Source organism: Panicum virgatum, chromosome 5K (assembly GCF_016808335.1).
Source record: "Panicum virgatum strain AP13 chromosome 5K, P.virgatum_v5, whole genome shotgun sequence".
NCBI lineage: Eukaryota > Viridiplantae > Streptophyta > Magnoliopsida > Poales > Poaceae > Panicum > Panicum virgatum.
The window spans coordinates 19,315,369-19,387,457 of record NC_053140.1 but is presented as its reverse complement, the minus strand read 5'-3'; the positions used below and the strand labels follow the sequence as shown (position 1 = coordinate 19,387,457).

Sequence of the window (72,089 nt, the reverse complement as noted above, 5' to 3'; positions counted from 1 at the left end):
ACGGCGTCTCCAGCGGGAACAGATCAACATTGGCGGCAGCCGCAGGACTCTTCGGCTGATCCTCAGCCTGCTTGTCTGAAAAACACAAAAAATCAGCAAAAGCATGACACAAAACTAGTCCATCACCTCTCATAGTGCCACTCACTAGTGCCAGCATAGGAGACTTCTTGCCCCCCTCCTCAGCCGCAGGACTCCCCGCTGTGCCAGCAGCAGAGTCAAGCAACCGATCATCATCTTTCGATGGGCTGGGGGGCAACTGGGTGATGCTCTTAAGAGAAGAGAAGATTCCCTTCTCCGATTCATCAACCCCATGAACATCTGGGTTGCTACAAAATAAGAAAAGTACTCCATACATCAGTACTAAAGCAAAGACAAGTGATCTGTCAACAAGAGTTATACTCACTGGGAGGATTGCTTCAAGATGAACTTCTTTGGCTTGGTAAACTTTGGGACTCCGCTCAGCCCCGAAGCACTCTTCCCCCTAGCAGAACCACTCCCATTAGACTCGGTTGGAGCGGCGGGAGTCGAAACGACCGGGCCTACTACAGAACCCACCACCCGCTTCTTGGAAGGAGAAGGGGGGCTAAGAAGAAGAAAAAACCATCAAAAGCAAACCCAAGACTTCGGAGAAGTAGCAGTTCGTACTCACCGATCACTGCTACCAACGGAGGTGGCCCTCCGCTTCCAGGTCCTCGCGGACTCGACGGACGGCTCGTCTGCAGCCCCTTCACGGATGTCCGATGCCGTCCGACTAGCCGAGGGACCTGCACAAAACCAACAATGATCAGTCAAGAAGTACAACAGATCAATTGAACAAAGTCACAAGACAAAAGAAGTCAGATACACACTTGAGTCAGTATGCGCCAGAGGCGCACCATCGGGCAGTGGAGGCCAACTCTGATAATTTTCGGGATTTATCTGCACGAAAGACACCAAATCAAATCTACTATTCGACAAAAGTAATCGATTCAAACTACAGACAACTACTCGAAACAGTACCTCCCGAGGATGCCTGCCGGCTCTGAACGCCCCAGAAAGACTGGGCCTCCAGACTATATTCTTCAGGAGCCCGGCCACTCGATCCTTCAACTCATCCTCAGAAATCTTGGACGGAGTATATTGGGTGGGATCCTCCTCACCCGTATACAGAAAGGCAAGATTAACCCACCGTTGCAATGGCTGAACCCTCCGAATGGTTCAATGCGCCACCACGGAACCTCCAGTAATCTGGTGATCCGTCTTCAACCTTACAATCTCCCCAAGGAGAAAGTTAACCTAGTCTGCCCTGCCTCCCTTGGAATTCCAACTCGGCCTCTTCACAGGGGGACCAGGAGTACGAAGGGGAAGGGAAGAGGAAAGATTCCTAATATAGAACCACATCTCCTTCCATTCGATGACCTTGTCACTCAACTCGTAGGGGATGTAATTGGGTTTCTTCCCCTGGCAAAACTGTAACCTGGATCCCCCGACTACATCTACCTTAGAGTCGTTAGGATGGGGCTTCAAATGAAAAAAAATACTGGAACAAATCGATGTGGGGCTCAATCCCCAAGAAAGCTTCACAGAGATGGACAAAGATAGAGATGTGAAGAATAGAATTAGGGGTCAAGTGATGCACTTGAACCCCCCAGTGATGAAGAAGGCCCTAGAAGAAATCAGAAATCGAAAAATCGAGGCCACTAAGAACATAAGGAAGAAAACAACAGATTCATTTTCTTCCTCATGAGGAAAAGACTCCCCATCCGAACGTCTCCAATGGATAACGTTCTAGGGTTGAAGAAGATGCTCCTCTACCAGACCAAGCAAGTGGGAGTCGGAACACTTACTCGACTTCCACTCATGAACCTCCGTTTCATCTCCAGCGGCTTCGCCCACCTTCCCCCTTCCAGAAGATCTCTTGGGAGCCACGGGAACGATGAGAAAATGATTCTCTCTCGCTTCACGCTTGGGGGCTAGCGGTGGCTAGTTTCTCGTGGCACTCGGAGGCGAGAGCAGATGAGTTGGCAGCAGCGGAGTAGAAAGTGTGCTAAACCTAGATTTACTCGAGCAGTTAAATAAGCAGAGCCAATAGCAGTACGGTAAATAACAAGAAGTTCAAAGGTTGCTAACCAAGTTCTAAGAGTTATTTCAGCCATCAATCTCGGGATTCGCTCCAAAGCAATCAGAGTCAACACAAAGAAGGAAATCCGATTTCAAGAGATTACGTCCCAATAGAAGAAAAATACACAGATCTGAGCGATTTCACTACTCGAATCCACTCGATCACAATTACAAAAACAAAGAAGCTAGCCCAAGGGTTAATACAAAGATACAAATCTTGATACTCCCAAAGGGGAGTAATTCAGAAACATTCAGGGAGGAAAGGCTTGTTAGCAAGAAGAGATGCATGATCAGGAACATCACAAATCCTCTTCTTGCATCTGCTCTTCTCCCTGATATGTTTTGCAACAAAAATAATGCTATCTGTCTAGAAGCCACTAAAACCCAGAGAATGGCCCCAACAGACTGCAAACGCTTCTGATACGGCTTCTACCATCAACCCACCAGGTGCAAGACGACCAGGATGGCTGCGATGTGAGAAGCAAAGGTGGCGGCCACGAAGATTGCAAGTGTTTTTGCTGCTCACAAATACTCTTCTAGCATCTATCAACACACTTCGAGTACTCCCATCAAGAGGTTGAGTACTTTCCAGCGAAGAACTCCACTTCGAACCCATAACTACAACTGCGAGATTAAAGAATCAAGAGCCACAGACTCTGCTTAAATAGAAGAAGCAGCAGAGCCGCAGTTCAACCCGTGACACCCAAAGACAAGGAAGATCATGAGCGAAATAGAAAAGATTGCACAGCAGTACTCGCCTTGTGAACCCACGGGCACAAAGTACACCGCAGAGTCAACTTTTCAGAAGATTCACAGCAGTACTGCTGATTTCAGAAAGATTGCAGACAACATGACATGATATCTGTAACACCCTAATTTTAAATTTCAGAATTTACTAATAAATTAATTGGCTTTAGTTAAATTTTCTAAGGTTTATTGTGTTTAGTTGGCATTTAATTTAATTTTGTTTCACAAGTAATTAAAATTTATCATAAGTTTAATTTTTTTTTGTTGCATTCATGCTGGTGCATAATTTTATTTGAGTGTGGTTTGAATTCAAATTCAAATTTGAATTCAAACTTTGTTTGAATTAGATTAAGAAATGAGAAGAATAGGAAATAGGAAAGGAAGCCCAAAACCCAAGACCCAAAACCCTCAACCAAACCCAAACCTCACTCTAACCCGGCCCAAGAACCCACCAGCCCAAGCCCAGTCAAACCCAGCCAAAACCCGGCCCGTTCCTCCCTCTCCCTTTCCGCGGCCCAACCCCGCGAGGCCCAGCGCGCCCCGCTCGGCCCGCGTTGCCTGCTCAGCAGCTTCGGCCCAGCCCGCACGCTGCGGCCTGCCTCCGCCCGTTCCCCGCGCGGCCCAGTGCCCCACCCTCTCACCCGCGTCACCCCGCTCGCCAGCGGCCGGCCCGCATCGCGCGCGCCTCGCCCGCCCGACCTGCCGGTCCCACTCGCCAGCGGCACCCCGCTCGCAGCACGCCCCGGCCGCTGACCCGTGGGCCCAGCCTGCCAGCATCGGCTTCCCCCTCGCGCAGCTACCGCCGAGCATCTCGCCGGAGATCTCGCGCCGCGCCCTCCACGGTGCGCATCCCCAGGATCCCCGCCGGTCCCTTTATTTGGCCCCTGCGGACCCCCAAATCCCTCACCCTCCAACCCTAGCCGCCGCCTTCACGCCGCTCTGCTCCGCCGTGCCCTGCTCCGCCGCGGACCGGCCACACCACGGCACCCCAGGCCCTGCCGACCGCCGCAGACGCTCCGCATCGGCCCTGGGAAGCTTCCTGAGCCGTTTACGCTCCAAGTCTTGGACCGCATCACCGGAATCACGCCGAGCTCCCCAACCCCGGTAATCTCCGATCTCTGGCCGTTTGCTCATCTCCGACGATCCCCGGACCTCCCTGACCCTTGTGCATCTCCGCAGTACCGCCGCGAGTCGAAGTCCTGCAGCCCGACGCCCGGAGGACCGCCGCAGCGCCCCTGTCCACGGACTCCGACCCGCCGCCGCTAACCTTCACCGACGACTCGCCTACGCCGCGACTCCGGTCACCACAACCTCTCGGTGAGGACACACCCCCGCCGCGCTCCCTTTTTGGCGTGTTAGCGTAGCCCGTAGGCCTTGGCATCGCCCTGAGCGCTCGCTCCGGCGAGCGTCTTCGCCGCAGCGCCGCCTCCACCGCCGAGCTCCACGCTCCGGCCACCCCCGACCCGCGCACGAGGCCCCAGTGGACCACGCGTGTCGCGCCCGTCATTTTGCACCAAACCGTGACCCGAATCGAGCCCGGGAACACCGGATTCGGTGGCGCCGGCGACCATCCGCCGCGGAGCAGAGCTCCGGCGACGGCGCCGCCGCCCCCACGCGCCCGAAAACCCCTGGCCGCCCGATCTCGGATGGACGGTCACGATTAGATCTAGATCCAAACTGTTCTTAGCCATCCGATCCAGATCCAAGCGCCCAGATTCAAGCGTACCCCTTCAGCCTGGTGTTTTTGTTAAAGAGCCCCTCGGTTTTCTTGATATCAACCCGCAGTCCACCTTTATTCAAAAATAATACCACTCAGGTCCTGTTTTTTTTTACGTTTTAACCCCTGAGCTCTTTAGAAATAGAACCCGCCGTCCAGTTAGGGTCTTTTTACGCGTTGGCCCTCGGATCTTTTCAGTAATTACGTTTTAGCCCTCGGTTTTAGCAGAAAAGCCCCTGAAACTTCAGTTTTCTTACAAATAAGCCCCTAGAACTTGTTTTTAGCCTAGAAAATGCGTTTTAGCTCCGATTTTAGCGTTCTTTATGTCCACGCGATCGTTGTAACGCGTAGAATAGTTTTAGCTTAGTTTTTCTTGCTGTTTTTATGTATTGATGTACTGTTTCTTAGCTTTTTGTTAGTGTTTGCCTGTATGTTTATTTTGTGCATTGTTTTGGCCATGTGTTCGTGAGTAGACGCTGAGCTACCTGAGGAGCCTCAGTACCAGTACCCGGAGCAGCCGTCTTCGGAGCACTTTGAGCAGCAGCAGGAGCAGTACGAGGAAGGCAAGTATAACATGAACAACCTATCACTTTTAAATACAAATTCATACTGCATTTTAATACTGTATGCCTTTAAGGATTTCCTAGCCAGTTTATATCCTTTATATATACCTTTGGGTTGCATTTTGGTTAGTTGTGCTAGGTTGCTGCGCTATAACACACCCTGGTCCTTTTTAATTAATTTGATTAATGGTTTACTTGAACTTAATTCTGAGAGTGGCACTCTGTGTGGCTTGAGTGGCTCACTTCTCGTTAAAAGATGTCTTTTTTTAGAAACATGGTTTAGGGGGCCAGCACGGTGCTTACTGCCTGGTTGACCACTCTCCATAAGGACCGGTTCATAGAGCGACAACCTGGGACAACAGCGCTACCACAAGGCTAGAATGGGATAGACTTGGCGTAATAATTAGATCTTTTTGGTTTGGAGTAACTTACCTGCGGGGCAAGAGTAGTAAGCTTCAATGGTCCCTGCTCCTCCGGCTTGGTCTGTGCTTGGATTGCGCTCCTGTGCTTGTACCCCCGGAGGTGGGCCCCATCGTCGCCGACCTAACTCTCGCGGTTACGCCTTACCAACGAGATTCTTTTTAAAGGCCTCGTAGTGAGTCGCTGGCCATCTCACCTAAGGAAGTGTGATGAACAACTGGCGTAGCTCACGACTTGTGGGTAAAGATGTGCAACCTCTGCAGAGTGTAAAACTGGTATACTAGCCGTGCTCACGGTTATGAGCGGCCCAGATCCTCCTTTTGATTAGTGAAGTTATCTCCTTCCGACGAGAGAGGTGCTTCTCGGGGTTACCTTGGTGGCTTGGTTTCGGTTTGGTACTCAGTAGTAGTATAATTAATTCTGATTAATTACTATGTAACTGGGTTAATGGTAATTCATCAACTCGTAGTAAAAAGTTTTAATAAAATTTTGCCAACCCTTAAAAGCTAATGCAGTTGAGTCAGCCAACCTTAGAGCCTCATAGTTTGTGTTATACTTGTTGAGTACAAGTTGTGTACTCACCCTTGCCTCTTCTCTATTTTTTTTTCCTCTTGGCTACGCTACTGCTGCTCAGTTCCTGCCGACACGAGGGAGTTCGTCCAGCGCTACCAGGACTACGAGGACTTCTAGGTGCTTCGTCTCCCAGTCGACGTCCCTGTGGCGCCCTGCTTCAGCTTTGGAGAGCTTTTACCGTATTTTGTACTTCGCTTCCGCTGTATCAGACATTTATGTCATTATTGTAATAAATTACATTCGTATTCGCTTTATTATATCTTTTTACGTGATATGTGCTATGATATACTGTTCATTCTGTTGTATATACGTGTGACTTGATCCTGGCACGTATATGATTGCTCGGTTTATGTTCTTTTATAAACCGGGTGTTACAGAGTGGTATCAGAGCCATATTGACTGTAGGACGAAGCCTAGATAGAACTGGTCGAGTTTTAGGACTTCTTCTCACCAATCCTTGTCTGCTGAAACTATTTTACTATTATACCCCTTGACTTCTATGACTTTTTACCCTTCTTGCCTTGAATTCGCTCTCTGAAGAATAGTTTCGTAGATTTTGGCCTGAATCAGTCATCTGACCACCATGAGCATAGCTAGGTGACCTTTTTATAATAACACGATAGCACGTTCTGCGACGCGTTGTGTTAGTCGAGTCTTTTGCTAAACTCGGCTAAGTGGTGAAAATTGTCTGCTTGTTATTATGCTACATGTTTGATTTGGATTTTTGAATGATTGCATAGCTTAGTAGCTTGAATTTGTTTAAAGAAAATCACTCAGATGTTAAAGTTAACTAATTAATAGAATGACTTAGATCGTTGGGGGTAAAACAGTCAACTCTTTCCTGTCTACTTTATCATGGCTGAGTCTTTTTCCGCAAAGAGTTATCATATCCATCTGAATTTACTCCTGCAATATCCTTACTCGTGGAATCTTTTGTTCAAATCAGATGGTGAACACCAGGAGCACCGGTTCGGGTTCTGGCCAGCAGCAGGGTCAGAACAACCAGGGTACTGGGATCCCGATGCCGCCGCCTTTGACTCCGGAGCAGTACTTCCAGCTCCAGATGCAGATGATGGCTACCCTGAACAACACTGTTCAGGCTCTTCAGCACGCTCACACTCAGCCTCCGCCTCCTCCACCGCCGCAGCCTCGCGACAGGCGTGCTGAGTTCCTGAGGGGTCACCCGCCGACGTTCTCTCACACGTCCGACCCTCTTCAGGCTGACGACTGGCTCCGTGCAGTGGAGCGTCAGCTGGACATCGCCCAGTGCGATGATCGTGAGCGCGTCTTGTACGCAGCAGGACAGCTGCGAGGGGCAGCTTTGGACTGGTGGGAGTCCCACCCAGTTCACGACCGCGAGGCTCTCACCTGGCTCCAGTTCAGGGAGCGTTTCCGCAGCCACAACGTCCCCGCGGGCGTTATGAAGATGAAGCAGAAGGAGTTCCTTGCACTGAAGCAGGTAATCTTAAGAATAATCATTCAGCGTTTTCTTTTGAGCTTATGCCCCTTGTTCTATCCTTATGAATCTTGAGTTAATCTTGAGATATCTATCTGTCTTTGTGAATTCAGGGGACTATGTCGGTCACGGAGTATCGTGATCGCTTTCTTCAGCTGGCTCGCTACGCCCCTGCCGAGGTTGCGGATGACCGCAAGAAGCAGGAGCACTTCATGGAGGGTCTTGAGGACTACCTCCAGTACGCGCTGCTCAACCTCCGCTTCGACGACTTCAACCATCTGGTTGACAGTGCGCTCAACACTGAGCGTAAGCACTTGGAGATGGAGGACAAGAAGAGGAAGGTTGTCCCCGTTGCTTCCGGCAGCAACACTCGTCCTCGACTCCAGCAGCCCCAGCAGTACCAGCAGCAGTACCGGCCTCCTCAGCAGTACCAGCAGAGGCCACCACAGCAGTACCCGCCTCGACAGCAGCAGGCAGGTCAGGGCCAGAGGTTACCGGCACCTCCGGCTCGCGCTCCACCAGCTCCACCGGCACCGCAGGCTCCACGTCCGGCAGCTCCTACCGGACAGCAGGCTCAGGGACCTCCTCGCACCTGCTTTCACTGCGGCCAGCCGGGGCACTACGCCAACGCTTGCCCCCGGAAGGCGCAGGCGGGACAGCAGGGGCGCCCAGCTCAGCCCAGGGCGCCAGCACAGGGCAGGGTGAACCACGTGACGGCCGAGTCAGCGGCCGAGGCTCCCAACGTGGTTATTGGTACGTTCATGGTTAATTCATATCCAGCTACAGTGCTTTTTGATACTGGTGCTACGCATTCCTTCATTACTCAGTCTTTTGTCGAGCATCATGGTATTCATACTAGCACATTAAAGAGGTGCCTGTTAGTATCTTCACCGGGAGGACAGTTGAGGTCTCACACTTACTGCCCGAGAGTCAGTATTTCCTTGAGGGGAGTAGAGTTCTGTACTGATCTGATGGTGCTAGACACCAAGGGCATTGATGTCATTCTGGGAATGGAGACTCTGGCCAAATGGGGAGTTCGGATAGATTGTGCTCAGAGGACAGTCTTGCTATCAGCTTCCAGTGGCCAAGAGGTTGTTATCAGTGCAGTAGAGCCTTCTGGATTTCTTCATCAGATGGAGGCTAGACCCACGGACGGTATTCGCGTGGTGTCTGAATTCCCGGATGTCTTTCCGGATGATCTGCCAGGTATGCCGCCTGAACGCGCCATTGAGTTTTGTATTGATCTCTTGCCTGGCACAGCTCCTATTGCAAAGCGGCCCTACCGTATGGCACCTATAGAGCATGAAGAGGTCAAGAAAACTATTGATGAGTTGCTAGCCAAGGGCTATATCCGTCGCAGCTTCTCTCCTTGGGCTTTTCCATTGCTGCTGGTAGATAAGAAGGATGGCTCGAAGAGGATGTGTGTGGATTATCGTGAGCTGAATGCAGTCACTATCAAGAACAAGCATCCACTGCCCCGTATTGAGGATCTCTTCGATTTGCTTCGAGGTGCTCGTATATTCTCGAAGATTGATCTTCGCTCGGGCTATTTTCAGCTGAGGATCCGTCCTGGGGATATTCCGAAGACGGCATTCACCTGCAAGTACGGGCTATATGAGTATACGGTCATGTCCTTCGGCTTGACTAATGCTCCGGCTTTCTTCATGCATCTGATGAACATGGTCTTCATGGATTATCTGGATGTCTTTGTGGTGATTTTCATTGATGATATTCTGATCTTCTCCAAGACAGAAGAAGAGCATGAGGAGCATCTGAGACTCGTGTTGCAGAGATTGAGAGAGCATCAGCTGTATGCCAAGTTCAGCAAGTGCGAGTTCTGGATTGACGAGGTTCCATTCCTCGGTCATGTTATATCTCAGGGAGGCATTGCTGTTGATCCAAGCAAGGTGAAGGATGTGCTCGAGTGGGAGACACCGCAGACAGTGAAAGAAGTCAGATCTTTCTTGGGCTTAGCAGGATATTATCGGAGGTTCATTGAGAATTTCTCCAAGATCGCGAAGCCTTTGACTTCTTTGCTAGAGAAGAATGTGGCTTTTGTATGGACTGATGAGCGTCAGATGGCCTTTGATGAGTTGAAGAAAAGGTTGACTACGGCGCCAGTCCTGACTCTGCCAGACCAGACGAAGAGGTTCACGGTATATTGTGATGCTTCGAAGGATGGTCTTGGGTGTGTTCTGATGCAGGAGGGCAGAGTGATAGCTTATGCTTCACGGCAGTTACGTCGGCATGAGCTGAATTATCCTACTCATGATCTTGAGTTAGCCGCAGTTGTGCATGCTCTGAAGATTTGGAGGCATTACTTGTATGGGCAGCGGTGTGATATCTACACTGATCACAAGAGCCTCAAGTATATTTTCACGCAGAATGAGCTGAACATGCGGCAGAGAAGATGGCTAGAGTTGGTCAAGGATTATGATCTGGAGATTCACTACCATCCGGGCAAGGCCAATGTTGTAGCAGATGCTCTGAGCAGAAGAAGTTATGCCAACATGGCCGTGGCTTTCCAGATGCCTCCAGAGTTATGCGAGGAGTTCGAGCAGTTGAGTCTGGGCTTCTTGCATCATACTTCCAGTGCAGCATTTGAGGCAGTACCGACTCTAGAGGCAGAGATCAGGCAGCATCAGAAAGATGATGAGAAGCTGCAGGAGATTCGTGAGTTGCTTAAGAAGGGCAAGGCTCCTCATTTCAGAGAGGATGATCAGGGTACCTTGTGGTACAAGAACCGGATCTGCGTGCCTGATGTGCATGATCTTCGGAAGTTGATTCTGAGTGAGGCCCATGATACAGCTTACTCTATCCATCCGGGCAGCACGAAGATGTATTATGATCTGAAGGAACGTTTCTGGTGGTATGGAATGAAGCGTTCGGTGGCAGAGTACGTGGCTATTTGTGACACCTGTCAGCGTGTCAAGGCTGAGCACCAGAGGCCAGCAGGTCTGTTACAGCCGCTGAAGATTCCAGAGTGGAAATGGGAGGAGATCACTATGGACTTCATTGTTGGACTGCCTCGTACTCAGAAAGGGTACAACTCTATTTGGGTAGTAGTAGATCGATTGACGAAGGTTGCTCACTTCATTCCAGTGAACACTACTTACTCCGGTGCTAGACTTGCAGGGTTGTACATCTCTCGGATTGTCTGCTTGCATGGTGTGCCCAAGAAGATCATATCTGACAGAGGGTCTCAGTTCACTTCTCGTTTCTGGGAGCAGCTCCATGATTCGTTGGATACGAAGCTGCGTTTCAGTACGGCTTATCACCCTCAGACCGATGGGCAGACAGAGAGAACCAACCAAGTGTTGGAGGATATGCTGAGAGCTTGTGCCATCCAGTACGGCACTAGTTGGGATAAGTGCCTGTCATTTGCTGAGTTCTCATATAACAACAGCTATCAGGCCAGTCTGAAGAAGTCACCATTCGAGGCATTGTATGGCAGAAAGTGCAGGACTCCTCTCTATTGGGATCAGATCGGTGAGAAGCAGCTCTTTGGCCCTGAGATCATAGATGATGCAGAGCAGATGGTTCAGGCTGTGCGAGAAAATCTGAGGATTGCACAGAGCAGACAGAAGAGCTATGCAGATGGCAAACGGAGAGACCTGACTTTCAGTGTCGGTGATTATGTGTATCTGAAGGTGTCTCCGATGAGAGGAATCCGCAGGTTCAATGTCAAAGGGAAGTTAGCACCTCGGTATGTGGGGCCATTCAAGGTGCTAGAGCGGAAAGGCGAAGTTGCTTACCGCCTGGAGTTACCTCTCAGCCTCTCAGGAGTTCATGATGTCTTCCATATATCTCAGCTGAAGAGGTGTTTGCGAGTACCCGAGGAGCAGGCACCCCTGGATGGAGTCGATGTCCAGGAGGATCTGACTTATACTGAGCATCCGGTGAAGATTCTGGAGACATCAGAGAGGGTTACTCGGAACAAGCGCATCAAGATGTGCAGAGTTCAGTGGAGTCACCACAGTGAAGCTGAGGCTACATGGGAGCGAGAAGATGAGTTGAAGAAGACATATCCAGATCTCTTTGCTAGCCAGTCCAGCTAAATCTCGGGACGAGATTTCTTTAAGGGGGTAGGGTATGTAACACCCTAATTTTAAATTTCAGAATTTACTAATAAATTAATTGGCTTTAGTTAAATTTTCTAAGGTTTATTGTGTTTAGTTGGCATTTAATTTAATTTTGTTTCACAAGTAATTAAAATTTATCATAAGTTTAATTTTTTTTTGTTGCATTCATGCTGGTGCATAATTTTATTTGAGTGTGGTTTGAATTCAAATTCAAATTTGAATTCAAACTTTGTTTGAATTAGATTAAGAAATGAGAAGAATAGGAAATAGGAAAGGAAGCCCAAAACCCAAGACCCAAAACCCTCAACCAAACCCAAACCTCACTCTAACCCGGCCCAAGAACCCACCAGCCCAAGCCCAGTCAAACCCAGCCAAAACCCGGCCCGTTCCTCCCTCTCCCTTTCCGCGGCCCAACCCCGCGAGGCCCAGCGCGCCCCGCTCGGCCCGCGTTGCCCGCTCAGCAGCTTCGGCCCAGCCCGCACGCTGCGGCCTGCCTCCGCCCGTTCCCCGCGCGGCCCAGTGCCCCACCCTCTCACCCGCGTCACCCCGCTCGCCAGCGCCCGGCCCGCATCGCGCGCGCCTCGCCCGCCCGACCTGCCGGTCCCACTCGCCAGCGGCACCCCGCTCGCAGCACGCCCCGGCCGCTGACCCGTGGGCCCAGCCTGCCAGCATCGGCTTCCCCCTCGCGCAGCTACCGCCGAGCATCTCGCCGGAGATCTCGCGCCGCGCCCTCCACGGTGCGCATCCCCAGGATCCCCGCCGGTCCCTTTATTTGGCCCCTGCGGACCCCCAAATCCCTCACCCTCCAACCCTAGCCGCCGCCTTCACGCCGCTCTGCTCCGCCGTGCCCTGCTCCGCCGCGGACCGGCCACACCACGGCACCCCAGGCCCTGCCGACCGCCGCAGACGCTCCGCATCGGCCCTGGGAAGCTTCCTGAGCCGTTTACGCTCCAAGTCTTGGACCGCATCACCGGAATCACGCCGAGCTCCCCAACCCCGGTAATCTCCGATCTCTGGCCGTTTGCTCATCTCCGACGATCCCCGGACCTCCCTGACCCTTGTGCATCTCCGCAGTACCGCCGCGAGTCGAAGTCCTGCAGCCCGACGCCCGGAGGACCGCCGCAGCGCCCCTGTCCACGGACTCCGACCCGCCGCCGCTAACCTTCACCGACGACTCGCCTACGCCGCGACTCCGGTCACCACAACCTCTCGGTGAGGACACACCCCCGCCGCGCTCCCTTTTTGGCGTGTTAGCGTAGCCCGTAGGCCTTGGCATCGCCCTGAGCGCTCGCTCCGGCGAGCGTCTTCGCCGCAGCGCCGCCTCCACCGCCGAGCTCCACGCTCCGGCCACCCCCGACCCGCGCACGAGGCCCCAGTGGACCACGCGTGTCGCGCCCGTCATTTTGCACCAAACCGCGACCCGAATCGAGCCCGGGAACACCGGATTCGGTGGCGCCGGCGACCATCCGCCGCGGAGCAGAGCTCCGGCGACGGCGCCGCCGCCCCCACGCGCCCGAAAACCCCTGGCCGCCCGATCTCGGATGGACGGTCACGATTAGATCTAGATCCAAACTGTTCTTAGCCATCCGATCCAGATCCAAGCGCCCAGATTCAAGCGTACCCCTTCAGCCTGGTGTTTTTGTTAAAGAGCCCCTCGGTTTTCTTGATATCAACCCGCAGTCCACCTTTATTCAAAAATAATACCACTCAGGTCCTGTTTTTTTTTACGTTTTAACCCCTGAGCTCTTTAGAAATAGAACCCGCCGTCCAGTTAGGGTCTTTTTACGCGTTGGCCCTCGGATCTTTTCAGTAATTACGTTTTAGCCCTCGGTTTTAGCAGAAAAGCCCCTGAAACTTCAGTTTTCTTACAAATAAGCCCCTAGAACTTGTTTTTAGCCTAGAAAATGCGTTTTAGCTCCGATTTTAGCGTTCTTTATGTCCACGCGATCGTTGTAACGCGTAGAATAGTTTTAGCTTAGTTTTTCTTGCTGTTTTTATGTATTGATGTACTGTTTCTTAGCTTTTTGTTAGTGTTTGCCTGTATGTTTATTTTGTGCATTGTTTTGGCCATGTGTTCGTGAGTAGACGCTGAGCTACCTGAGGAGCCTCAGTACCAGTACCCGGAGCAGCCGTCTTCGGAGCACTTTGAGCAGCAGCAGGAGCAGTACGAGGAAGGCAAGTATAACATGAACAACCTATCACTTTTAAATACAAATTCATACTGCATTTTAATACTGTATGCCTTTAAGGATTTCCTAGCCAGTTTATATCCTTTATATATACCTTTGGGTTGCATTTTGGTTAGTTGTGCTAGGTTGCTGCGCTATAACACACCCTGGTCCTTTTTAATTAATTTGATTAATGGTTTACTTGAACTTAATTCTGAGAGTGGCACTCTGTGTGGCTTGAGTGGCTCACTTCTCGTTAAAAGATGTCTTTTTTTAGAAACATGGTTTAGGGGGCCAGCACGGTGCTTACTGCCTGGTTGACCACTCTCCATAAGGACCGGTTCATAGAGCGACAACCTGGGACAACAGTGCTACCACAAGGCTAGAATGGGATAGACTTGGCGTAATAATTAGATCTTTTTGGTTTGGAGTAACTTACCTGCGGGGCAAGAGTAGTAAGCTTCAATGGTCCCTGCTCCTCCGGCTTGGTCTGTGCTTGGATTGCGCTCCTGTGCTTGTACCCCCGGAGGTGGGCCCCATCGTCGCCGACCTAACTCTCGCGGTTACGCCTTACCAACGAGATTCTTTTTAAAGGCCTCGTAGTGAGTCGCTGGCCATCTCACCTAAGGAAGTGTGATGAACAACTGGCGTAGCTCACGACTTGTGGGTAAAGATGTGCAACCTCTGCAGAGTGTAAAACTGGTATACTAGCCGTGCTCACGGTTATGAGCGGCCCAGATCCTCCTTTTGATTAGTGAAGTTATCTCCTTCCGACGAGAGAGGTGCTTCTCGGGGTTACCTTGGTGGCTTGGTTTCGGTTTGGTACTCAGTAGTAGTATAATTAATTCTGATTAATTACTATGTAACTGGGTTAATGGTAATTCATCAACTCGTAGTAAAAAGTTTTAATAAAATTTTGCCAACCCTTAAAAGCTAATGCAGTTGAGTCAGCCAACCTTAGAGCCTCATAGTTTGTGTTATACTTGTTGAGTACAAGTTGTGTACTCACCCTTGCCTCTTCTCTATTTTTTTTTCCTCTTGGCTACGCTACTGCTGCTCAGTTCCTGCCGACACGAGGGAGTTCGTCCAGCGCTACCAGGACTACGAGGACTTCTAGGTGCTTCGTCTCCCAGTCGACGTCCCTGTGGCGCCCTGCTTCAGCTTTGGAGAGCTTTTACCGTATTTTGTACTTCGCTTCCGCTGTATCAGACATTTATGTCATTATTGTAATAAATTACATTCGTATTCGCTTTATTATATCTTTTTACGTGATATGTGCTATGATATACTGTTCATTCTGTTGTATATACGTGTGACTTGATCCTGGCACGTATATGATTGCTCGGTTTATGTTCTTTTATAAACCGGGTGTTACAATATCCTGGACCCTGTCGGTGTTTTACCATCGGGTGCTCCAAAGGGTATCCCAAGGAGAGTGGTTATGAGTAGGGACTCGCCGAGATCAGAATGTGATGGTGCAAGAAACATAAGGATTTAGACAGGTTCGGGCCGCCGGAGTGTAATACCCTACGTCCTGTGTGGCGGTTTGTATTCCCTCTGGTATTGTTCTATGTTTTGGGGGGATCCTTGCTCGCCTTTATATAATCCAAGGGAGCAGGGTTACATGGGAGGTTCTAGTCGAGTACGTTCAGAGTCCTACTCCAAGTGGGTTGGGTGGTTTCCTTGGACGTCGACTAGTTCTACTCCTATTCGGGTGGATACAAAAGAGGTAGAGCATAACCATGTGCTACTCCCTACTCTAGAATATTTTATTGCCGTGAGCAGTCCTAGTGCCCCGGGTCTGACAAGCCCCTGAGCTCTTCGTAGTCGAGTCCTGCAGGTGTCGGGCGCTTCTGAAGACGTTCTTCGAGTATTTCGAGTGCCTCTGGACCTCTGTCCGTGTAGCCGAATGTTTCGGGTACCTTTGGAGCAAGTTGTCCATCCTCGGAGTCCATCGAGTGCTTTTGTATAGTCTTCCGAGTGCTTCTTCAGCTGCATCAAGGTTATGAGGTGCTCAAGCCCCGAATCTGGATGTATGGTGCGCAATGTACTCGCGCTCCATATGGAGTAGCCCCCAAGCCTTAGTTTGATTTGATGAATCGGGCTGAGGATCAACTTGGTCATCTGGGTTCTTTGATCTTCTGTCTGAGGTTTGGAACTTTTTCGAAAAAAAGTTGCCTTTAATGACACGTATTCCGCAGCCCCCGGGCCTTGAGTTCGAATCCGTGGTTTGGAGTTAAGGGTCTAGGAGATAATATCGTGTCCTCTGCAATCCTTCTGAGCTCATCAGTGCTGAAGTGAATCCTTTGAAAAGGTGGTTGTGCGGTGTACTGTTTGCCAGTGGGTTCACGTGGTGAGTACTATTTGCAGAATCTTTTCTATTTCGCATGTGAGCCTCCTTGTCCTTGGGTATCACGGGCTGAGCTGCGGTTCTGCTGCTTCTTCTATATAAGCAGGGTCCGATGCGCTTGAGTCTTCATCCTTGCAGTTGCAGTCATAATTTCCAAGTGAAGTTCTTCACTTGAGAGTACTCGACCTCCTGATGAGAGTACTCGATTTGTCCTTGTAGGTGCTAGAAGAGTGTTTGCGAGCAGCACATACACTTGTTTTCTCTCAGGCCGCCGCCTTTGCTCCTCACATCGTAGCCATCCTGGTTGTTTTTGTGGTGAGCTGGTGGAAGCCGTATCAGAAGCTTTTTTCAGGTGGGAACTGTGGTTGTCTCCCCCCCAGTGGCTTCTGGAGAGATGGCATTGTTTTTGTTGCAAAACGTATCAGGGAGAGGAGCAGGTGCAAGAAGAGGATTTGTGATGTTCTGGATCCATCCATATCTTCTTACAACAAGCCTTTTCCTCCCTGAATGTATCTGGATTACTCCCTTTTGGGAGTAACGAGCTTTGTATCTTTGTATCGGCCCTTGGGCTGTCCTCTTTGTAGTTGAGATCGAGTGGTTTCGAGTGGTGAAACCGTTGAGATCTGTGTATTCTCCTTTATTGGAATGTAATCCCTGAATGGAAATCTCTGTTTTTTTTTGCCTTGATTCCGCTTTTTCCGTGCAGAAGTCTGGGATTCGTTGGCTGAAATAACTCTCAAGTCGGTGCGTGACCATTGGGCTTCTTGTTATTTTACCGTACTACCACTGGCTCCGCTTATTTAACTGCTCGCGTAAATCTAGGTTTAGCATGCTTTCTTAACCTCTTCAGCCGCAGCCAAAAAACTCATCTGCTTTCGCCTCCAAGTGCCGCGAGAAACTAGCCACCGCTAGCCCCCGAGCGTGAAGCAAGAGAGAATCGTTCTTATGGCGCCGAAGAGATCTGCTGCAAAGGGGAAGGTGGACGACGCTGCCGTTGGCGAGGCGGAGGTCCACAGGTGGAAGTCGAGTTAGTGTACCGACTCCCATCTTCTGGATCTGGTGGGAAAGCATCTTCTTCAACCCCGCAGTGTGATTCATTGGCATGGATCTGCAGGGGAATCTTTTCCCCATGAGGAAGGGAACGAATCCGTTGTTTTCCTCCCTTATGTTCTTCGGGGCCTCGGTTTTCCTATTTCCGATTTCTTCCAGGGCCTCCTTTTCCATTGGGAGGTTCAGGTGCATCATCTGACCCCTAACTCGATTCTTCATATCTCGATTTTTGTCCACTTTTGTGAAGCTTTCCTAGGGATTGAGCCCCACTTCGACTTATTTCAGTATTTCTTTCATCTGAAACCTCATCCCAACGATTCGAAGGTGGATGTAGTTGGGGGAGCCGGGTTGCAATTTCGTCAGTGGAGGAAACCCAAGTATATCCCCTACAATTTGAGTGACAAGGTCATCGACTGGAAGTCAATGTGGTTTTATATTTGGAATCTTTCTTCTTCCCTTCCTGCTCGTACTCCTGGTCCTCCTGTGAAGAAGTCAAATTGGAATTCCAAGGGGAGTGGAGGGGACCAGGTTAACTTCCTTCTCGGGGAGATTGAGAGGTTGAAGGCATATCATCAGATTTGTGGTGCATCTGTGATTGCGAGCTAGTCATTGCACTGGATCAAGCCCTCTACAGCGGCGGGTCAATCTGGGCTTTCAGTATACGGGAGATGCGGATCCTTCCCATTATACCTGAACCAAGATTACTGAGGATGATCTGAAGGGTCAGGTGCTGGAGCTGTTGAAGAACGTGCCAGGGATGGCCAATATTGCCGGGACTTTCAGCGCTGTCAAGCGTCCTCGGGAGGTACTCTTTCAAGTAGTCGACTAGATTGTAGTTTGAGTACTTTTTGTCGAGTAGTCAAGTTGATTCAGTATGATTCGTGTAGATTAATCCCAAAAATTATCAGAGTAGGCCTCCGCTGCCTGAAGATGTGCCCTTCGCGCATACTAACTCAAGTGTGCATCTAACTTCTTTTGCCTTGTATTCTGATTTAAAATTGCCTTTGGATCCTTGTTTGATCGTAGTTGATTTTTGTTTGCAGGTCCTTCGGCGAGTCGAACGGCGTCGGACGTCTAGGAGCGGGCGGCGGATGAGCCGTCCGTCGAGTTTGTGAAGACTCAGAAGCGTAGCGCCGCCTCTGCGAGTAGTGACAAGTGAGTACGTCTTGGTTTCCTTCTGAGTTATTGCCTTTTCTTGATGGCTTTTCCTCTTCATAGGCCTCCTCCTTCCAAGAGGCAGGCAGTGGGCTCTGTCATGAGTCCTACCGACTCGACTCCTGTTACGCCGGCTGAGTCCGGTGGGAGCGGCTCTGCTAAGGGGCAGAGTGCTTCAGGACAGAGCGTTGTCCCGAAGTTTGTCAGGGCGAAGAGATTCGTTCTGAAGCACTCCTCTCAGTAAGTGTGTTGATCGACTATTTGTATTTGATCTTTTGATACTGTTATTGAGGTGTCGAGTGCTTCTTCCTTTTGTAGCAATTCCGACGCCCTTGGATTTGATGAGTCGGAAAAGGGGATTTTTGATTCCCTTAAGAACATTGCCCGACTGCCTCTGGATTCGCCGAAGGAGGGTGATTGGGTGGTTGATTCTGCTGCTGGTATGGCGGGGAATCAGGCCCTTGGGGAGGAGGACGGGAAGTCCCCTGCTGCCTGCACTGGTAGGTGTCTTGGTGTAGTCGACTCCTTTTTCTATCGAGTTTTGACTGACTGACTTTGTGTGCTTCAGATAAGCAGACTAAGGATCGGCTGAAGAGCCCTTCGGCCGCTGCCATAGTTGATCCCTCCTTGTAGGAGGTGGTGCAGCAGGAGGTGGAGAAGCCGGTCGAGGGGTCGACTGCTTTTGGCCGGGAGATTCTGGGCTATCATTCTGCTCTTGTTGTGAGTAGCTTTTTTGTACTCGAGTACTTTGGCTTGTTGTTGTCGAGTACTTTGTCTTAATCATGCTTTGTTTGTAGAATCTGGCCAAACAAGTCGCGGAGCAGGCTGAGTTTCTTCGGCTGACTGGAGAGGGTCTCCAGTTGACGACTGACCAAGCGTTGCAACTTGAGAAGATGGCTGCTCTTGAGAAGTCTTCTCGGGAGCAGTCGGAGAAGGTCAGGCTTCTGGAGGCCTGCGTCGAAGCTTTGGAGCAGGATAATTCTGCTCTGAAGGATAAGGCCTCCAAGCTGGAGGAGAAAGTCAAGACTGCTACCAAGGAGAAGAAAGGTATTTTCTTCCTTCTTCTGTGTTCTTCGAGTGGTTTTCTTCAGTCCTCATGTTTTCCTTGATTTGACAGAGCTTAAAAGCTTGTTGTTGCGAAAGGATAACGACATGACTGATCTAACCAATATTATTTATCATCACACAGATGCTGTGGAGAAGCTGACCAAACTCGAGGCCAATGCTGATAGGTAGATGGTCAGCGATATGAAGCAGATCAGGGAGCTGGCGGCTGATCGTGATCAAAAGGCCCAGCAGCTGGCTGATCTTGAAGCGGCAGCTCAAGTAGTCGTCGAAATGGTGGAGGACGAGGAAGCTGCTGGGAAGAGTCTACTGGAGCGGCTTCGTGTGGCCCCCTAGAGACTTGGTAGCTTTTTCTCTGATACCTCTAAGGACTTACAATGTCTAGGATTAGTTTTACTCAAATTTAAGCAATTGGAGTTATATTATTGTCTATTTAAATACTTAAAAGTTCTAAAAAGTCCTATCCTATAGTAATAACGTAGAACAAGAATGTACTTTTTTTATGCGATCAGGAACAAGAGTGAACTTAATGCCAGTCAAAAAACATCTCAATGTTGATTTAGGTTATAATCTATATAAACATTCCCTCTTCAGCGATTGTAGTATCCTATAAATAAATATTATAATGTCGTGTAAATCTGCAAGCTTTGGTTGTTTTAAAAGATTAATTTTTTTGCCGCAGAAATCAGAACCGGAGGACTACTTCCCGTGCCAACAAGCAAACTCCATACACTTAATCTTGCCTTTTAGGAATGAACGTCATATACTCCTATGTATCCATCTTCCAATAAGAAAAAGGAAACTTTATGCTCGGTACTTAACAGTACAATTACTTCGCTATTAGGATAAATTTCATTTCGCTTGCGCTGGGCGCGCAAGGGCGCGTGCAAAGCACTCGTGGTCGTGAGATAAGAGCACAGAGTGGCCGAGCACTGCATCTGCATGCTGCCGTGCGTGTTTTGAGTGTCCTCGACCCCACCCCTAAGATTATTGGGCCAGCCCACCGTACCTGATTAGCTGCTGGTGCTAGATCTTTTTTTTTGAATGGTCAGGGGTGGGGGGAGAGTATCCCCACCTAAATTGTATTCAAAAGGTGTGGCGGACCATAGATCAAAGGCCTCATTTTTAGGGAAAATGAGACAAAACCCACATTGCTCGGTTAATTTAAGAAAACCGGGCTAAAACCTCAACAACCACCTAGCTAAACTAGGTCTAAACCAACTCCAGAGCCCAAGCACATGGGCAAATTTGTGGCATAACCACGAATAGAAAAAAAACGCACACCCCAGCATAAGGGTGGAAATGTGGCACAACCACGAATAGCAACAAAGCTATTTTCGGCCTTAGGAAGTTAGGGTAGTCGCTTGCGCCGTCTTCCAACGATGTACTGCACCACGGTCTGCTGCAAGCCAAGTCGTCTCACGAAGTCGTAGCAGCAAGCGCCGTCCATTGACGCTGCCCCACGCTGCACTTAGTTGCCGTCGTGGTTCGCTGCAAGCAGCTAGCCGACAACGACGAGACAACCCCTAGCTGCCAACCAGCTATCAATGTTATATGTTGAGTTGATTCTCAAGCAGCGACACCTCCAAGGAGGGGGACGCCGCCGCCAATCGCCATGAGCCATGGCCGCAGGCTGCAATGGAACAGGTTCTCCAACGACGACGTTTCCAAGGAAGGAACGATGCCAAGGGCGCCACCACCGCCCGCCTGAGCGAACTCAGGCAAGGTTTTCACCGAGAAAACTAACAACCAATATGCTATCATTTTTCTTTTTGCTTGGTACGTTGTGATCTACTAGTATGGCTGAGGGACACCAAAGAAGTATTATTTACATTATGGAAAGGTACGTGAGTTTTCTTCTTAGATTAGAAGTCACCTGTAGTGCATTTTGGTCCGCTTTTTTCTTTCCAAAAACAAATGTTGAAGTGGCACAGCCTATAATATTTTTTTCTTTACCATCATTGTGGTTTGAGCATGATATCAAATTTATGATGATTTCTATTTTCATTCTATGACGTTTTCAGAGGTTTGTCACAGATACTGGGCCCAAATTAGAGCCTGTATGGGCTATTTGCAAATCTGTGATGAAAATTTATAAATCGTCATAGATTTTGTCTGCTTATGACAGTTTTCATAAACGTCACCGAAAATTCGTCATGGATTAACAGATTTCTTGTAGTGTAAGGACCTGCCTACTTGACATTTTGTGCTACGTAAGGTTCCTATCTGCAAGTACTGTGGAGCAAAAAGGTTTCCAGGTGAAGGTCTTGGATTCTGTTGCAGGCAGGGAAAAGTTAATATATTTACTACATTGATTCCTGATGACCTACGTCGTCTGTTCACCAGCCACAATGATATGGACGCGTAATATTTTAGAAACAACATTCGGTACTTCAACTCACATTTCTCATTCACCAGCTTTGGGGCTTCTGTTGACATTAGTATATATTGCTGCAGGTAATCTAGATACATATTCATTTCATTAGTATATATGTTAACCAATGTTATAAACTCTGATATGGAATTGTAATTAGATTGCAGTTGCCACCGCTACATCAGATATTGCTGCATCAATTATGTGTAAGTGCATTTGGCCCCCTAAGTGAGTTTTGATGTTTATGACATGCACAATTAAGGAGCAAATGAGTTCATTGAGCTATAAGCAGTATCAACAATCATTGAAATGAAAAAGAGCAATTAAGATGCCATATTCGCTAAAGAGACGGTGTATGAGCTTCATTGAAGATCTTTTGCAATTTTTTATTTTGAATTTGAGTATAGAAAACACCGTACTACTAAGAGGGACGTGGAAAAATAGTGTGGAGATGCCATAATGTCTAGTTGAGATGCTAAAAACCCATTGAGAGACACCACACACTCAATTGCAGTTGAACCTGCCTTTTTAGTAGGGGTCGGAAGTTCCGACCCCCCCTCAAAAGTTTTGTGCTTCTGCCGATGGGTCCTCGGCCAGCTGTTTTTTAGTGGGTCAGAAGTTCCGACTCCCTATCGGAGGTCCCTTCCTGTTTTCGACAATACCCTCTCGACCAAATAGTTTTAACTTCATCGGAGGTTCCGACCTCATGTCAGAAGTTCTGATAAACACATAAACAGCCCAGTAACGGCTAGTTTTTGGGGCTCGGGTATATAAATCCCCTCAGACCTCCACGAACACAAACACCTCTCAAGCTTTCAAAACATCTTCCCAACCCTTCCAAGATGCTTAGGTGTGAGCAAGATTCGAGTGTGAGCTTGAGCCTTTGACTTGAGAGTGTAGCCAAGTTCATCTCAAGAGCACTAGAAGCATCTCCATTCTTCGATTCACATTTGTTACTTTTGGAGCTTGCTCTTAGACAGTTCAGCGTCGCCCGTGGAGCGTCCTCTCATGTGTGAGCACCCCGAGAAGTTTGTATTACCCTGTCCTTTGTGGGCATCACTAGTAAGAGACTCAATCTTCCTAAGTGGTTGATTGGGTGAGGAAAAGGGTTAGAGGGCAACCCTGCTCTTTATGAGCTCCTCAATGGAGACCTAGCTTACTTTGTTGGAGTGAACTTCAGGAACAAATCTTGTGTCACGTGTTCTTCATGTTCATATCATGTTCTAGTTGACCTAGTGATTGTTTTGTCCCGATCTATGTTTGTGTGTTGTTCTTTCACGTGAGATCACTTGCAGGTTTCTCTAGGACATACTTGTGAACTTTTGATTCAAGCACTTTTCTTAGGTTCCTCTGAAAACTTGTAATTTGTTCAAATTTTTATCCTCGTTGGAACTTCCTTCACTGGGTCGGAAGGGTCGACAGACTAATCCGCTACGAAGAATTTTTTTAATTTTTTCAGGCTCGCCTATTCACACCCCCCTCTTAGGCATCACCAAGATCCTTTCAATTGGTACAAGAGCCATTTTGATGTCTCAAAGCGGGGACGGTGTCGACGCCGCCAAAGTTGCTGCGCAAGAAGTCGGAGTCATTCCATCGGTATTCCCAGAAGCTCCATCAACCCCTTCTCCTCAAGTCGACCACCCTTCATCCATGATGCAGCATCAAGCGATGATTCGAGTTCAAGTGATGAAGATGAAAGTGAGATGTCGGAGGCAAGAAGGAGAAGAAAAGAAAAGATGAACACCAAGATTGAGAAGAAGGCGAGAAAGTTGATGAAGAAAAGAATCATGGAAGAAAAGGAGAAGCACCCTTTCTTCGGCATGCATCAAGTTCCTCACAACTACGACTAATCACCGTATTCCTCTTCTCAATTTCAATCCGTTCACTTGGAACGTGATCCGTACTTTGATGGGATGGATTATTCCAAGTGGTCTTTTGATATGAAAATGCACCTCTACGGGCTTCACCCTTCGGTTTGGGAGGCTGTGTGTGTAGGTGTGACTCCACACGTCAATGGTGTGCCCACAGCCGAACAAGCACAAGATTACTTCCGCAATGCGCAAGTCATGAGACTCATCATAAGCTCCCTTTGTCTCCAAGAATGCAACAAAGTCCGCAATGTTAAGATTGCAAAGAAGATTTGGTATACATTGAATGAAGCTCATGAGAGAACAGATCAAGTCCGAGAAGGCAAGATGGACTTGTTGCAAGGAGAATTTGAGCACTTTGTCATGAATGATGATGAAACCGTGATCCAAATGTATGAAAGATTAATGGTTCTTGTTTCGGACATTACTGCACTTGGAAGCACGGAATGGGATGATCACAAGGTCACAAAGAAGTTGCTTAGAGCTTTCACTCCAAGAAATCCTACCCTCGCAACAATGATTAAAAGAGATTCAAAATTCAAGACCAAGATACCAAATCAACTTCTTGGTGAAATTCTCCATCAAGAACTAGTTGAGAGGGATGTTGCGAAGTCACTTAGCCGCAAAGTGAACAAGAGTGTTGCACTCAATGCAACTCCAAGCAACCCGGTTGATACAAGCTCAAAGGCCCTCAGGTCAACCAAAGAAGATTCAAGTGATGAGGGATCAACCGATGAAGAAATGGCTTTATTAGTCTTGAGAAACTTCAAGAAATTCATGAAGAAGAAATATCACAAGAAGGATGGCTATGACAAGAAGAAGCCAAATCATAGAAGATGCTATGAGTGCAAGGAGATGGGCCATTATATTGCTGATTGCCCAAAGCTCAAGAATAAGGAGGAGGAAGAGAAGAAGTACAAGGAGAAGAGCAAGGACTTCAAAAAGAAATATCAAGGTCGTGCTCATGTTGGTGAAGAGTGCGAGTCAAGTCATGAAGGCTTCGACAAGGAGGGTATGGCATCTCTAGCCATGTCCAAGTTTACAAGGAGGCTCTTCAACAACATCTCCGACGATGAGGATGACACTCAGTTTTGCCTCATGGCAATAGGCAACAAAGTACAACAATCATCCTCCACCTCTTCCCATCCTTCCTCTACATCTAGTAGTGTAGAAAATGATTTTGAAAATGAGGAAAAGCAACATGACGCTTACATGATAAAAGAATTAGGAAAGAAAGGTTTTAAAGAAATTAAAAAGCTTATGGAGAAGTTGGAGAAAAAGAAAGATACTCTTGATAGGCAAGAAGACTTGCCCATCCAAGAAAAGGAGAGAAACTTTACATTAGAGAAGTCCCTTGCCGAGGAAAAAGCTAAAATAGAGAAGTTATCCATAGACTTGTCTTTGGCTAATGACTCTAACAAGAGGTTGATGAAGGAGAGCACCATGGCAAGTGATTCTCTAGCTTCCCTAAAGGCCACTAATAGTGAACTTCAAGATAGCTTATCAAGCTTGACTATCAAATACAAAGGCCTTGAAGTTAACTATAATGTCCTTTGGGAAAGCACAAAAATCAATTCCAAGGCCGTTCTTGACTCCAACATTTCCACAAGTGAAGGTTGCTCCAATTGCTATAAAATTGATATACACGCTTATGTTACTAACTTCGCAAAACTAGAAGAATTGGTCAATGCCAAGGATCTAGAAATCAAGAGGCTCAACATGATAGTCAAGAATAGCTATGAAGGTAATGTGAAGCCCAAGCCCAAGGTCAACTACAAGGATGGTAGATATCCTACCATAAAGGACAGGCTTGGTCATTACAAGGGAGCCAAGGTAAATGAGAGAAAGGTGGTCAAAGGCAAAGAAACCCTCACTTTCACCAAGGGTGGTAATCTTGGTGAGTTGATGGACATGGCACATAGAGTGACCCCCTTGATCTCTACTCTAGTTAAGAAGAAAGTAGAAGCTCCCATCAAGAACAAGAGTGTCACACATGAGCGTTCACCAAGCTATACAACGGACTACATGGTGACAATGGACCACAATGGTAAAATAGTGATCAAATATGTTGGTGCCTACACAAAGAAGATTCTTAGGAGTGTGTGGGTTCCAAAGATGTATCCGTCTAACCTACAAAGACCCAACTCTATTTGGGTACCTAAATTCCAAGCATAACTTGTTTTGTAGGCATACTCCTCCGGTGGCACTGCATGGTTGCTTGAAAATGGATGCTCAAATCATATAACCAAAGAAGAATTTGTTCACCTCATATTCCAAAGGAGACCATTGTCTTGGAGACAATAGCACGGGTAAGGTAGTTGGATTGGGAAAGATTGCTCTCACTCATAACAATTTATTATCAATGTATGTTTGGTTGAAACTTTGGGATACAATTTGTTGTCGGTCTCACAACTTTGTGGAATGGGCTACAATTGTCTCTTTACTGGTAAGAGTGTGACCATCTTTAGAAGCGACAACTCCTCTATTGCCTTTAAGGGTCAATTAAGGGGCAAAATCTATAGTGTGGACATTTCAATGGAAAAGGTTGAGCCCAAGACTTGTATGGTGACAAAATCCGATATGGGTTGGCTGTGGCATCGCCTACTAGCCCATGTGGAAATGAGGAACTTGGCCAAGCTTCAAAGAGAGGGGCACATCCTTGGGCTAACCAATGTTGTTTTTGAGAAAGATAGGTTGTGTAGCGCATGCCAAGCCAGGAAGCAAGTTGGTGCTCCACATCTTGCCAAGAATATCTTAACCTCGACAAGACCGTTGAAGCTTCTACATATGGATTTGTTTGGACAAATTGCCTACATAAGCATTGGCGGTAACAAATATAGTCTTGTTATTGTTGATGATTTTTTCCATTTCACTTGGGTGTTCTTTTTGCAAGATAAAAGTGAAGCTCAAGGGATAGTCAAGAAATTCATTAGAAAAACCCAAAATGAATATGAATTGAAGATGAAGCACATAAGAAGTGATAATGGATCGGAACTCTGGAACACCAATGTTGAAGAATTTCTTGATGAAGAAGGGATCAAGCATGAATTCTCCGCTCCATACACTCTGCAACAAAATGGCATTGTGGAGAGGAAGAATAGAACCTTGATTGAAGCTGTAAGAACCATGCTTGATGAGTACAAGACTCCGGATAGCTTTTGGGCCGAAGCAATCAACACCGCTTGCCATGCAATCAACCGCCTCTACATCCACAAGTACTTGGGCAAGACTCCATAAGAGATAATAACCGGTAATAAACCTAAGGTGCATTACTTTAGAGTTGGTTGTAAGTGTTTCATACCTAACAAGAAAACCAAAACCTCAAAGTTTACACCAAAGATAGATGAAGGCTTTCTCCATGGTTATGATACTAACGAACATGCATATCGTGTTTTCAACAAAACCACCAATTGTGTGGAGATCACGGTAGATGTGACTTTTGATGAATCCAATGGCTCTCAAGTAAAGCAAGTTGATAAGAACCTTGTAGATATAGAGGAGCCACCAAGTGTATCAATCATGAGGTTGAGCTTGGGTGAAGTGAGACCACGGGAATCAAGCACTGTCAATAAATGATGCCTCTGAAAATTTATTCTTTGAATATATATATATATATACCCCTAAAGTGGTAAAATGTTCTTGCAACTCTATAGTAGTGTATACCTTCCTGGTTCACAAATATTATAGATTTTCGTTGCATTACGAACCCACAAACTTATCTGTGAGGACCAGAACATTTATAATTAGCAAACAGGAACAACAAATAACTTATCTATGAAGCCATTGTAAAAGCCATACTCAAAATGAAGCTGCATCTAGAGTACAACCCTCCTTATGTACATATAAGAACTAGCATTGTTGCCACGGGCACCAATTCAATGCTCGGAACTATGCTAGGGATGACACTGTCCCTGTCCACCTGCATAGATGTGACCTCAAAAAAATTTGGCCAAAAGCATAAGGGCATAGTACGAAACACTCCTGCTACGATTGATAGCAATTCTGTAGGCAGTAACACTGGCAACACACAGGTTGACTCCCCAAAGTTCTAGTAAAATATAAATTAGTATAAAATTACATGAAAATACGAGAACCGATGACAATACATGTGCATCAAGCATGACTTATAGTGGAAATATAAATTACGGTTATTCTACATTGTAAGTGCAATAAATAATAGCATAGAACAATCAGAAACAAGGTTAATCTAGTGATCTTTCATTAAACTAAATTTAAAGCACGACTGCATGAGAAAGATAAAGAATTAAAAGGACTGGAAATATGAAAAGGAAGAAAGACAAAAAGAGAGAATGCCCTGGTCAAACCTCCTCTTCTCTACCACTTAGAAATGGCACAGATTACATATAAGATGCAAATTCCATAGGCAGTACGTGGCAGGGGATAAATAAAAGTGGAAGGTAAAAGGAGGGCAGAGATGTGAAAAGTGTAAGCAAGTCATATTTCAAATTTATATAACACATTGCACATCTAATTCGAGCTATTGTTCCCATCTTTTCACCTAGTGTAGACTAAATGTAACAAAAAGCAAAATAGCATCATACATAATTTAAAAGAGACAAAATATAGGACCAGTAATACCTGTTTTTAATTGTAGTTCTAGAGTATTTGAGTTCCTGATTCATATCAGTAAAACAAAGATAGCTCCAATCATTATAAGAAGCTCCTGAAATAGGATAGTTGCACACAGGTAGGTGATATTATTTCATAGCCCAACAAACTCAACCATACATATAGCTGCAGATTTGATTTAGAGCGCCCGTATCCCTGAATGCACCAAAGAGAATCACGAATGCTGCTTGCTATCCCTCTCAAACTTACAACGCATTTCCCACTTCAAATAAAAAATTCTGAGATAAAGAGCAAATCATATCATATAATTCTAAAAAGAAAATAACCATCACATACCTAAAACCCTTGCCAAAATCCTAGCAAGTATTCAGCCACCTCAAATCCTCGATAGTGTGGGAGTGTAAATTAGCTACTTGCTATATGAAATACCCGGTACACCATTCCCCATGGAACCCCAGAATCCCCTACCAAACAAGTTTTGCAAACCCTACCATGCAAAAAGACACCAACCTGTAGCTGCATTTATGTTGAGGGGTTGTAATATATCAGGAAAAAAAAAAGAGGTGCAGGATACCTCGTGCAGTTTGCTCCTATATACATATAATTAACTTATTATTGTCGAATTGGCTCCAGACAGTAGTAGAATAGCAACAATGGTTAATAGCCCCCTAAGGGCAACTCCAACCGAACTCTCAAATTTGAACCCCTATTCCTCTACATGAGGAGCTCTCATCCAGATTCCAGCCCCCTACTTCTTTCCAACTCCAACCGAACTCTTATATGTCTCCCTATATCTTCAATGTCTCTTTTCAATTGATATCATGTAACTAACAATGGTAGAACTATATAAGCAAATGGTGTTTATTAGCAATAATGATTATCTCAATGAATATATTTCGGACTAATAATTTTTGAATGGGATTATTTATAATAATTAATTATTCAATAATTTGGCCGCTAACGATAATTTGAACGATGACTAATATTCCAACGGCTATATTTCAAATGGGTATATGTCAACGGCTATAATGCAATCGAGTATATGAAACGTCTATATTTCGAACGGTTATATTTGAAATGGCTATTTGAAATGACTATATTTCAAACGGTCATATCCCAACGGCTATATTTCAAACGGCAATGTCTTTCATCTCAATATACACAGACTCATTCACCCTATTCTGCAAAGAGCCAATCACTTCGTTGTTGCTTCGTCACATCAAAATGAGTAGACTCTATCGCTTGGACTCGTTGTCCTCGTCAGATGATGATGACGAGCCTAAACTCACCCTTGGTGCACTACATCAAGCTCATATGAGATACCTGGCTATGCATAGTTCACAATGGGGGGGCTCTATACCTGGCCGGCAATATATTCATCACGATAGAGAAAGTGGACATTGGAGGTTGTACCATGACTATTTTTCAGAAGCTCCAACATATGATGCATCTATCTTTCGGCGCAGGTATGTGAAATTGTCTTTTTTTCCCTCGCATTCTCAATCCATCGATAAGAAGCTCCTACATTTTTCTTATTATTGTTTCTTCGACTCAGGTTTAGAATGGCTCGTCCTCTATTTCTTCGCATAGCACATGCTGTAGAGGAGCATGATAATTGCTTTGTGCAAAAATGGGACAGATGTGGAAGGCTTGGGTTATCTTGTCTGCAGAAAATTTGTGCTGCCTACATGATGATTAGTTATGGCGTTCCCGCAGATTTTATGGACCAATATTTTCGTATTGGAGAAAGTACTGTCATAGAGAGTCTTAGGAGGCTAGTTAGAGCTATTATTGAAGTGTTTGGGGATGAGTACTTGAGATCTCCAAACGAGCAAGACACAGCTAGATTGCTTGCAAGTGCCGAGCGTAGGGGTTTTCCTGGAATGCTTGGGTCCCTAGATTGTATGCATTGGGTGTGGAGAAACTGCCCTACAGCATGGAAAGGTCAGTATACGGGACATGTCCATGAGCCTACAATCATTCTTGAAGCCATTGCTTCTAAAGATCTTTGGATTTGGCATGCTTTCTTGGGATTACCAGGCTCTCACAATGATATCAATGTGTTCCATCGATCGCATCTGTTTGCAAGGCTAGCGGATGGGCAAGCCCCCAAAGTTGATTTTACCATCAACGGACATAGTTACAACATGGGCTATTACCTTACTGATGGCATCTATCCTCAATGGGCAACATTTGTGAAGACCATACAATCTCCACTAGGCAATAAGAGGAAATACTTTGCCAAGGCTCAAGAAGCAGTTAGAAAGTATGTTGAACGAGCTTTTGGAGTTTTGCAATCTCGTTTTGCCATTGTTCGTGGACCGGCTCGTTTCTGGGATAAGGATACACTTAGGGAAATTATGACAGCTTGTGTTATAATGCACAATATGATAATTGAAGATGAGAGAAATGAAGATGAAGATGTTGACATCCACTACGAGGGGGTTGGCCAACTTGTAAGCACTATGCCACCTGAACAACGCAACCATACACGTGAGTTTTCTTATTTCATTCAAGCTCATCGTGATATCAGAAAATAGAGAAACACACCAACAACTTCAGCAAGATCTGATCGAGCACCTTTGGCAACGCCATGCAGACTTGTATTGATCATCCACTATGTATCTCTATTTCTAATTCATGTACTTGTTGTTCAATGAAATATGTATTTCTCATTCATGCACAGCTTTATGTATTGAACACAAATTAGCATAAACAGTCCAAGACAAATAATTAAATTGTTCATACATACCGATGCAAATAATTAAATTGTTCATACATACCGAGGCAAATAATTAAATTGTTCATACATAACTGACAAAGGCCCATAATCTCAAGTATTACCGCTACCCAAGCGTCGAGCAATGATCTGTTTTTGCAGCATACTATAGAATATTTTTTGGTCCCCATTCAATTGAGTTAAATCCACATTCATTATTTTCTCATCATCCATCCTTTGTTTCAACAGCAATTCTTGTTGTTGGAGATCAATGCGTCTATTCTCCACTTGTTCCTTGATATCAAGCCTCCTAGTCTCCACTTCTTGCTTCATTTGCATCCTTTTAATTTCTACAGCAAGCCTCTCATCATTGCGCTCTTTTTCCCTAAGCTCTTTTAGCTCATCAGCCTTTTCTTTCTTAGACCAACTATATTCTACTGCTCCCAAGTAAAGAGTTTCAGCTTGAGCTATAGGATTTTTACCTCGCCTTTCTTTCTCCTTCTTCTGACCATCAGGCCTACCTTTACTTGGTGAAGTATGACTTGGACCATCTTCTTCATCACCATGGTGACTTTCATGTGTTCCAGGAGTAGCAGCCTTGGACTTGCTGTTGATGATGTCTTCTGTTTTTTGTTGGTGCTGTTACAAGGGAGGTCTTTCCACTTCTGGGCATGCTGCAGCAGGTTCCAACAATGCAGCAAACCAAATGACTTGTTATCCGGATCTGCATCCTTGTATAACACACATGCTTGTTGAATCTGGACAAATAGCAATGTGTTAGTAATAATAAACATGCATGCATATACATTTCCAAACCAGACAAGAAAAATATTGTATACCTTGTCTTGCTCTGTGACACCACTTTGATTGGAACGAAGTACTTGACTGTACCATGAACAAAACTTGCTAACACTTGCTTAAATGACACCCCAACGGTGTGAGAGAGAACTGATATTATGATCAGATTCGAATGTCTTGTACTTGTGGTAGAACTCATGAATTCGCTGCCAATAAGTACTACGATTTTGATCAACATATTGAACACGATCCATGCTTACTTCTAGCCATGCCGATGCCAACAAAATATCCTCCTTCTCGCTGAAATTCCTTATTCTCTTCTTGTTCTTCTTTCCTATCTTCAAGGACGGAGAAACCTCTATAGGCGTAGGTTCCTCCGTATTTGCTTGTTCATCGGGCATTGCTCCAAAATTGATCTCATCAGCGTCAAGCTCACTGCTTCCAATATTGCTCTCCACCAAATTAACCCAGCTTTGCATTTCTACCGCCTGCAATTAAATATGAAAAAAACAGCAGATAAGCAATCAGAAAGCACCAGGCCCTATCCCCTAGCTCCCTCACGCAGCAACAGCAGCAACAGGGCGCGGCCTCCCTCACGCAGCAGCAAGCCAGTACTGCACCCCCTCACGCAGCAGCAGTAGCAGCAACAGGGCACGGGGCACCCCTGGCGCGCAAAGGACAGGGCGCCACCACCGCCCTTGGCCTCGGCCTCCTGCCGCACGGCCGCCGGCCCCTGATGCGTGGATCTAGGCAGGTGGCCCCTCACGCGCGGATCTCGGCAGGCCGCAAGCCCCATCTAGCGTAGGCGGCACACCGCTAGCCCCATGGCCGCCGCCGCCCTCCATGGTGCCGCCGGATCTACAGGTGCTATTTCCCCTCCCTCTCCTAGACTGCACAGCTGCTTTAGAGGAGAAATCAACGTACCTAGCTTGGGGAAACTTTCCTGGACGGCGCGAGGAAAGCTCCGTGGAGGCGCGGGAGGGCAGACCGTTGGCGCCGCCACTGGATGAGAGTCCGGTAGAGGACCTCCTACAAGTGAGAGTTCGAGGGGAGGAAATGAGGCCGCCCCATCTGTCGGGGGCCGGATGAGAGACCAATTGGAGCATGTTTTTTGCGTTTCAACCCTCAAAGATGAGGTAGGGGTGCAAAAAGGGTCTCGGTTGGAGTTGCCCTAACATACTATGCATTCACGCTTCTAAAAGTTGGGAGAGAACCAGATCCGAGAGAGATGCAAAGCTTCAAAAGAAATGTCACAATCAGATTCAGAATATGTATGTTGGGACTTGTCGGTAACATCAAAAGCTTGAAAATCGAAATCACTAGACTGTACAGACCTAGGATTGACAACTAATCCTGTAGATCTCTTTGGAGAGCCATCTAAGTAAGAAAAAAGAGGCATATAAGACTCCACATGAAGGCAACTGACAGATTCACACAAATCAGCATAAATAGAACTATTAAAAGAGAAAGCACACAGTGCATAGCGGGATAGAAAAATTTACTACAACCTTATGCTAAGCAGCATGTCAATTGTATACATCAAAATTTCTAATGTATCCAACAAGTGGGAAATGGGGAAAAACAAATGAAGGAAGCAACATTTAAAAAAGCTGACACTGGAAGTACAGTAATCATAAAACTATATGCATGAATGGTCTGCAATACTACTACAACTAAAAAATAGAACTAAACAACCAAAATACCCTCATCTTATCCATTCTATTTTAGTTATAATCTCCAATCAGTCAGAAATGTCTTCCAGGAAACAAGTTAGAATAAGTTTATATGTACACAATTCATATGATTCTGTTCTAGTCAGTATTCAGGACTGATTACTTATGTCTGAAGTGTCTAGTATACTTGATTACAGAGAAACACATGGGTCCGAGTCATAAAAAGTACTATCTCTGATTAATGGGGGATTTTATCGTACTAATGGATCGGTTCAATGAGAACTCTTGTGTCCATCTTTCAAAAAGAAGATTAAACTCCAGCCTGCAACCACTACCAAATGCCTGCTCAGGGGACCGTTGCTCACCGAGGAGAACACAACTTATTAGCCAAAAAGAACGAAATGGTTAGGAAAAAATGAACAAATCAGCGACTTTGTTGCGAAACTAAGAAAAATCAACCTTAACCAAACAGATCAAGCGGATCTACAATAAAAAATCAGTTAGCCAGCTACTCATTCAAAAAACTGAGAACAGCATTCCCAGCAAACCCTCTAAATCCTCTAGCAAAGAGTTTTGCGCCGTATTATACAGATAACAAATTCAGCCACCTATGGATTAAAATAAGGCAAATCAAAAGGCTACACATAGGAATGACGCAGAGATATCAGGGAATCGACCTGCTAGAACATCGCTCCTCAAAATAATCCCAGGCAAAAAAAAGGGGTTGAAGATCAAGGAGAAGTGATATCGATGGAAATCAACAATCAACAATGAATGTGCAGATGGAGATGGGGATCGATGAACCCTACGGCCGCTTGTGTCGATTCGCTTCTCCGCTCTAGGCAACAGGAACGAGGAAGATGACGTGATGAGCGACAATGTGCGGCTTTGGAAATAAACTCATCATTCTGGTATGCGATGGAAATAATGCTGCTAGCATATAACTAGAATGGCGTGGAGATCATTTTTTTTTGAAATAAGAGATGGTTTTTTGTTGCGAGGAGGATGATGTCACTGTTGACACCCAAAATTGGCACGATTGAGGTTTTCTAGATGATCTGGACAGACCGGTCAGATCTCTCATACAAACCGGTCAGACCTGTCAGGAAAAGTATGTCAAATCATCAATTGGACTACACCATTGCGTAGATCTCGTTGAGATGATCGAAATGCATATATGAAGCGTCCATTTTGGAGTCCGGATGAGGAAGTTATGCCTCCCGGAAGACCTGCACCCCGGTCTAACCAGTCCAGGGGCGGTCAGACCGGTCCGAAACGCCCAATCCGAGTTAGGAGTTGTATTTTGACACGAGATTTATTAGGGTTTCGACTCCTAATGGGTATATACCTCCCCACCCTATATATATGAAGGGCCACGACCGATTGAGGGTAATCCCAATCGATTCACACAATTACCTTTACCTTTTATCCTCCAAACTCTAGCTTTTCCAACCCCATCTTCTGTTCTTCGCTCTTCTCCATGGCGTTTGATGATGTTCTGAGTGGCCTGCCGACCTTAGAGCAACCCTAGCTCCATTAGCTCTGACGAGGTCCCTCCCGAGCTCTTGGTTCTAGGTCTTCGCCGTCTTCCTGGAGCACCGGTCTGACCGGTCCGCTATATTGGTCTGACTGGTCGGCGCAGGGAGGGTGCTGGTGTTGATCATTTTGACGATCTTGCCACACGTTCTAGCACGTTCGAGTGTGTGACCAGATTTTGCGTCAACACACTTTTTGGCAACTTTGCTGGGGGAATGATTAATCTGGTTATTCAAAACCGATCTAATCTACTCTCTAGATGGGTGTCATCACCGACCTCAATGAAGGCAACATCTCTGCATCTATCGAGGAACTCAGTGAGGAGGAGTGTCAAGATTACTTGGTGGCCAGAGAGCACCTCATGTCACAATTCTTGAAGGGGATTGAAGAAAGATGAAAAATGCCAAGTCACGAAGGTTCAAGACTTTGTGATACCCTCCTTCACACTTAAGAATAAGCAAGTCGAGGTAATAAGCTGTAGCGAAAATGGCCTCTCATGCCATATTTCAATATAATGTTTTGGTGATTGATATAAGACAACACAACACTTGGACTAATATAATTGTTAAGATGACCATTCTCAGGCTTTTAGGTTCAAGTGATAACAAAGAGAAGATAGGCGTAGCTAGGCCCAAAGGACAAGAATTGAAGAGACCATGAAGAAATCCAAGTCAAAGAAGTCAAGACAGAGATACATTTGTATCACCGGTTGAACCGACGCTGAGAAAATTACATACGTCGGTGCATTGACTTGGAGCACACCAGGAATTTTGCTTTCACCGATTGAACCGACGTTAGGGAAGTTGAATACGTCGGTGCAATGGACCCAGAAGCTGAGGCAAGGTCTATACACCGGATGAACTGACGATTGGGTCTTGGTGAACGTCGGTGCAGTTGTCCAGAGAGTTTGTTTTTCAGAGTTCACAGGACAACTACACTCACCGGTTAAACCGACGCAGCATCGGTTGATTGCTCGTATACATAACGGCTAGTTTCTGAGGCGGGCAGTTTAGTATCACCGGTTGAACCGACGATGGCTATTGGAGGTGCGTCGGATTAACCGGCGTTAAGTATTTTTCTGACAGCTTTTCTCCAACGGCTATATTTGCTTGTGCTGCTGTAGGATCAAGAACACCGACTAGAGGGGGGGTGAATAGGCGGTTTAAAATCTAAAACCAATAACACTAGAGAAATTTAATTAGTAACAAAGGAAATGGCTCAAAAATACCTCAAAAAATCAGAAAATCATGAAAACTCATAAATGGCTCAAAAATACCTCAAAAAATCAGAAAAATGAAACAACTAGTGCATGAAAGAACCATATGCCACATGTGCTAGTTATCAAGCCACATTTGAGAAGTCAATGATATTTAACTCATTTCTCAACTTGCAAAACCGAGATTCATCCAAAGGCTTGGTAAATATATCGGCTAATTGATCATCCGTGCCAATACCATCAATCTTGATATCACCCTTGTTCACATGATCTCTAAGAAAATGATGGCGGATATCAATATGCTTGGTTCTTGAATGTTGGACCTGATTAGAGACAATCTTCACAGCACTTTCATTATCACACAACAAGAGAATTTCATCAAATTTCACACCATAGTCAAGAAGAGTTTGCTTCATCCATAATAATTGTGCACAACAACTTCCGACCGAGATATATTCCGCTTCGGCGGTTGAAAGAGCCACAGAATTTTGCTTCTTTGATGACCATGATACAAGAGATCTTCCAAGAAATTGACAACCACCGGATGTGCTTTTTCTATCAACCTTGCACCCCGCATAATCCGAATCCGAGAATCCAACCAAATCAAAATGAGCACCCTTGGGATACCATAAACCAATATTAGGAGAATATTTCAAGTATCTCAAGATCCTTTTGACGGCGGTCAAATGACATTCTCTAGGTGCGGCTTGAAATCGTGCATACATGCAAACACTAAACATGATGTCGGGCCTAGATGCAGTCAAATAAAGCAAACTACCAATCATAGAACGGTAAAGCTTTTGGTCAACCAGGTTACCTCCCTCATCTAGGTCGAGATGCCCATTGGTGGCCATAAGAGTCTTGATTGGTTTTGCATCTTCCATACCAAATTTCTTCAAGATATCCTTCACATATTTTGATTGACACACAAAGGTGCCTTCCTTGAGTTGCTTGATTTGAAGTCCAAGAAAGAAACTCAATTCACCAATCATGGACATTTCAAATTCCCTAGACATCATTTCACCAAATTCCTCACAAAAACTTGGGTTAGTTGAACCAAAGATAATATCATCAACATAAATTTGACAAACAAACAAATCTTTACCAATATCTTTAGTGAACAAAGTAGTGTCAACCTTACCAATTTTGAAGCCCTTAGAGATTAGAAAGTCCCTCAATCTTTCATACCAAGCTCGTGGAGCTTGCTTAAGACCATAAAGAGCTTTAGAGAGCTTGTATACATGATTTGGCTTCTTGGGATCTTCAAAACCGGGAGGTTGCTCAACAAAAACAAGTTCACTAATCTTGCCATTCAAGAAAGCACTTTTCACATCCATTTGAAAAAGTTTTATGTTGTGAGAGCAAGCATAAGCTAATAAAATTCTAATAGCTTCTAATCTAGCAACGGGAGCAAAAGTTTCACCGAAATCCAAACCTTCGACTTGAGTGAAGCCTTGAGCTACCAATCTTGCCTTGTTTCTCACAACCATTCCATCTTCATTTTGCTTGTTTCTAAAGACCCATTTAGTGCCGATAACATTATAATTCTTGGGCCTCTCAACTAAATCCCAAACTTGATTCCGGGTGAAATTATTTAATTCTTCATGCATAGCATTCACCCAATCCGGATCTCTCAATGCTTCATCTACACGGTTAGGTTCAAAAAAAGATACAAAAGAATAATGTTCACAAAATGAAGCAATGCGAGATCGAGTTTGGACACCTTTACTAATATCACCCATGATTTGATCCACCGGATGATCCTTTGCAAGAACATGATGAATTCTTTGAGGAACAATGGGTTCTTGAGTTGATGAAGGAGGTGCACTAGATGAACCAACTTGATCTTGTACTTGAGAATCATCATTACTTGAATCTTGTACAATTTGTTGTGCTTGATCATTTGAGATAGAAGTTGAAGGATTAACTCTAATAGAGATAGAAGGACCATCTTCATCTTCATCTTCTTCTCTTGGTCTAACATCACCAATTGACATATTTTTCATTGCATTTCTCAAGCCATCACTTCTCACATCATCAAGATTTTCTTGTTCATTATGAGAACCATTTGTTTCATCAAACTCAACATCATATGCTTCTTCAACAATGCCATGAGTTTTGTTGTAGACCCGATAAGCCTTGCTATTAGATGAATATCCAAGAAGAAAACCCTCATCACATTTGCTTTGAAACTTTGATAACCGAGTTCCCTTCTTGAGAATATAGCATTTGCAACCAAACACTCTAAAATATGATATATTTGGCTTCCTTCCAATGAGCAACTCATATGGGGTCTTGTTATGAAATCTATGGCAATACAATCTATTTGAGGCATGACAAGCCGTGTTGATTGCTTCGGCCCAAAAGCTATCCGAAACATTATACTCAGAGAGCATTGATCTTGCCATATCAATTAAGGTTCTATTTTTCCTCTCAACAAGACCATTTTATTCCGGAGTGTACTTGGTTGAGAATTCATGCTTGATTCCTTTCTCATCACACCATTCCTCAACTCTTGTGTTTCTAAACTCACTTCCATTGTCACTCCTCACTTTCTTCACCTTGAGCTCAAATTCATTTTCGGCCCTTGTAAAGAATTTCTTGAATGTGTCATATGTATCGGTCTTGTCATGAAGAAAGAAAACCCATGTATATCTTGAGTAATCATCCACTACCACAAGACAATAGCAATTTCCACCAATACTTCTATATGTTGTAGGACCAAATAAATCCATATGCAATAATTCCAAAGGTCTCTCGGTTGACATGACAATCTTAGTGGGATGAGTATTTGCAACTTGCTTTCCGGCTTGACATGCACTACAAAGCTTATCTTTATCAAACTTCACATTCTTCAAGCCAACTACTAAATCATGCTTCAAAAGTCGGTTAAGTTGCTTCATGCCAACATGACCAAGCCTTCTATGCCATAACCAACCCAAAGATGATTGAGTGAATAAGCAAGTGGACAAGTTTGCCTCTTTAGTAGCAAAATCCACAAGATATACATCCTCATGTCTAAATCCCGTAAAGATGTGATCTTTTCCATCCAAGCTAGTCACTACAACATCTTCTCTAGTGAAACTACACTTATATCCAAAATCACAAAGTTGAGTGACCGCTAAGAGATTAAACTTGAGAGAATCAACCAACAATACATTTGAAAGAGAATGATTGCTTGAGATAGGAATTGTACCAACTCCTTTGACTTTGCCCCGGCTATTGTCATCAAAGATGATGTCACTATAGCCACCCACATTCTCATCTAGAGAGGAAAACATCATTTGATCTCCGGTCATGTGTTGAGTGCATCCACTATCAAGCACCCAATGTCTTCCTCCGGACTTGTAATTCACCTACAAAGAGGAAGTAACTCTTTTAGGTACCCAAACTTTCTTGGGTCCTTGAACGTTAGTGACCACATTAGTGACCAAGACTTTTGGCACCCAAATGGCATTCTTTTTAGCACCATTTATAGGTATCCCAACAAATTTTGCACTAACATTGCCATTTGAATTTTTCATAAGCATGTAACTTGAATCAATGGATATGACTTTCTTGTTGGTGTAATTTTTCTCAACATGACCAACCTTCTTGCATCTTTCACAATATGGCTTGCCACTACTCTTCACAAAAGTAGTTTTGGTTTGCACAAAAGCCTTCTTCCCTTTCTTAGGAATATATCCAAATCCTTGCTTGTTCAAGGTGAACTTTTGGCTTGCCCAACAATGATTAAACTTTGCTCTACTATCATAGTATTTTCTCAAATCATTAGTCAAGCAAGTAACCTCTTTCTTTAACAAATCATTTTCCATAATGAGAGATTCATTGCAAGAAGGGTTATCAATTTTAGTGCAAAGAGAACTAGTAGAGCTAGAGCCACAAGATTTATCATCAATTAAATCACAACTAACACCAATGCTCAAAGTTGCTTTTCTTTCATGACTAAGCAAGGTATTGTGAGCTTCCTCAAGCTTCTCATGAGTTTCTTTGAGATTCTCATGAGAAGTCTTTAGCTCCTCATAGGAAACTTGAAGAGAAGTAAACTTCAACTTCAAGTCCTTCAATTTAGCCTTTTCTTTTGTCATGAATTCATCGGCATCATTTAGCATTTCAACAAGATCATCATATGAAAGTTCATCAAGTTCACCATCTTGTTGTACCTTTGCACCACCCTTTGCCATAAGACAATGTGGTGTAGAGAAGAGTGATGGAGCCTCCTTGATGGCGATCCCGGCAACTCCCTTGGATGGCTTGTCATCATCATCATCATCATCATCATCATCGGAGCTTGCATTGGAATACCATTCAACAAAATAAGCTTGCCCATTCTTCTTCTTCTTGATGAACTTCTTCTTCTTCTTTTCATCATTTTTCTTGTCCTTTTTCTTGTTTGGACAATTGACAATGATATGACCTACTTCACCACAATTGAAGCAAGTCTTGTCCACAAAAGGATTTTTTCTTGATGATTGACCTCTCTTGCCAAAGTTCTTCTTGCTCATCATTCTATTGAATCTCTTGACAAAGAGAGCCATCTCCTCATCCGATTCTTCTTCTTGGCACCCACTTTCTTCTTCATTTTTGCTATCTTGAGCTTTGAATGCTACACTTTTCTTTTTCACATCAATTTCTCCACCATGAGCTTCATCTTGAGATTTCTTGAACATGTCATGGGTGAGAATTTCTCCCAATATTTGTGTGGGAGTTGCGGTCTTCACATTTGACCTTACAAGTAAAGTCACAATTGTGTCATATCTTTCCGGAAGACATCTAAGAAATTTGTGGTTGAAATCCCCATCCGGTACCTCAAATCCAAGTCCCTTGAGGTCATTCACAATGTCATTTAGCCGGTTGAACATCTCGGCTATACTCTCATCCTTCTTCATGGTGAATTCACTAAAATTTACTTTAAGCAAATATAACTTGGCCTCCTTCACGGTTGATGTGCCCTCATGAATTTCCATGAGCTTCTTCCATATGTCATTTGCATTTGTGAGGCTCTTGACTCTATTAAATTCATTCACATCAAAAGCATTAAAGAGCACATTAACCCCTTGATCATTTAGTGTCTCATTTTCCTCATCTAGGGGTGTCAAACTCTTTGGGTCCAAAATGACATATCCATCATTTACTACTCTCCATAGCTTTCTACTCATGGCTTTGAGATGAGCCGACATCCTAGTCTTCTAATAATCATAATTGTTCCCATCAAAGAATGGTGGCTTCCCAACATGAATCCCATGATCACTAGTCATTGTTCTACTCCAAGATGGTTAAATCCGTAATTAAAGGAGTACTTAGCTCTGGTACCACTTGTAGGATCAAGAACACCGACTAGAGGGGGGTGAATAGGCGGTTTAAAATCTAAAACCAATAACACTAGAGAAATTTAATTAGTAACAAAGGAAAGCCCTATGTCATGCTATTACTATTTCTAGATGGGTTTGCAACCTAGGGTGAAAAGACACAAATCAAGCTCTAGTAAAGTAAATTGCTCAAAGTAAAGACAAGAATAAAAGTGAGCAAGAGAAGTAACCAAGCTTGACACAAGAATATGTCCCGTGGTGTCGATGACTTGCCGGTCACCCCTAATCCACGTTGAGGTGGATTCCAAGAATCAACCGCTCCTCTATCAAGAACCTCTTGATCTTGAGCTGGCTTGAATCAAGAAACCGCTCCACACCTCGATTCCACTAGAGTTGCTCTTCACCACTCCGGTGAGGTGAGCACAAAACCTCTCACAACCGAAATCGGGGCTCCTCAACAATCTCCTTGGAGGTGCTCCACGAAATCCTCTTCTCCAAGCCGTCTAGGGAGCGGCAACTCCCAAGAGTAACAAGTTGATGACGCTTGCTTGAAGTTTCCCTAATGCCACAAAGCTCAAACTCTTGATGCAATGCACTAGGAAGTTCTCACACTCTCAAGAATGCAAAATCTAAGCAAGTGTGTGTGAGAGAGGGATGCCTTAGCTCTAATGTGTCAAGAATGCTGTCCAAATGGCCAAGAGAGTCACCCAATGGCCGGGCATTGGGTATATATAGACACCCCTCAAAAAACTAGCCGTTACACTCTTTTCTGCGAAGTCGCCGACCGTCCGCGTTACAAAAACCGGACTGTCCGCCATTATAAACCAGTGAGTTAGAGTGCAATAAATGCATGTCAGAACTAGCCGTTAAGCCCTGGCGGACCGTCCGCGCCCCAGTGGCGGACCGTCCGCAGTTAAGAGTTCCACACCACCAGAGACTAACATCGTCTCTGGAACAACTTTGAGATTAGCCTGCGGACCGTCCGCGCCTCAGGAGCGGACCGTCCGCAGTTAACTTTTTAGCCCAAACCAGAGAAACAACCTTTCTGGTACAAAACTGAGATTAGCAGGCGGACCGTCCGCACCCCATGGCTGGACTGTCCGCCGTTCAACTTTGAAGCTCACACCAGACAGACACCCTTTCTGGTACACATTTGAAAAACAGTGGCGGACCGTCCGCCCACCTGGGCCGGACCGTCCGCGAGCCCACCAGAGACTCTGCAAGCTCTCTGGAACGGGCGCGGACTGTTCGCCCCTCTGGTGCGGACTGTCCGCCGTTACTCAGTCAGCTCTCAAACTTAGTCTTTTTCAAATCTTTTCAAAACGCCGTTAGCCCTCATGCATGCAACTAGACATTTTGAGCAAAATGGCGCTAAAGACCCGTCAAGCAGGAGTACACAACCCCTCTTGATAGTACGGCTATCTATCCAACAAATCCGGTCACTTTTCATCCACTAAACGCCTTGTGACCGGTAAAATACAAAAGCCCTATTTTATACCTTTGCCTTGAGCCCGAGCTTTGCTCATCATCTCCAAAAACTCCATACGTTCACAATCAAATCTCTTTCATCCGTGGATCAACCTATACTCATTATCTCAACTGAAATCGTTAATCCACAAACCATTGTCATTAATTACCAAAACTTGAATTAGGGGCCTAGATGCTTTCAGCTGCCTATATATACCCCCAAGGCTGGGTCATTTGGGGTGTGCTGGAGTTGCTGAACCCTACTACACTTGAAGAACACCTCCAACCACCATAGAGCTTCATTGTACATCATATAGGCTTAAGCACACTTATGAGAGTGCTTAGTGCTTGGTTAGGCTTAGCTCTTGAGAGAGCAAAGCTTAAGTGAAAGCCTTGCTGCGGCAAGCATCTTGTGTATTCGTCGTGTGACCCTCCGACTTGGTGTGGAGCGGCAACGACACTTTGTGTGGGGAAGGAGACCCCTCTTGGTGAGAAGCTCCAATAGTGAAGACAGTGCCGTTGGTGACGCTTTGAGAGAGACGGTGGTTGTGGCCTAGTCTTGGTGACTTGGCGCCACTTAACCTTTGCTTGCCGGGAGCCTTGGTGGCGAACGCAAGATGGTGATCAAGCGAAGAGACTTGGCATCACACTTGTTCTTGTTGGACAAGTGGCCGTGGACGTAGGGAGGGACTTGGTGTCCTAACCGAACCATGTTAAATCGTGTGTCTTGGTGTCTTCACGGGAGTTTGCATATTCTCTCCCTTACCTCTTTACTTACCGTATTACATTTCCGCATTTACTCTATCTTGTGTGCATTTACTTTCCTAGTTAGTTTGATTAGGATTGGCTATAGGTTGCAAGTCTTTTAGGGGTAAGTAGAGAGTAGCATAGATAAATCTTAGTTATAACTAGCATGTGTAGGACATGTTAGGTTTATCTTATGCAAATAGATTGAGCCCTAGGTTAGAAAGCGATTAGCGATCCTATTCACCCCCTCCCCCTCTAGGGTCGAACACCCTGGTGATCCTTACATAAGCGATGTAAGCACTTCATCTCCCGACTTGTTCAGCTAGTTATCATCTATTATGGATCAAAAAAATGCCGATATGTATAAAACCACGAATGATTTGTCTGGTAATTTAAAGGGTCAAGTAGAAATTATGAAAAAAGCAAGTCTGTAGATGATAATTGTGCTTTCCAAATGTTGACGGTCACTAACGACCCATTTTGACCGTCAACTATCGTGCAAAAGTCGAGCATCATAAGGAATAAATATTAGCATAGGATGATTATTTGATGAATTCCACAGATGCTGGTCTGAGAATGTGTGCAGGTGAATTTGGGCCAAAATTGCATGTGACAAGCATATTATCCAAGGCATAAATTTCTAGGCCAAGCACCAGCAAGCCCAAAGGCTAAAAGGGCCCACTTGGCAGCTGCACATAAGAGAAAGACGCAGCCCATAAGCAAGGTGACACATCACCGATCCGAGGTAACATCTTCTCGACGAATCAGACGCGTTCACGAGGATCTACGGGCCCACCAGAGCTACCAAACCGACTTAAGACAGGCCCTTACCCATATACATGACATGGGGGCCCACCTAGCAGCCACCTAACTGAAGACCAGGCCGAACGGACCCAGCCCACGGTCGGCCGACCTCCAGGTCGCCCGACCCAGTGGTGGCAGCCCACGGGCCCCACCGCCTCTCAGCGACACGTGGCTTCGCGTGGTTGGCTACCTATGGCGGTTTGGCTTCATTCCCGGGGTGGCTCCCTCCTATAAATACAAGGGGAGGGGGTGAGAATTAGAACACACACCACACACACAACACACACAACACACAACACATTCCACTCTTCTCTTGAGTTCTCACTTGAGTGAGAGTTGTCTTAGGGAGTTTAGGAGTAGAGGTACACATGAGGGGCACCGATAACGGTGCTCTTCTCCAAATTGTACCTCTACGAGAGTGAGGGAGATAATCGGGGGATGTGCCGGGCTTGTCGGCGCTCTTCTCCGCTTGTACCTCGACAGATGCTTATTCGGTTGTAAGTGTTCGAGACTTTCTTTGATTATTTAGAATTAGAGTCTAGATCGTAAGTTATCATCTCTGCCTTATATTAGTTGATGTGTATGCTAGCGAGTAGCATTTGACTCTAGAGTGGGCTCCGGATAGAAAAGGATAACCCTGTATGCCTCTAGAGTTAGTAGGGAAAGGCGTAGACGTGGTGTCTAGGCCTGGACTATACCACTCAGTTGTCTGATAGTCCCACGGTTTGTAGAGGTAGCCGACAGGTGGTGACAGCTCTGTTCGAGCCCTAGTAATCCTCCACGTCCGGATATTGGATAGAGCATAATATTGGAGCTATCGGCTTGTATAAGCCGGTCGATACCTTTAGCTCAAAATATAACGGCGACGTGATCTCTTCTTCTAGGCATAGATTCTAGATCATAGAAAGTCCTCTCTCCCTATCCTCCTACACCAGTGTGTGTGTCCTTGGACTGTCTGAACCCGTAGATAGTGTACTCACATTTCCCAGTGGATACGATACCCTGGATTACTCTTGGGTGAAAGCTTCAGCGGTATCCGTGCGCTTGCGTATTTTATTTGTGACGTTACAAAATACCAACACCAAACTCCTAGCTTATCGGCTATGCCAGCATATTCTCATCAACCACAATACTGCATGCCGATGGATTATTTTGCAGGGCAAACACGACCTCCTCTATCGGTCCACGCAGGACAGGTCAAACCGGTCCATGTGACCGGTCAGACCGGTCAGATGGGTCAGCTGACCGATCCAACCGATGCTTTGGTGGTTAGCCTGCCGATTGTGTCAACTACTTGTTTGGCGGCTCCAAGCTGAATAAATGAGTTGACAAATTATGTGCCGCCTTTGCTTTCATAGGAATCTGGTTCTCCACATGAAACGATTTTTGAAAATGTATATGAAAATTCTTTGGGGCTTGCACCGGTGAATTCGATTCAGACGATGGAACAAGATGATCCCATAGCACATCATCTTAATTTCGCAGCACAAACATCTACGAGTGGTAGATGCGAAGCCGATCTTGCTGAGTTAAAAGATGATCTGGCTGGGCACAATGAAGATAAATTGTCAGATTTAGCATCGGTTAGACAAGGCCAAAATGAGTCAGTCTCGGATTATTTCCAAATATTCAAAGCTATAAAAAACTGATGCTTTAATTTGACAATTTTTGAAAAAGATTTAGCGAACTTAGCTTACAATGGTTTGCGTTCTTACTTGAAAGAAAAACTCGATGGTTTTGATTTTATTACTATTAATCAATTGCAAATGAGAGCCATTGAGTTAGAATTTAAATTTAAGAATGCTATCTTTCGAGATTCATCAGTCCATACATATTGATGGTAAATCTGATTCGAACGATGAGAAAAAGGAAGTTGCTGAATTTATATGGCCATCAGAAGCTAAGCCATGCTCTTGTTCATCGCTTAAGCCGATTTCAAAGAATCGGCAAGAACAAGTTCATTTTACATTTGATGTTTCTAAGTGTGATCGCATATTTGATAAATTGCTTAAAAGAGGAAACATCAAGTGTTCTCATGCCATACCACCGCTTGAGGAGATAAAGCGGCATGCATATTGCAAGCGGCATAATTCTTTTTCTCATGCAACTAATGATTGTAATGTTTTTCGTCAAAAAGTCCAATCGGCCGTTAATGAAGGACGATTGGCAATGCATGAGATGCAGGTTGACAAGGTGTCAACCCCGGTTCATACCATTGATCTAGATAACGCCAAGGTGCTCATTCGGCTGGAACAAGCCGAAGGAGCTGAAGGAAAGAATGTTATCATTGGTGAGCCAAGGCCGAAGAATGTCAATGATAAGATTCTAGCCAGGGAAGTAACATAGGAGAAGACTCCTGATGGTAAGAAGTCATTAAAAATTACTGTCAAAGCTTCAAGACCCGGGGGGCAAGAGAGTTCCTCGCAAGACACGCGTCGGCCTGCTGCCCAGGCATGACCGGTCAGACCGGTCGCTACAACTGGTCAGACTGGTCAGGCATAGAGATGACCCAGGACTTTCAAGTCTAAGCACTCGGAAGTGGGTACTTGGAAAGTCAATGAGTCAAAGGTGCAAAGGAAATTAGAGAAGCAGAAACTTACCTTTGATCAATTACTGAACAAGTACACGAAGGTCGTTCCAAAAGATCGGCCACTAAAAAAGGGACCAAGTTCACCTCCGCATCATGGCAAGCGTTCTTCTCCTGAGGGAGAATCTAGCAAGCGTAGGGGTGATAGCACCACAGCGTTCCCTCCTCAGAAGGGGTATGGTACTACTCCGTGGGCATCGTCGGCATCGGATTTTTCTTATCCTGCATGGGAGCATGAAGGAATTTGGATGTATTGTTATCCGATGCTACACACACCATTTTACCAAAGGGAGGAGGATCAGAGGAGACTTGTGTTCAACAGGGTGACACGACTAGTGCATGACCAATTGGGACCCCACCAATCAAGTCAGAGGCGGCAGCCAGCACCGGTCAGACCGGCCTCATCAGAGGCCGGGCAAAGCTCCTTTCCCAAGAGAAGAGTACCGTGTCAAGGGAAGCAAAGTAGAAGTGCATCCTACTGTTGATCCAGAGAAGATTAAAACTGATGATGTTGTTCAGATCGGTGATACTAAAGTGGCTATTGATAATGTGGGTAAAAAACTGATAATGTTTATTAAATAGGTTAATTCCCCTGTTCAAAGGCCGATCAGGGCTAATGATCATCAGGCCCGCAGCAGTAGTTCAGTGTCAAAGTACTTTCAACTAAGGTGGTGTAATCCAGGGTTGACTCGTACTCAAAAGAGGAAGCTGCAACACCTACGATTTCAAGAGAAGAAGGAGAAGGAGATCTAGAAGCTGAGGGACAAACAATTCAATCAGTGCAAACCCATGGTCTCTCAGGGAAAGGTATGGAGGGTCAAAGTAGCTGACCAGCCAGCATGATCGGTCAAGCCATCTCAGGCGACCGGTCTGACTGCCCTGAACAACCGGTCAGACCGATTGACCCATCAATTCAGTAGAAAGCCGAATCAGCAATACCTGTTTCGGTTCCTTGCGATCGAGAAACACCACTATCATTCTCGGTACAAGGTGATGAGGAAGTAGTGGATCATGAGGTCACACCAAAAACACAGTAATATGGAGCTCAACGACATTTAAGTGCTCGGGGGGCAAAATATTGGCAGGTGATAATTTACCTCATGAAATTTTTATTCAATACATCAGTTTGCAAAGGGCTTTCAAGATCTTGACTATGCTTTGTTTCAAAATCTTGAGTTGTTTGAAAGATTTAACATTAGTAAATAAAGCCGAATTAGAAGTTTATTCAATTTGAACTATAAAATTGGCAAACTGTTAGTAATAAGGCATATTGATGCTCTTACTCCTATTCTTCAATTAAAGAATAAAGCCGAATTTACTTGGGGGCAAAACAGCAAGGAGTATTTGAGAAGATTAAGCAATATTTGTCTTCACCACCGGTTCTCAAGGTGCCTAGGAGAGGGTTCGTTTTAGGCTTTTTGTGGCAGCGGAAGACAAAGTTATGGGGCTGTTTTGACTCAAGAAACCGAAGGCAAGGAGTATGTTATCACTTATATAAGCCGACGACTTATTGATGCAGAGACAAGGTATATTTTTATTGAGAAATTATGTTTGTCTCTCTATTATATGCTTGTACCAAATTGAGCCATTATCTACTATCTAGTACTTGCATAGTAGTGTGTCAAACTGATGTAATCAAACGTATGTCGCAAAAGCCGATTTTGAGTAGTACAATCGGCCAATGGGCACATGCTTTAGTTGAGTACAATTTGGCTTGTGATTCTTTAATCTATGAGAGGCCAAATTGTAGCGAATTTTATTGTTAAGCATCGGATTAATGATCAAAATGATTTGGGAGTCGGCTATATTATATGCACACCATGGAAGTTATATTTCGATAGATCGGTTTGTGATAATGGTTAAGGATTTGGTGCTGTCTTGATTTCTTCAAGTGGTGCTATCTTTGGGTTCTCAAACCGATTGAAAGAGGATTGCACAAATAATCAAAGTTGAGTACGAAGCCCTTTTATTTGGCTTCAAATTTCTGCAATCTATGGGCGTGAAACATGTGGAAGCCTTTGATGATTTACTTCTGATGGTGTAGAAAGTATCCAAGGTATGCTAATGTTACAATAGATCTTTAAATGCATATATTGACGAGTGCCTCGATATTATTTCTTCCTTTCATGAATTTGTTGTAAGACATATACCAAGGAAGGAGAATGGACAGGCTAACACTCTGGCTCCTGGCTATGCAAGTGTGAAGAAATATTTTCACATTCGAAAGCCAATACAAGCAAAAGCCGAGTTGCAGGTTTTGGATGAACTGGTCCGACCGGTCGATGCAACCGATCTGACCGCCTAGACCGGTCTGACCGCCCAGACTACTGGAGGCACCAATTCGGCTATGAAAAATCATTCAATCACTAATGCCGAAGATCGGGATTGAAGAAATCCTAGTTGAGGTGTAGAGAGGAATATTCGGCATATGACATTCAAATATGTTTTGATCGATGATGAGCTCTATCTTTGAACTGCCGAATATTTATTTCTTAAGTGTTTAGACTCGGATCGGGCCAAAGTTGTCATGGGCAAAGTTCATGAAGGCATTGATTGTATACATTGATCGGCTACCAATATGAAGTGATTGTTTAGAAGAGCCGATTTTTATTACCTTATCCTAATGTCTGGTTATTTCAAGTGGTATAAGGGGTGTGAAGAATGTCGGCGGTTTGGTGATTTACAGTTGGTGCCCGCTGCGTTGATACATCCTATTATCAAATCATGGCCTTTCCAAAGTTGAGGATTGAAGTTCATTGGTCAGATTAGTCCTTCATCTTTAATAGAGCGTCGCTTCGTGTTAATTAATACAGATTATATTACTAAATGGACCGAAGCAATTGCTTAGAGGAACATGACTCACAGCCGAGGTAATGTGTACTTAGGCTTGTCTCATTTATACAAGATGACATGGCCGATACACAATATCGCCCTTGCAAACGACATGATTTGTGCGTAGGTGCTTTGCATTGTGTCAGTGCATGTTAGTTCTGGAAAATAATCTAATCTTGGCTATTTGCATTGTGATTGTGGCATAGTCATTTATGAGGCCAATTGGAATATTTTGCACTAACAAGCAAACTGAATATGGTTCTTTTATTTCAGCTAGAGGTTTATGATTCATGAATATAAGGCTGGTGGACACCATATATATTCATTATACGCTCTCAGTTGTGATTATAGAAGACAAAAGACCAATTGCTATTCATTGTAATTGGGTCAATTTGTGCATCCATGGTCATTTGAAGTGTGAGATTGATTTTGAACCGTATTCCAAACAATCATAGCCGAAGTGGTGTGTACTCAGGTTCGTATCTCACAAGAGATGCAGGCATATGAGCAGCAAGGTGAAACCATCGTCTTGAGCCATATCAAGATATGTGGTTAATCGGATTCCTTCATCATTAGAGACAAGATGTGATTGGTGCACAAGTGCTTCTCATTGTTTCAATATAGTTTTGGCTTGAAGAAATGTTTCTTGATACGCAAGCTTTACCAAGAAACAGGGGGCATATGTTGACACCCAAAATTGGCACGATTTAGGTTTTCTGGATGATCTGGACAGACCGGTCAGACCTCTCGTACAAACCGGTCAGACCGGTCAGGAAAAGTTTGTCAAATTGTCAATTGGACTGCACCATTACATAGATCTCGTCGAGACGATCGAAATGCATATATGGAACGTCCAATTTGGAGTCCGGATGATGAAGTTATGCCTCCCGGAAGACCTGTACCCCGGTCTGCCCGGTCAGACGGGTCCAGGGGCGGTCAGACCGGTCCGAAACACCCAATCCGAGTTAGGAGTTGTATTTTGACATGAGATTTGTTAGTGTTTCGACTCCTAATGGGTATAGACCTCCCCACCCTATATATATGAAGGGCCATGGCCGATTGAGGGTAATCCCAATCGATTCACACAATTACCTTTACCTTTTATCCTCCAAACCCTAACTTTTCCAACCCCATCTTCTGTTCTTTGCTCGTCTCCACGGCGTTCGATGACGTTCTGAGTATCCTGCCGACCTCAGAGCAACCCTAGCTCCATTAGCTCCGACGGAGTCCCTCTCGAGCTCTTGATTCTAGGTCTTTGTCGTGTTCCTGGAGCACCGGTCTGACCGGTCCGCTATACCGGTATGACCGGTCGGCGCAAAGAGGCTGCTGGTGTTGATCGTTTTGACGATCTTACTGCGCGTTCTAGCGCGTTCGAATGTGTGACCAGATTTTGCGTCAACTGTCACAAAGGGTGAGGAGGGCCGCACCAAGTAATCAGCAGGGTTCGGCGGGTCGGAAATAAAAAGAAATTAAAAACAAATACAACCAGATCCAGAAACGATCAACCAATGGCCGCGGAAACTAGAATTTTCTCAATCGCGTGCTGTTTTGTACTTTTACTGAAAATGTTTAGACTGTACCAGAACCAATCAACCACCACATACTGAAAACAACAGTACTCCGTAACTTCGATGATGTGATGTTGGCACACGTTGTTTCTCCAGAAAATGTTCTTAAAAAATTGCGGTAAACCATCTCAAAACAGGTTACTGGCCGCATTCAGCTTTCCAAGCTCGTATTTATCGCATAAAGTGAGCCTTATTGGAATAAAAAATCCTGTTCTGTAGTCACAATGTTTTCTATCGCTTCTCTCCATCCAAAAGTAGACTATAGTGCTACGTAATAAAATCCATGTAAGCGCGAAGAAAAGAACTGTGAACCACAAAATGATAAAAGTATCACGTATGCTCGAGGGAAACCCCCAAAATTAGTTCTACCAACAATCAACTCTCATTATCACATCCCCTAAACTTGCAGTTCTCTTCGCCTATATCTGAAACATGAAAGTTGGGCCAGCCGTTGCCTTAGGAAGAGAATGTCGAAAGAACGTTCTTCTTGATGGTAAATTCATCTGCCTTCGTGGGGCTGATGGACTGCAACAAGGAAAAGACCACAAACATGAGTAACCAAATCTAGACGATGGAACACATCAACAAAAGCTGGGCATTGAGATAATCGTTCCCCACCTTCTCCAACATGCGCTGAAGCCTGTCAGTTTCCTTCTTAGTATAGTCATTGCCTTTCTCTAGGATCTTCTTTGCGATGGTTACATAGACCTTTCCATGCCTGATTTAAGTAACCAAGGGAAATTCAATGAAATTCTACTCACGGAACTGATAGCATTACTACAATATGAATTGAGATCATTAAATAGCTTAAAATTAAGTAATAACTGAGGCGAGAGTTTACTTGGCAGCAGAACCACTGAGCATAGCTACCTCCTCCTCCATACTGGAAAGGACTTCCTTCCGCTTGTCACTGGCAGCACCAAGGAACTCCTTTGCCAGGGCATCCAAACTTGCTATGTGGCCAGCCTAACAAATAACAAACAGAGCGTGGCCAGAGTTAGCATTTTGCCTGAATGTGCAGCCATCCAGTATTGTGAGTATGTCACAAACCTCTGAGGTGAGTTGACCCTTTGTATCACGGCTGGTACCACTCTTCTCATTAATGAACTTGACAAAGTCACCCAAGTCCCTGCCGCCATCATAATCTTCACCAGCTTTGTTTCCCTTTGGGAAAAACTTCAACGTAGGGAATCCGGTAACTCCATACCTGAAAGTGGCATCACAAGTTATAGACAATCATGTACAGTACAGTATTTATTGAATACAAAAGAGCAAGCCAACAAACATGTTAAATGTTGTGTTAAGAGCAAGCCAACGAACGTGTTCAATGTTGTGTTGCATATGAATACTTGTATTCACAGGAAAATGACATCACAGCCCATGTACTAGATAGCAAAATCAGGGCAATATCTGTAGATGAATCATTTTTTGATGTAAGATAGAACATACTTCTCAGCCAAATCCCTGTGTTTGTCAGCATCAAGGTTTGCAATAACAACCCCCTCATCCAACTTGAAAACAGAAGCCACCTTCTCATAAATCTGAAAAAAAAATACAAGAATTCCTATTAGACATGCAGAGATGACAAAGATCGCTAACGATGCTTGCAAGAGTAAAATTGCAATAGAATATGTAGCATAAACTCAAAGCTAGACTCATGTACTAACAGGAGCAAGACTCTTGCAGTGACCACACCTGTACAGCAAAAAAAAATACCCAATCAATTAGATAACCAGGAAAAGTTCAGGGACTGATGGTGCAGAAGACCATCTGTAAGCCTAACACCACCTAGAAACCTACCATGGGGCATAGAACTCAACAAGGACGTCTTTTGTTTCATCAAGGACAACTGAGTCAAAAGTCTCTGGGGTGAGCACCACAACACTTGAAGGAATGGTTGCCAGCTTTACATTTGTGCCTGAAAGCCAGAACCCACAAACGTTTAGACATTTGTTTAGCATAATGTGACTGCTTCATAATGCATATTATATAGCTAATTTGAAAACTTGAAAATAGTTTTGTTACTTTCTATACAACAAGCAGAGTGAAGATCAAGAAGTGTGCGTGTTAAAACAATAAATTCAAAGGAATCTATAGAGGGTTAAATTGCCACCTCCTTCAGTATTAACAAATTCAGCAAGGGCTTCCGCAGTGCGTTGTCCTTCATACCTAAATTGTCAAAGAAATTTGTCATGTCATAACTCATGAATCATGGAAACAGAGAAAGCCCTGGAAAATTTAATATTGTGTAGCCTCACTTTTTGGGCTCCAAGGATCCTTTTGGGAACCACTGAATTGTTGGATATCCAGAAACTCCATATTTGCTGCACACACTCTTGTGCTCATCACAATCAACCTAGAACAAGAAATTGGAGTTCAATAATAAGTCCGTGATATTATCATGTATGCACCAAGTGCCTATCACTTTCCAGTCCATCGTTTGTGGCATAGAATTTATATCAGGGATTGAGGCATAAAATTCCATACCTTCGCGATCAAGACGGATTTAGCTTTCTTAAAACTTGCGCCAAGCCTTTCATACTCAGGAGCAAGCTTCTTGCAGTGACCACACCTGAACAAACAAAATAGGCAGATCATTAGATCAGATATTCTTTGAGGTGCTGAAATGCTCATACACAGAAACACTCAATTCCAAATGCAGTACTACTTTCAGAAGTTTAAACTATTCACTAACAAGCGAGCACTATGCTGCATGTAGTGTCTAAGAAACCATAAGTAATTCCAGCTAGATCTTACAACCCCACTAGAAACCTATTAAACGCATGCCCTCATGATCCTACTGTGAGGAAGTGAAGATCCTGATCTCAGGTTCATGTTTGATGATGAAAATAAATGAACAAACCTTCATGATTCGTAATTCAACTGAATTCAGGATTAGTTTTACCAATTGTGCAGAAATTTAATCACAGCCTGATCAATTCATACCGAAAGATACGGAAAACCAAAGATCCAAACTCTGGAACTACAGGGTGCTCCTACAAAGAAAATCCAAAAAAACAGTACCCACCAGACTTTCTGAGCCCAAATCGGAACCACTAGAGAACTACAGCAGCCTCAGCATCCCCCAATCCCAGTAGCAGCTAAATCGACCCACTCAGGTGCGCGAAGATCTAGACTCCGCAATCCACTGCCCAACCCAAACACGGACCCGATCCGATCCGATCCATCTAAATCGCGCGTCGATCCGGGAGGCAGAGAGAACGGGGACGACGGCGAACCAGGGGGCGTAGAACTCGACGAGGGCGCCGCGGTCCTGCCCGACCTCCTTTTCGAAGGTGGACTCGGTGAGGGCCAACACGTCGTCGCCGTCGGCGAGCGCTGCTGGGGCGGCGGCGAAGGCGGCGGCGAGGAGGAGGAGGAGGGCCAGGGCCCCGCGGGAGATCTGGGAGATCGCCATGGATGTGTTGTGGTCTGGTCTGGGAAGCACCCTCGAGGTTTAGGCGAAACTGGCGAAGCCAAAGTCTCCTCCGGCTCACTTGTCGTTTTAAACCAGAAATAATTCCTCCAAAAAATAAATCAGAATCACGCCTTTTTTTTTCTCCAATAATATACTCCAGCTTACCTCGTGTGGGGAGAGTAACGTATAAGACTGACTCCAACCGACTAAGCAACGGGCCATGCAAAGGCAAAATGCCTGGGTCGGGTGCACTGTAGCGCGAGGCATAATCTCTAATCGACCCTGCATACCGGGCGTGCAAAATAAATCTGAGGTGAGAGAAAGTGCAAAATAGCACTCGCTCGGCCGCGAGGCAAAGGACAGTCCTCCAACCGTCGACCCAGGAGAGAGAAGAACAAGCGGTCGCGGGTGCGTTCGGGACTTCGGCCTCCACGCGCGGCGGGACTCCAGGCGGGTGATGACGAAGCGCGTGGCGGAGCTCCAGGCGACCGACGACGAAGGAAGCGGCGGAGGCAAGGCGGTTTGCAAGGTGAGCTCCGCCATTCCCCACCTTGATTCGTTCTTCCGGCGCTAGGGTGTAGGGAGATTTTGGTCGCGCGGTGCAGATCCATGGGATTGGAACCCAACCTGTCTCGATTCGCAGTGCTTCGAACTGATTGGAGTCGGATTTGGTCGATTTGATTGCATTGCTCGGCCATGGTTGCTGTGCCTAGATCTAGCACGCTGCGGGTGGGGGGTCCTCACTCCTAGTGTCCGATAACTTGTTTCTCCCTTTGCAGTTGCAGATGACCACCCCTGAGAACACCCTTCAGTACTCGGTGTGTCCGATAACTTGTTTCTCTAATCTATGACACTTTTTTGTTTTGTTACCGGCGCCGGAACGTGGTGTCGTCGAACAGCGGCTCCGACGCGAAGTAACATCGAACAAGCTCAGCCCAAGCGCCTTCCCTGTCTCTCCGAAGTACCTTGTGCTCTGGGACCGAACCACCCCATTTCCGATGTCGGCGCGTCGTCGCCAAGACAGCAGCATGAGTAGCTGCGGCTTGCAGGTGGAGCCTCCTCTTGCGCGAACTTGAGAAAAAAATCTGAAACTCTGCAGAACGCCGACATGGTGGGGGATTGGGGGAAGAACCTGACGATGCAAACCGAAATGCGAGTGAACTAGTGCAATACAATCACACCGGCTACAGCAATGGAGCGAGGGAAGGAGTACCTTCATTCCCGGAGTGATGGAGAGCGCGCGTGGAGCGTGCGGCGCTGCGCTCCGCCACCTCCGCCACCAACGCATTGCCCTATCTGCGCGCGTCGATTTGGGGCGGAGGGAAATGTCCCTGCTTTGCCGCCAACAGATTTCGGTGGGCTAGACAATGTTTTTTTGCCTCTCACGATTGGAGGACCGGCAGTGCAAAGCGGGCCGGCAAAATGGCCCAGCCATGCAAATGGCGAAATGCATGGCCAATATGCCTCGCGCCGATTGGAGTTAGTCTAAGCGATGATCTACAGCTTCAGATCGGTCCTTGTGTTGATTGAGTGGATTTCACTCCAAATTGTCTTCAAATCTCTAACCTATTTGTTTGACACATGCCTAGCAGTTTATTGCATATCGGTCCTTGTCTGATTGAGTGGAATTGTATAGGTGAAAAAAAAGCGGTAAACACCACGACGAGAAAAGGTAAAAAACTATACTCCTCCTATATTAGATAAAGAATACAATCTACTTTTTTCAGACATATTAGTGGTGGTTTCAAAAGACTCTTGTACCCTAATTTATTGACCTCACAAATCTAACTATTTAATTACGTAAGTAGTTCATATCCAATTTCTAGAATTGCACTATTTGTGAAATTGTTTTCAAACGTTAGGATTGTACTTTTCGGGGGATGATGGGATTATAGTGTGTACGTTATATCCTTATCATGGTACTTTTCTGATCATTGATATATCTGAAATTTTAACCTTGACCCGTTTTAAAGAAGTAAATTGCATCTGTACAACAACTTTTAGAATGCTTAATTTAGTATATGACCATATCTAAGCGCCACAACGGCAATGTATATGTCGGATCGTATGGAGAGGGTTCATTCACGCAAGAATAAATAATTGAGCATTATTTTGATGTTAATATTTGTGTTGCAAAGCAATGTATTTAGCCAAGATGAGAACAAGTTTAACAAAAACTGTCCACTTTGAAATTAAGAGATATTTTTTAGGAGCATGAGATATATTTGTTTTCTTTATGTAGAAGTATAATATTACCCGTGTGTTACCACGGAAGCTGAAAATCTTCCAACTCAATAAGTAAGAGTAACATAAAGATTGATTGTGGAATATTATTTTTTGGTGCCTTTTATTTGACAGCTATTTCAGTCCAACACGAGAGCATCCTTGACTGTAGGCAATAACACCTGCGTCTGAACTTATAAATAGGTTTCAACTCCGTTCAACAATCAACCATAGAGATTGTACGTATTCCCACTATTCTAAAACAGACTCTTACTTGCGGTTCTTCCATCGGTACTAAGGAAGTGAGACCAAAAACCTTGGTCTTGGACATCGGATATCACCCAGTGCCTAAGGCCACCTTTAATACCGGTTAGAAAGATTAAAGTTGTTGGACCAATATGTATCCACCATCAAATTGTTGATGGTGGTTATAAGTTACTCTTTAAAATATGTTGTTTGAAAATAGGAAGATATGAGTAGTTTTGTTTAAATATAACACTTTCATAGTCCCATAGACATCATACTACATTTTTCATAGATTTTTTTGTTAAAGTTTTAGCTCAAAGACCATATAGATTAAAAAAAAGAGTCATAAAAAATTTAGCATGAGCATAATGCTAAGAGCAGACGCACCGCAATTTTACTGATCTGAGTTGCCGAAAGCGGAGCAAGGGATAGTGCCGCTTCACTAGGACGACGAACCATTGTATGTCTATCTCTACTATTTCTAAAGCAAGTAATATTTTTTTGGTCCATCAATCGGAACTCTAAACGGCATCTAGGCAAATCAATCAGAAATCCTAATCGAAATACTGACAGATCAATCAGAATCCCAATCGAAACACGGACAATCAATATCTCTCGCACAATTACGATGTCTGTACATGAAGTGAACGAACACAAATTGATGGTTTACGTTAATCTATTATATTACTCGTAGCATGCGCTAGAAGAAACCATTTATTCTGTGACGGAACAATTTCGTCATAGACCACTGCAAAATCGTCATAAAACAATATCTATGATGTTTTTATAAAACGTCATGGATTGAGCGTCACAGATTGAACAATCCGTGATGGTTTCTAACTGTCATAGATTGACCCTGAGCATGCACAGCCTAGCCAGATCCAATGTTTGTGACGAAAATAAACGTCACAAACTTCGTCACGGATGCAATAGTGGAGTGACGTGGCTACTGTCATGAATGTCTACATGACTAATGACATGGCATGTTGTGCTGACGTGTAATTGATGTGGACAATGACATGGCCACTGACGTGGATGATGATATCATCATGGATGCCAATTTATTGACAGGCCAAAATGAGCACAGACTATTTTTTCGAGGAGAGTGTAGCCCATTTATTAGCAAGCCAAAATAATTACCGGGACAAATGTTCCTAGGCCCAACAGCACACTAAATTCAACAAAATATATGGCCCAACAGATTTGAATAGCTCATTTTCACAACCATTTCAGCCCAGCCCAAGAGAAATCATACCATACAACAACAGTCATTTTTTCGCACAATAATCAGTTTTAATATTAACACACGGATACATCATCTCTGGTTTTCATCCAGATTCTAACACATCCAGCAATCCAGAAATTGAGCATGACAACACACAAGTTTGTTGAAGCAAACATCACATCCCATCCCATCCCATGATGTATTCTACAACAAACTTTTGTTGCTTCTGCAACAAAATGCTGATGTAGCAACAAAAGTTTATTGCAGAACACATCCAATCCCATGGCACATAGGCACTCCACCAAAAACAGCAAAACACCGCAGCAAGCAGCAACAGAATGGTAGCAGTGGTACAACAAAACAACATATGCAGTTGCTTAACTTCGTCGAACCTGACTTAGCACTAGTTCAAGTTTCGCTTCCACCTCAGCTTGCTTCTTACTTGTCTCTTCTTTGTCCTTGATTCTTTCCTCCTCTATTTTCTATACTTTCATTGTCAAATCATCAATCTGTCTATGTTGGGTGTTGATAATTGATCGAAGTTCAGCATTCTCTGCTTGCAAATCTAGAACATCACCATTCTATTGACTGGATGTAGGCTGTGCAATCTCGATCACCACATTGCGAAGGAACTGATTCTTTCGTGTTTTCTCAGCAAGCACATCAGCTACAACCTGATCCACAGCCTTGGGTGCTTCACTTTATGTAGTTGTAGATAACTTGTTCTCCATTTGAGCCTAGCAAGCAAGCAGCAAACCTGGTTCATGATCATTAGCTGTAGATTGAAAATGATCATTTAAAATAGTATCATTTAATACACGGGCATTATGCTAGTATTATCAACTTCTTGATTACTTTGGCAACCATAACAGCAACTGTGTCAGATGTGGTCGTTTCTCCTTTTGTCCCGGTCGGCAACTCCTTTTAGTCCCGGATCTTAGAACCCGAACTAAAGGGTCTGCGAAGCAAAAAAAATAATTGCACAAAGTCAGCCCAACTCTACACAATCCAATCTCACCTCGTGCAAAACTTAGTTACCACCTCAACTGCACAACACATGTGATCCTATGGAATGCTTTTCTTTTAAACTCAATCATAGATGACCCTTTAGTTCTGGGTAGTACCACTAACTAGGACTAAAAGTCCTTTAGTCCCGGTTAGTGATATCACCCGAGACTAAATACTCAAGATCTTTAGTCTCAGTTGGAGCCACCAACCGGAACTAAGAGTCACACTTTAGTTCCTGTTGGTGGCTCCAACCACAACTAAAGTTCTCCACCATCCCCTAACCGTTGGACCCGAGACCAACACCTCTACCGGACGGTAGCAGGACCAAAGCGTAGTAGTGCCACCAGTATGCTAATAACACAGACCCGGCCACTAGTCAGCCATTGCCACATAGTTGACGAACTGCGTATAGCTACCTAAACCATGCACCTATGCCAAGTTGGTGAGGCGAAGATCGATTGTTTAGAAAAAAATTAAGCCACAATATTTGGTCGTAGCAACAGATTAAAGCATACATACATATTATACACAAGCATACATACACGAGATACATTACTAATCCGGTAGCTGCTCTCCGGCCCGGCAGGGCGAATTGAATCGACACATCGCTAAGCTAATTGGAGTCCGGGTTGGCGCCGCTTGGCACCTGATGTTTACTCACTGCGTCCACGAACGCTGAGCCGCCGCTGCCGCTTCTTCTCGTTGCTGTACTCTCCATGGCCCGTGGATGCGCCGCCACCTTCTCCTTCATCACCGCCTGATCCACGGGCTGCAGCTCGGGCACTGCGTGCGCGGGGAGAAGCCGCCGCCCAGCAGTGGGGTCCGCGACGGCGGCGTGCGCCGAACGAGAACCGAGCAACGACGGGATCTGCAGGACGAGGAAGGAGGAGAAGAAGAGGAGCAGCAGCAGCAGGGGGCGCGCGGCGGCTGAGCTGGGCATCGGCCACGCATGCCTCGAGCTGAGTAGAACTGGATCAGATGGTCAGCAGCGTCCACGCCATGGATCGAGCCACGCACCTTGTTAAAGCCAGCCAGCCAACGGGTTGGGACTTGGGAGAAGTGAAAGCTAGCGGAGACCGGAGAGCTTGGGAGAGAGGGATTGGTCTTGCTGCACTGCAAGGTGTGAAAGCCGATGCTCTGGACTTTATTTTTTCATCACTCACACTCACAGTCAGAGAGTCACAGTCACAGGTGAGGTGAGGGGGTGTCTCAAAAGCAGTTGACGCGCAAAACTCGAGTGTTGCCTACTGTGTGTGCGCGCCCTGCCTGCCTTTGTGTGTGTGCAACATAGACATGGGTGCGTGCACGGAAGCGGCTAGCTAGCATAGCAAAAGCCTACCTGAGGTCTTGACAGAAAGGGCACACACTTTATTTCGCTGCTTTTTTCAGATCAGAGGACTTGACGCCCAGGGCTGGTCGCGCGGGGGGGGGGGGGGGGGGGGGGGGGGGGTGTTAATAATTATATTATATAAATTCTATCAATAAGTCAGGAGCGTCCAGTTGATTCATGTAAAAAAATTATACATATTGCTACCTCCATCCCAAAATATTAAACTTTTTGACTTTTCAAATTCAAATTTTTCATCTTTTTTTGACCGTAGATGGTAAAAAGTATATAAAGATTGACAACATAAAAGTGATATTAGTTTATTCGTAATGAAACCAACTATTATAACATGTAATTTTTTTATTTAAAAGTAATTATATTTTAAGATATTATTGGTCAAAGATGAAAATGTTTGACTTTGAAAAGTCAAAAGTTGTTATATTTTGGACCGAGGTAGTAGTATTTATGATATTATCGTAAAAACGTGTTCTAGCAATTCTATAGGGAAAGTCATTAATAATTAAATGTATAAATCAATATTACCCATATATTTCTTGAAAATTTAAAAACAAATAGCAATTGAAACTAGAAATCTAGTGCAGGCTGTGTTCGAGAGTGTTCAAGAGTTGCTTGGCTTCCTATGTTCGAGAGTCATCGTGACGCTTAGCAAAGTACGACTCGTGGGGATGCCGGCCTGCAGGTGCTAGAGGGAGTCACGCAAAGGCCAGGCACAATGTAGACATGAATTATGAATTATAGTAGCGGTGGCAACAGCATGGTTCTTGCCCGGAGCACTAGAGGTGTGGAGCCTCTAGTGTGGCCATGTGGATGTGGTGGTGTAATCTCCAATGTGGCTACTAATCAGCAACGTCAGGTAATTGCACCATAATAAGGAGCGAGAAGATGGCATAACGACGTCAGGCTTTGAAATTGTAGTATCCATCTCATCGTCAGAGAGAAATTTGTCGTAGTCACTTGAATTGTAGTCGACGAGGTCGACCCTCGCCATAGGGTCATCGTCGAGTTCTTGGATTTCTGTAATAATTGCCATGAAGATTTCGCGAGAAAGGTCTTGTGTGATCGGAGTTTCTGCTTCATGCAAGGGGGGTGCCTTCTTGAAAGGGAATGACCACGCTCTAGAAACTATGATTCAGATCAATGTTCTGAATCCGGATTCAGAGTTCTGTGTTATCTAGTTTGAGTATTTGATTTTAAATTTGTGCATAGTATTATGCATGACTCATGTCATGGATTATGTTGGTGTAAGCACTTGCGGTTTTGTAATCAGTGTATGGACTTATGTTTTGTAAACAGCGTATGAACATGTGACACTTTTTATGATAGTGAATTATTTTTATGTGTTTACTACGTCACGTGAGATTTGATGTACTTATTATGAGAATTGTATCAAATTACTGAAATGTCGTTTAATTTGATAATGGTGACAATTCTATTTTCACTGTCTGCCCGTAACACAGAGCGGCGGTGAAAATGTGGTCACCGCTACCCTAAACCTATTTTCACCGCTGGTCTATAATAGGGACCGGCGGTGATCGTGTTACAGACCGACGATGGAAATATATTATCATTGCTGGCACGAAAACCGACGGTGAAAATATCCATTTTCACCGCCGATATTTCACCGCCGGCTGAGTTTAGAGTTGGCGGTGAAAATGAATCTGTAATAGTGCATGACTGACACGCGGGCCATCCGCTGCCGCCGGCCAAGGCATCGTCGGTCCTACCAGCCAATGACCTGCCGAGCGCCGTTGTGGCCGGGCCGGCCTCCTCGATCGGTACACTGGCCGATGTGCGCAATGTTGTTTGACTTGTTTGTTCCGTGCCGGGAGCGGGTGCTTTGGGTACCCATTTTCACACCGATGGCACACGCTAGCTAGTCGTGGGGGACCCAGCCGGCACCGAGCAATGCTGATGTAGCCCAAGATTTCTATTCATCACGCGGGTGGGATCCGTCCTGTTGTGAAAGGCTGCCGCCACTACTATTTATCTTCCATGGCGAGGTTAGCGGCGGCCGGAGTTTCGGGGTGGAGGTTTAGAAGATGGGGAGAGGGCAGGGAAGCTTGGCGGCAGAGGCGGGTTGCGGGTGGTGTTGGTCGCCTGGTCGGCGGCGGGTTGACATGTGGTGGGGCGGGAAAGCTTGGGTCCGAGTTTATTTAGCGTCAGCGATGGTGAAGGGCTGCAGTGGAGGTACCGTCGGAACCAGAGGTACGGTGGCGGGGCGTTTACCGTTCAAATCGCAGCGCGTGATGAATAGATGCCCCGTATAAGGGGCTGTTTGATATCAGGAGCTAAAATTTAGTTCATATCACATCAAAGAAAATTTTAATATTTAGAAATATTAAATAAAGATTAATTATAAAACTAACTGTAGAATACTAGGGTTATATTGGGATACGAATTTAATGAGGTATAGTAACTCATAATTAGTGGATGGTTATTGTAACATCACTATAGCAAATTATAAATTAATTAAATTTATTAGATTCGTCTCGCGAATTAACACTCAGCTATCAAAAATATTTATAAATAAATTTTATTTAATACTTCAAAATGATAATATTTCTTTTATTGTGACAGAAACTTTAAAAAATATCTCTGAAAATAAACACGACCTGGCCGGAGAGCGGACCGGGCGACGTGCATCAACAGCAACCCAATATTATAGGCTACTGGTTGTCGCTTCGACGGGTCGCCGAGCTCGTGTCACGTCGTGCCGGGGAAGAAGCCGAGCCGCGCACGGTGGTGTAGCGTTGGAGGTGGAGCGACTCGCGTGCTTCGCGTCAGGCCACTCGTCTGCTACTCCTACGAACCTATCTAGCTGGCAAATTTGAATCGTCAGCAGTAGCAGTGGAACGACGGAATGAATGCTTGGAGCCAGGGAAAATCCGCGGGCATGCCGGACAAGTGAGTGGCAACCGGCAGGGTATCGCCCCAAATTAGACTTTTTCACGAAGTATTTTATTAAGAGAAAAATTTAAAATTAAACTTGGTACAACAAAATGCATGAGTGGCAAGGTTTTTTTACCGACCGGAACCGGTTCGGAAACCGCGGTTACCGGTGTAATCGGTCCGGACCGGTTCCGGTACTGGCCGGTTTCAAACCGGCCCCAATTCAAAATTCAAATTTGAATTCAAAAAAATGAAAAAATTCCAAAAAATTCTAAAAATACTTCAAGTTGCGACGAATCTAATGGTGTCAAATTTTTTCAAGTATTCGTTCATTTAGTATACTTTGCGGGCATTTGAAGTTAAACAAAAAAAATATGCCGGCCCATTAAGGCCCACTTTGGCCCATCGCGCCGGCATCATCACTCACGCCCCCCCCCCCCCGAACCCTGACGCCCGACGCCCCCCAGAACCCGCTCCCACTCCTTCTCCCGCCTGTTCCGCCGCCACCACGCCCCGACCGACACTCACCCCCGGCCAGCCGCCCGGTGTGCGCGGCTAGCCGGGCGGTAGGTCCGATAAGCCGGCCTGGCAGCGGATCTACCGGCCCCCACCAGTAAACTGCGCGCGCCGACGGTTTACCGGCCCGGAGCGGCGGTTAGCCGCCACAGGTATGAGCTCGATTTTTTTTACCCTATGATTTTATTTAGAATATTAGATGGTTTGTTTTAGGATTTAGGTAAGATTTAGGTGTATGACTTAGGTGTATTTAGGATTTAGGTAAAATTTAGGTGTATGACTTAGGTGTATTAGATGATTTTTTACACTATGACTTAGGATTTATGTAGATTTGTTTTAGGTGTATTTAGGATTTAGGTAGATTTGAATATTAAGGTGCATATATGATTTAGCTAGATTTTATTTAGATGTATATTTGATTTATGTAGATTTTATTTATTTGACTTGAGAAGTTTTTGTTGTCCATTTATACAGATAGACAATGTCAGGCAGAGATAAAGATATTGTATGGGAACATGGTGAAATTTTTTATCTTGGGCGGCGATGCAAATATTGTCATGCACAGAAAGGAGGAGGTAGTGTGACTAGATTAAAACAACATTTGGCTGGACGCGGGGCGGAGGTGATCCATTGCAGGAATGTGCCACCAAATGTGCGGGAGTACTTTCAGCATGACATTGAGAGGGCTAAGAAGGCAACTGCTGACCGGACTCGAGAGAGATTGAGACGGCAGAAGGCTGCTGCGGAGAGAAACAATCCCGATGAAGAAGAAGATGAGGAGGCTCAGATGTAGCGTGCCATGGACCTATCGAGAGCGGAAGCAGAGTACCGAAGGGGGGTGGAAGAGAGAGGAGGTGCATACGAGCATGGATGGGGTAGTGATTCAACGAGGGGAATCCTATGCAGAGGATGTTTCGAAGGGCAACTTCGCAGAGAGAGAGAGAGTCCTGTGGTGGAGGACTATAACTTGGCATCCGGTGGGAGAAGAGGAATGACGCAACTAAGGATTGATATAGACTCCTGGATGCAGAAGGGTAGGAATGCAAAGGAAGCTATTGGTAAAGTTTGGTCAAAGTTTTTCCATATTGTGGGAGTACCTGGAAGACAAGCTGACAATCCATACTTTGTCAGCGCAAGCAGGGAGACACAGAAGTGGGGTAAGTTTTCTTTCATTCGTATGACACCTATGGGCTTACATTCTTGTATCTCATGATTTCCATATGGTTACAGGTGAAGGTATCGCATCACCCACTGGACAGGATATTGATGGCAAGTACCTTAATCAGAACGAGCAAGACTTGAAGACGAGGTACGAAAAGTTTCAGAATGACTGGCCCTTATTTGGCGTCACGTTGATGTGTGATTCATGGACTGGGCCGACGAGGATGAGTGTAATCAACTTTTTGATATATTGCAATAGAGTCATGTGGTTCCACAAGTCTATTGATGCGAGTGGAACAACTCAAGATGCCGCATATTTGGTCAAGGTAGTCCCTAAACATGTTCCATTGACTTTGAGTATGTTTTGAAGGTTACTAAAGATTCTGCCTATTTTGATAGGAGATTCGAATGGTGGTGGATGAGATTGGACCGGAGCATGTCGTGCATATAGTCACCGACAACGGCTCGAACTACAAGAAATCTTTCAAGGCACTAGGAGAGGTGTATGAACACATTATTTGGACACCTTGTCTGGCACACACCGTCAATTTGATGTTGAAGGATATAGCTCAAAGGCCCGAACATCCTGGTACGATTAAGCAATGCAAGCGAATTTCAAATTGGTTACAAAATCATGGTCAGTTGAATACAATGATGAGGAACGCAATCGGCGGTAAGTTGGTTAAGTGGAATGCCACTCGATTTGGAACCAACTACATGTTTCTAGAGAGCATCTATCGGAAACGTGATCATTTCATACAGTGGATGGCATCTACTGAGTTTTTACAAAGCAAATGGGCGGATACCGAAGATGGTAGATTTACTCATGCCAGGTTTTCAAGTATGGAGTGGTGGGAGGGATTGAAATATATCATCGACACAGTTCAAGCAATATAAAAGTTCTTTCGCTTCGCTGATCAGGACAAGCGGCCCAACAGATGCGAAGTCGTGATGGCCTACCAGAATACGAGCAGGAGCTGGAGTCTTTCTTTGGAAACAATGTTTCCACTCGGACGGAGTATCTTGTTCATAGGCACGTATGTGGGTCCAGGTAAGACTATACGAGTCATCTATTTTGAAGCTCTATTGACTTTATGCTTATCTGAAGTGATTTATATTTTGCAGCTGTTGTACTAATCCGAGGTATTCATATACGATGGATCCAACTCAAGAAATGTTTTGTGGACTCAAGGATACATTTCAGTGCATGACGGATGTCCAGAGCGTCGTGCAGGCATTGCAAGAGCTTGAGCTGATTCGGATGAAGGTTGGCGAGTTTGCCAGTGAAATGGCAATGAAAATGGCGATGGACCCAAAGATATCCCCAGGTAAGAGTTATTCCATACGACATTGTTGTTTTCTCTATTTGAATATATTGCTTACATACTCGGTAGCACATGCAGCGTCCTGGTGGATGATGTTCGGATCAAGCACTCCAAAGCTACAGTACCTTGCTATGCGGCTTGTTTCAAAATTTTGTTCGTCCAGTGGATGCGAGCGGAACTGGAGTACTTTTGCTTTGCTGCATACAAAGGTTCGCAATCGGTTGTTGCACAAAAAACTTAACAAGCTTGTCTATGTCAACTACAACCTTCGTCTGTGATTTGAGGACGTCTTCGGCCCACCGATGCGTGAAGAAGGTGATTTTATTGACCAGCTGGTCCATCTTTCATTCTATGATGAGAATAATTCGGTGTGGAAATGGATGGAATTTGGTAGATCTAACCGGGCTCCAGTTCTGGATGAGGATGGTGATGACGGAGACGTCCCTCTCCCATCCCATATTGTGAGGGATCAAATAAATCTCTCATATCTACGTGAGGCTACGGGGGATGATTGCATCAGCGATTGGGCACGTAAACATGTGGGTGACACTTACCTAGGGAAGAGGAAGTTCCAAAAGGGGCCTACGAAGGGTGACCCGAAGCGTCAAAAACAAAAAGGAAAAGCAGCAGCAAAATCAGTGAGCAGTGACACCTCCACTGATGATGGCGATGGTGAGCATAGTTCACCGTATCAGGAGACTGGGGATAGTAGCTCCGCTGATGATGGTGATGACGGTGCTGATGCTGGTGGTGGTGGTGCTAGTGGTGGTGGTGGTGCTAGTGGTGGTGGTGGTGCTGGTGGTAGTGGCGGCGGTGGTGGTCCAATTCATTTCACAGGTATATATTGCACCTACATATACACACATGTTTCTGGCTATGAGTACTAATTATGATATATGGTTAATTGCAGGGGAGACTCAGTTCACACATGCTACTCAGGACCCCGACCATGGAGCACCGAAATCGCCGAGGAGAACGGTTGGACCGACGGACTACGACACTCCACAGTATTTTTCTTCCTCCTACAGCGATACCTCGCACTCTTTTCACTATCCCATTTCTGACATCAGCATGCAGCCACCGACCAGATGGGTGTACGAATGGGAAAACCCTCATTTTTACACTATGTTAGTTCAGGAATGGGAGACAACATCGGCGTGGACAGGGCAATCTTGGCAAGACTACAAGGGTGAGCTGCTTAGAGTGCGATGTTTGAATGTGATGTCCACCGCCGAATACCAAATGACGTCTCAAATTGGGGTCTTCCCATTCTTACGTTGAACTTTTATTGATTTGTATCAGTGACTCTTGTATTTGTATGCAAGATTATGACTATGGTATTTGTATGCACGCTTATTACTACTGTATTTGTATGCATGATTATAAATTGTTGCTTTGGTGTGGTCTTTTACATTAATATGTGCATAGCTCATGCCAAAATTTTTATTTATTTCACAGCGGAGAACCACTTTAAAACCGTCGGTTTTTTGGTTCAATGGACCGGTTACCACTCAAACCGGACCGGTTTACCAGCCGAACCGGTCGGCTAACCGGTGGAAACCGATTAAACTGTCCACTATGGTTTGAAATTTGAATTTGACCGGTTTTTACCGGTTTCTGGTCAAACCGGACCGGTTTACCGGAACTGGAGGGCGGCGGTTTCATCAGACCGATCGGGGAAAAAAAACCTAATGAGTGGTCACGGTGTTGGTTAGGGTGTTTCATCAGTTTGCACATCCTATTCACAAAACTGTAAATTGTGGTAGTTAGACTCACCGATCACGGTGATACGGTCAACCAGTCATTAGCTCAATAATTAGGTTTTTTATCTACACCATTACAATTATAGTACTTCGGAGATATATCATTACTATTTGCGATATTTTGCGATACTGTAAATGTACCATTATAATTTCACAGTTTATAAAAAGATATACCATTATGTACCTTTTCAATATATTTATAAAAAAATTTAGATCAAAATATCCTCATCTTCAATCCTATCTCATTTCTCCCCCATCCTCTCTCTCCGAAGCAACAGCTACATCACGTCCCCATGTCCGCCTGGCCGTGTCCTTCACCGGGTTCCAAACCAAATTATACCCACCACTCCGTTCTTATGAGAGAAATTATATGATCCCAGTCCACTCTAAACCACCACCACCACACACCAATCCAACCTAAACATTTGAGCTCATAATGTAACAAACTATTAGCAAAACTATGGTTACAACACAATAAGAACATGTTTCTAAAAAAATTATAATGTAGATCTTGTCACACTATTTTGCACAGAGTATCTACCAATTATGCTGAGTCATCTCAAAATAATTTTGGTCAATTTTGATAAAATTTTATAGTGTGAACGCGAGGTTTTAATTATAGGGTCCGGCTCTTGACATGGGGCCCACGTGTAGGTCTACCCACAATGCTTTGTACAGAGTAATTTTTAGTCATACTGAGTCATCTCCAACAAATTCCGATCAATTTCGACCAAATTTTATAGTGTGAATGCGAAGTTTTAATTTCAAGGTCCGGTTCTTGACATGGGTCCACGTATAGGTCTAGCCATACTGCTTTACTGCTTTGCACAAGTAGCTTCCAGTCATATTGAGTGATCTTCAACAAATTCGGTCAATTTCGATAAAAAATTATAATGTGAATGCGAGGTTTTATTTTCAGAGTCCGGCTCTGCACAAAGGATCCGTTGCAACCCACCACAACTCACTCCAACTCGCATTTACATAGAACTTGCTCCATCCCAACCTATTACTTAATACAATCCATTTCAACCCACCCAAACACATTCCACATCAAAACTCAAACCATTAAACCCATTTGAACCCATACCGTTTGCAGGCTGATGGGTCCTCGGCCCGGCCCGGCCCGGCCCGCGCGTTCGCGCACAAGCCCAAGAACCCACACCAACACCACAGCTCAACCTGCTAACGGTTTGGGTTAAAACCGGTTTTAGTGGTTTGGATTTTGTGTTGGTTCTACTTCAATTTGGTGGGAAATGGTTTCTTTAGCAATCAATCCGGTTTGGTTTGGTTTGACAAAAGAAACGGTTTGCTTTGGTTTTACAAAAGAAACTGTTTGCTTTGGTTTGGAACATTAACAAGCGGCTGTTCTCTTGACGTCAGGTCCACGTATAGGTCTAGCCACACTATTTTGCACAGAGTAGCTGCCAGTCATACTGAGTCATCTCTAAAAAATTCAGTCAATTTTGATAAAATTTTATAGTGTGAACGCGAGGTTTTATTTCTAGGGTCCGGCTCTTGACATGGGCCCACATGTTGGTTTAGGCATACCGCTTTGCATAGAGTAGCTGTCGATCACAATAAATCATCTCCAACAAATTTCAGTCAATTTCGATAAAATTTTGTGGTGTGAACACGAGGTTTTATTTTTAGGGTCCGGCTCTTGACGTGGGGCCCACATATAGGTTTAGCCGCACCGCTTTGCACAGAGTAGCTGCCAGTCATAATAAGTCATCTCCAACAAATTTCAGTCAATTTTGATAAAATTTTATAGTGTGAACGCGATGTTTTATTTTCAGGGTCCAGTTCTCAACGCGGAACCCATATTTATACTCCCTCCTTCCCCATTTATAAGGCATGGTGGAACATGACACGGTCTTCTAAACAACACTTTGACCATTTATTTATCATATATTATATCACTTTTGATTATAAACTTATAATTATTGTAAACTATATTTGATTATGAATCCAATCATATGAAATTTGCATTATAAAAATAAAAATTTAATAGTCAAATTATTGGTCAAAGATGAGAAGGTTTGAATCTTGATATACGTGTATGCCTTATAAACGGGGAAGGAGGGAGTATATATAGGACAGAGTATCTATTTCAACCTAACCTTCTTTTTCGTGAACTTCAACCAAACCTTCTAGCGGACCTAAATGGGGCAGTGTGGTTTGGTTTTTATATGCTATGGGATGGTTTGGGTTGGATTATATTATCATATTTAATGTAAGTGGTTTGGTGCGGTTTTGGTTTGGATCTCAAACCACTGTCACCTTGAACCACAGCAACACGTGTACTACCATTACTTCCACGAACCCTCTCCGCGTGCGAACGGCGCGGACCTAAGGTTGCGCCGCGTGACTGCCGGGACTGCTCCGCTGCTGACGCACTGCCGCCCTTCATGTCCATCACCTCGCCGGAGCACAGGCACTGCCTCTGATCGACCTGGTTTGCGATCACTACTAGAAAACATATCAAAGTCCATCCCAAAAGTACCACTAGCAAGATGACTCGATTCTAATTCTAGCATCAGTTCGGAGTCATCTTCCTCCCGATAGTTTTGAGGTGGATGAAAAGGTCCTAGACCGTACACCACTCGATACCAAAAACTAGATATAAATACCGGCTGGTGTTATCACACGGTACTAAAAGTTCCACCCACATTAGTACCGGCTAGAAACATCACCCGGTACTTATATCTAGTTTTTAGTATCGGGTGGTATTACCAATCGGTATTAAAGAGTCATTTATGGGTTATTTTAAAATAAAAATATCTCTCTTTCTATCACAAGTGCTGTGTAGGTGAGATGGTAAGAGAGGTATGCACAACCTAATAGATTCTTAGTTCGATTCCCAGCCACCGCATGTTCCCGTATATTGGTGTCCTCGTTAAAAAATACTATGCTTAGGGTCAGTCTTAGTGGGAGTGTCATCGATACAGTTATATAAACTGAAATCTTAAGAACTGTGCTAGTAGAGTATCATGATGATGACACTCCTCTCCTCTCTCTCTCCTAGTACTATTAGTATATATTAGCAAATTTAATGTCTATAGCTATTTGTTTAAGTAGTGGATCTCTTCGTGTCGCTCGACAAGTTTGATGTCAGCTGACATCGATGACTTATGGCAAAATCAATAGCAAATCACTATTCCATACTGTCCACCTAAAGAGCTGACACCAGTACGTAGTAGAGCCAACACTGATGGCTGCGACGGCTGTCTCCGCCCCTGCGGCAGGGCCTGGAGGTCACCAGCCGGCCATACCTATGGGTGGCGCGCACGGCCATGAAAGCTTTGGTTCTGAATCTTCTCAAGGACAGCAGCCATTGCACTGATGGATCTACAGACGACGCGGTGGAAGAGAGGACGAGAGAAATAAGAAGATATAAAGATATTTTGGTCCATAAATTTTTAAAAACATATCG

At 44.9% G+C, this 72,089-nt stretch overlaps 2 protein-coding genes and 1 long non-coding RNA gene across 3 annotated transcripts; all 3 read right to left on the bottom strand.

The window, feature by feature from the left end:
• Nucleotides 1-31,636: 31,636 nt before the first annotated feature.
• Nucleotides 31,637-32,836, bottom strand: LOC120710580. The gene is made up of 3 exons (XR_005689939.1): nucleotides 32,720-32,836; nucleotides 31,837-32,283; nucleotides 31,637-31,755 (listed from the first exon to the last, which is right to left on the bottom strand). It is a non-coding gene; the product is annotated as an uncharacterized LOC120710580 (long non-coding RNA).
• Nucleotides 32,837-51,672: 18,836 nt separating this feature from the next.
• Nucleotides 51,673-55,045, bottom strand: LOC120706845 (protein disulfide isomerase-like 2-2). The gene is made up of 11 exons (XM_039991571.1): nucleotides 54,774-55,045; nucleotides 54,022-54,106; nucleotides 53,793-53,890; nucleotides 53,648-53,703; nucleotides 53,335-53,452; nucleotides 53,202-53,229; nucleotides 52,984-53,075; nucleotides 52,585-52,741; nucleotides 52,376-52,500; nucleotides 52,153-52,252; nucleotides 51,673-52,059 (listed from the first exon to the last, which is right to left on the bottom strand). Exons 1-11 carry the CDS (start codon nucleotides 54,950-54,952, stop codon nucleotides 51,991-51,993), a joined length of 1,107 nt encoding a protein of 368 aa, XP_039847505.1. The 5' UTR covers nucleotides 54,953-55,045; the 3' UTR covers nucleotides 51,673-51,990.
• Nucleotides 55,046-60,140: 5,095 nt separating this feature from the next.
• Nucleotides 60,141-60,878, bottom strand: LOC120710579. Its single transcript, XM_039996224.1, has one exon. The coding sequence runs from the start codon at nucleotides 60,592-60,594 to the stop codon at nucleotides 60,268-60,270; it is 327 nt and encodes a 108-aa protein (XP_039852158.1). The 5' UTR covers nucleotides 60,595-60,878; the 3' UTR covers nucleotides 60,141-60,267.
• Nucleotides 60,879-72,089: the final 11,211 nt, after the last annotated feature.

Coding starts and splice junctions, on each gene's coding strand:
- LOC120710579 (XM_039996224.1), bottom strand. CDS start 60,594: ATGCCCAGCTCAGCCGCCGCGCGCCCCCTGCTGCTGCTGCTCCTCTTC.
- LOC120706845 (XM_039991571.1), bottom strand. CDS start 54,952: ATGGCGATCTCCCAGATCTCCCGCGGGGCCCTGGCCCTCCTCCTCCTC. Junction 53,704..53,792: donor GGATCCTTGGAGCCCAAAAA/GTGAGGCTACAC, acceptor TTGACAATTTAG/GTATGAAGGACAACGCACTG. Junction 53,453..53,647: donor ATTTGTTAATACTGAAGGAG/GTGGCAATTTAA, acceptor TCTGGCTTTCAG/GCACAAATGTAAAGCTGGCA.